The sequence below is a fragment of the Halichoerus grypus genome, chromosome 8 (assembly GCF_964656455.1).
Source record: "Halichoerus grypus chromosome 8, mHalGry1.hap1.1, whole genome shotgun sequence".
Taxonomy (NCBI): domain Eukaryota; kingdom Metazoa; phylum Chordata; class Mammalia; order Carnivora; family Phocidae; genus Halichoerus; species Halichoerus grypus.
In genome coordinates, this window is record NC_135719.1 from 12226629 (window position 1) to 12298717 (window position 72089).

Below are 72089 nucleotides of genomic sequence, written 5' to 3' on the forward strand. Positions count from 1 at the left end.
GAATGAATCAGGTAAAAACATAAGCTACGCCCAGAACACAAGGGCACCTTCTCACAATGCCAGGTCAGTAAGAACTTTCCTTATTTCTCCCTCTGTTTCATCCAGCCAACTCTGGAGGGGTCAGCACTGCATGTATTTGCAGAGGGAGGGGTGAACCAGGAAAAGGGAAGGAGCAGAACACCATTGTCCTGTCCACGGGTTTCTGCCTCACTACAGGCCCTGGCTAGGGGTGACGGGGGACGGGTGTCAATACGGATGAAGACTGAAATGTAAGGTATTCTATGAAACAACATTTTAACTTCTGGAATGAGACTGTTTTATGACAAACTGACCCCATGACTCTGTGTTACTTAAGAGTGACCACAAAAGTCATGGGATGGCTGACTTTTCTTGATGGGATAGTGAAAAATGACCCCTCATGAAAGGACTAGTGTGAGAATTTAGTACAGTTCCTTTGTGATTGAGTCCAACATCAGATCTTGGACTTACACATTTTGATGACTTCTCAGTCTAAATCTTTCTGTGAGCTTAGAAATACCATTGCAAAGTTCATTGAAGAAGAAAGGAAAATTGCAGGAAAGAACAAATAGGTGAAGCTTAACCTGCCAGAGGGTATGTAAACATCGTAAATATTTACAGAAACTGAATACCGCTGCAAGGACCCAAGGATGGTTTGGCGAAACAATACTGATAGTGCAGGGACAGAAAACAGCTTATATGACAATTAAGGATATACAGATAATAGCACAAACTAGAAGCAAATTGCTCACTGTAAAGTGCCAAGATGAATGGTTAACTATTTTGAAAAACATAAATTTGGATCTTTCAGAAAAAAACTCCAAATGATTAAATACTTAAATATAAATAATGAAGCTATAAAATATTAGACAAACAAGTGATGAATTTTTTTCCAGATCATTCAATATGAAGCAATTATAGCAGATATAAAGGAAAAGGATGCTAAAATTGACTTCATTGAAATATTTTTGTTAAACACACTACAGTCAAAATTGAGAATATGGTGATACTTAGGTTTCTGCCAGTATGATGAAAGAGGCACCTAGACAGTCTCCGTCACTGAAAACAGAAATATTGGACCAAATATATTTTTTAAAATTCCCAAATGCATACATGATGACACAAAATATTAAAGAACGTAAAGCAAAAATAAAATGAAAGTGGTACCTTTGAAAAGTAAGTGGAACTCATTATCTGGCTTTTATTTTTAAAGATTTTATTTATTTGGGGAGAGAGTACAAGCAGGGGGAGGAACAAAGGGAGAGGGAGAATCAGGCTCCCTGTTGAGCAAGGACACCCGCCTCCCAATGTGGGGCTCGATCCCAGAACCCTAGGATCATGACCTGAGCCGAAGGCAGATGCTTAACCGACTGGGCCACCCAGGCACCTCTATTATCTGGCTTTTGATTTAGGTGTTGGCTTAGGCATTGCTTGTATAGTTTCAAATGTCATGGGTAGGACTCAGTGCTCAGCATCCATGCAAGTTGGAGTTCTGAATAGGAGACACTCTCCATACAGTTGGGATTCTAAAGAAATATATCATTTTAAGGGCAAAAACCCACCTCCCACATCTGCAGGGGAGTGCAAAAAATAACCATGGGAGATAAAACTTGGAATAAAATTGAGGAGATGGGAATATTCCCTGAAAAGTTGTAACAAGCTAGACCTTTTGCCTGTTTACTGCCTCCCAAACCTGCCACCTGAGAAGTCTACAAAAATCTCAATTTTCTCAAACTTTAGCTTAAATGATTCTGGCAATTTTCATAAATGCCTGGCAGAAGCAAACACTGATTCCATCTGGAAGAATTTATCCTCATTCTCAATTAAATTCTGGAAAAAAAATCAGCCACTCACAAAAAAAATTACAAAACGCACAAAGAAATGAACTCCTTGAGTGAAAACCAGCAGACACAGAGAAACATCAGATTCATGAAGATTTCAGATATTGAAATTATCAGATGTGAAAAAAAAATCTGTTAAATTTCAAAATATAAAAGAACAACCTGAAACTGAATACAGAACAAAAAGGTTTATAAAAGAACCAGATATTATAGAAGTTAAAAGTAATTGAAATTTGAAACTCAAGGGTTAGATATTTCTGCTTTCAGTCAAAATTGAGTGACAGGTACCAGATTTTTATACTTTTCCAACTAGAAGACCAGGCAAAACACATGAAACAAGTTTTAGGCATTGAGCAATAGGCAGAAAGGACTCCCAGCCTCAACAAGGATTGGAATAATTTGGTTCCCATCAAGCAGACTGGAAAGCCCTCATGATACATGAGACATCAGATAAATCCTCAAAAGGGCATCACCTTAATAATGGATCTAAATTAATGCTAGACTAAAGGCTACCCTGCACCTTCCCTAACAAAGCCTAAAAGCAAGTTTTGAAAGGATGCAACTGATTCCAAGAAACCTAACTGTAAACCAGAATACAACCTGTGAAATTTATTTATTTTTAATTAATGAATTATTTATTTTAGAGCGAGTGAGAGAGAAGGAGGGGGAGGGGCAGAGGAAGAGGGAGAGAGAGAATCTCAAGCAGACTCTGCACTGAGCACATGGAACCCAACACAGGGCTTGATCCCACAACACTGAGATCATGACCTGAGCTGATATCAAGAGTCTGGTCGTTTTTGATGTAGCGATCCGTGATTCATTGTTTTTGTATAATACCCAGTGCTCCATGTAGTACATGCCCTCCTTAATACCTATCATGTTGACTAACATAACAGAATAAAAATTAAAAAAAAAAAAAAGAGTCTTGTCGTTTAACCAACTGAGCCACCCAGGTGCCCCCTACAATCCACAATATTTAAAGGAAAAAAATTCGGCAACCAACAATTTAAATTTTATAATGTCTGGCATCCTATCAAATTTAACAGGCATGTAAGAAGCTGGAAAATATGAACCATAGCCAAGATAAAAGTCATTGAGTAGAAACACATCCCCAAATGACAGAGATGATAGAAATAGCAAAGAAGGACAATGAAAACAGCGATGACACTCCATGTGTTCAAGAAAGTAGAGGAAAACATGAGCATGTTGAGGGGAGAAATGGAAGAGAGAAAAAAGACTCATATGAAACTTTAAGAAATGAAAAATCTCTGAAAGGAAAAATTGTAGACTGGGTGGGGTTAATAGAAGATTAGATGCTGTGGAAGAAAAGAACAGTGAACCTGAATACGTGGTGTTAGAGACTATTCAAAGTGAAATACACAGAGAACAAATAAAAGACACCTTCCTCCTAAAAAGGGAACAGAGAATGATATGTGGGAAAATGCCAACTGGTCTAAAGTATAACTAGAGTCCCAGAAAAAGATGGGAAAACTATAAAAAAAAGTAAAAAGGTATTTCCCATTTTTGATTACTTAAAAGAATATTTTTTAAAAAGTAACAATGCACTGTTAGGTTTACAGTATATAATTTTTAAAGATTTTATTTATTTGAGAGTCAGAGAGAGAGCACGAGTGGAGGGGGGGGGAGGAGCAGAAGGAGAGGGAGAAGCAGACTCCCTGCTGAGCAGGAGCCCAGTGAAGGGCTTGATGAGGGGCTCGATGAGGGACTCCATCCTGGGACTCCGGGATCATGACCTGAGCTGAAGGCAGATGCTTAACTGACTGAGCCACCCAGGTGCTCTGGTTTACAGTATATATTTAAAGAGGTGACAGCCATTGCATAAGGGTAAGAGAGCAGAAAATATACTGTTGTAGGGTTCTTGCATGATAAGTGATGTGTTACAACATTATTTAAAGATGATCAGTGCTAAGCTAGAGATGGACCCTACAGCAACCAAAAAAAAAAAAAAAAAAAAAAGTAAAATCAAAGAGCCAAAGGTGAGAAACCAAAAGTGGAGATAAATGGCATAAAAATAGCAAAAGAAGCAGGGAGAGAATAAAGATAGAAACAAAATGCAGACAGAATAACTAAGAAAAAAATAGCAAGATGACAGATTTAAGGTGAACTATATTAATAATTACATGAGCTGTAAATGATGTAAACACTCCAATCAAAAGACAGATAGTCATGGATTAACAAAAACAATGCCTGATTATATGCCGTTTGTGAGAAACACAGTTCAAATATAATGATACAGATAGTTTAAAAGCAAAAGGATGGAAAAATATATCCTGTGCAAACACTAATCAAACTACTGGGATTGGTATATTAATATCAGACAAAGTAAAATTCAGAACAAGAAATATCACCAGTGATAAAGAGGACCATTTTCATATTGATTAAGCAGTCATCTCATCAGGATAATATAACATCCCAAATGTGCATGCTCGTAAGAACAGAGCTTCGAAATACATTATGCAAAAACTATTAGAACTGAAAGGAGAAATAGATAAATCCATGATTATTGTTGGAGATTTCAATACTAATATTTCAGGAACTGAATGAACAAGTAGACAGGACATCAATAAGGAAATGAAGACTTGAACAACCCCATCAACCAATGTGCTTCAAGTGGCACTTATAAATCATCAAAACCAGAAAGACACACATTAATTTCAAGTGTACGAGGAACATGCCCCAAGATGTACCATAATACTGAACAAAACACCTCTCAATAAAGTTAAGGCATTGAAATCATACAAAGTGCATTTTCTGCCTACAGAACATGCAACTACAAATAAGAAAGGAAAAGATGTCTGAAAAAAATTCTCCAAATATTTAGAAAGTAAACAAAATTGTTCTAAATAAACCATGGGTCAAGGACAAAGTCACAAGGGAAATTTGCATTTGTTCTGAACAGAATTAAAAAAAAATACAACATATCAAAATTTGAGGTATGGAGCTAAAACATTTGGAGAGAAATGTGTGGCATTGCATACTTATTGCTATGGGCTGAATTGTGTCTCCTCCCCACCGCCCATTCCAGTTCATAGGTTGAAGTCCTAATCTTGTATACCTCAGAATTTGACCATATTTGGAGATAGTATCTGTAAAGAGGTAATTAAGCTAAAATGAGGCCATTAGAGTGGGCCTTAATCCAATAGATCAGTGTCCTTGTAAGAAGAGGAGATTAGGACACAGCCACACAGGGGGAGACCATGTGAGGACATGGGGAGAAGACAGTCATCTGCAAGCCAAGGAGAGAGGTCTCAGAACCAACCCTGCTTAGAGCTTGATCTTTTTTTTTTTTTTAAAGATTTATTTATTTATTTATTTGAGAGAGAATGAGAGACAGAGAGCATGAGAGGGAGGAGGGTCAGAGGGAGAAGCAGGCTCCCCGCTGAGCAGGGAGCCCGATGCGGGACTCGATCCCGGGACTCCAGGATCATGACCTGAGCCGAAGGCAGTCGCTTAACCAACTGAGCCACCCAGGCGCCCTAGAGCTTGATCTTGATCTTCCAGCCTCCGGAATTGTGAGAATATAAATTTCAGTTGCTTATGCCACCCACTCTATGGTCCTTTGTTATGACAGCTCTAGCAAAACCAATATACTTTTATTAGAAAACAATGAAAGGTTCCCAAATCAAAGATCTAACTATCCACCTTAAGAATATAGAAATAGAAGAACAAAGGAAACCCAAAGCAAGCAGAATAAAAAAAGAAATATTATAGGCAGAGATCTATAAAATAGAAAAACAATAGAGAAAAATCAATAAACCCCAAACCTGGTTTTTTGAAAAGGTAAATAAAACTGATAAGTCTAAAAACCAATAAAACCAAAGCTGGTTCTTTGAAAAGAAAAATAAAACTGATATAACACCAGCCAGGGTGATCAAGGAGCAAAATTAAAAACACAAGTCAATATCTGGAATGATAAAACATTGACAGAGATCCTGCAAAGAGTACAGGGATAATAAGATAATACCATGAACAACTTTATGCCAACATATTCAACAACTTCTATGAAATGGACAAATTCTTAGAGAGATGCAATCTACCGGAGCTCACTGAAGAAGAAATAAGTAACCTGAACAGTTTTATATCTATTAAATAATTGTGAATTTATGGTGAAAAACCTTCCTACACAGAAAATTCTTGGCCCAGAGGGGCTTCTCTGTCTCCTTTAGTGAACAATTCTACACAAACTGTTAAGCAAATAGAAGAGGAGGGTGCAGCCCTTCACTCACTTTATGAGGCCAGCATGACCTCAAGACCAAACAATATCAATCCATCACAAGAAAAGTAAACTACAGATTGATTCCCCTCATGGACATAGATGCAAATGTCCTTAACCAATTTTAGAAAATCAAATTTAGCAATATATAAACAGAATAAGACATCATTACCACGTGGACCTCGTGCCAAGAATACGTGGTTGGTTTAACATTCAAAAAAACATTGTAATTCATCCTATTAACAGAGCACAAAGAAAGGTCATCTCCATAGATACTGAAAAAATTGATATAGTTTAATATAGATTCATGATAAAAATTCTTAGGAAACTAGTAATGGAAGAGAACTTTCTCGACATGATAAAGGATATCTACCATAAAATCCCTACAGCTAACATCATACTTAATGGTGAAAGAGTGAATGTTTTCTAAGACTGGTAACTAGATAAGGCTATTCATTCTTACCATCACTTTTATTCAATATTATTCTGGAGGTCCTAGCCAGTGTAGACCAGGCAAAGCAAGGAAATAAAAGTTACACAGACTGAAAACAAAGGAATAAGACTGTCCTTATTCACAGAGAACATAATTGTTTATGTAGAAAAACCTAGGGAATTTGTAGAGATATTACTAGAATTAATAAGTGAGTTTAGCAGGGTCCCTGGAAACAAAAAAATCCATTGTATTTCTACATACTAGCAATGCACAATCAGAAATGGAAATTAAAAAAATATTTAAAATATTACCAATATATAAAGCACTTAGAGATAATTTGACCTATCCGTATGTTCTTGGCAACCTCAAAGTCCCTGCAAGCTTTTTCAAAAATAGAAGTCAAGAAACAAATTCTAAAATTTATATGGAAAATGCAAATCACGTTGAACAATTTTGAAAAAGAACAAAGGGGGGAAAATGTCACAATCTGATTTAAAGACTGATTCTAAATTTATAGTAGTCAACAGTGTGCCATTGGCATAAGGATAAACATAGAGAAAAATAAGACACAATAGAGATTTTAGAAATAGACCTACTCATTTGGTTAATTTTTTACAAAGTTGCCAAGGTAATTTAATAGGGAAAGGACCAATTTTTTGGCAATGCTTACTTGAACCATTGGATATCCATATTAAAAAAGTGAACCCTGGCTCTTATGTCACAGTGTGCACCAAATCAACTCAAAGTGGAAAACAAATCTAGATATAAGAGCAAAGGTCCCAAAACATCTAGAAGAAAACAGCAGATTTTTTTGTGATCTTGGAGTAGTCAAAGAACTCATAGTTTGGACATAAAACCATAAAAGAAAAAAATGGTAAGTCACATTTCATCAAAATTAAAAACTTTGGGGGCACCTGGGTGGCTCAGTCGTTAAGCGTCTGCCTTCGGCTCAGGTCATGATCCCAGGGTCCTGGGATCGAGCCCCGCATCGGGCTCCCTGCTCAGCAGGAAGCCTGCTTCTCCCTCTCCCATTCCCCCTGCTTGTGTTCCCTCTCTCGCTGTGTCTCTCTCTGTCAAATAAATAAATAAAATCTTTAAAAAAAAAAAAAAAAAAAAAAAAAAAAATTAAAAACTTTGGTTCCTAAATAGACATTGTTAAGAAAACATAAAGGCAATCAATAAACCGGAGAAAATACATGCCAAACAATGAACTACTTGTATGCAGAATAAATTAAGAACATTTACAGCTCAAGAAAAGAAAAACATGATTAAAAAATGGACAAAAGTTTGAATTCACATTTCACCAAAGAAGATGTACAGTTGGAAAATAGCCCCATGAAAAGATGCTGAACATTATTAGTATTAGGGAAATGCAAAATCAAACCATAATGAAATGGGGTGCCTGGCTGGCTCAGTAGGTAGATCATGTGGCTCTTGATCTCAGGTTGTAAGTTGGAGCCCCACATAGGGTGTAGAGATTACTTAAAAATAAAATCTTAAAAAAAACCCCATAATGACATGAAATACCACTATGCATTATTAGAATGGCTAAAATTAAAATGACTGACCACAGCAAGTGTTGGTAAGGCTATGTAGCCACAGGAATTCTCATACATGACCGTGGGAATGCCAAATGGCACAGGCACTCTGGAAAAACAGTTTATTTACCCAATGGAGATGGAACCGTGTGTTCACACAAAGATTTGTACTTGAATGTTCAGAGCAGCTGTTTTCATAATAGCTAAAAACTACCAAACCCCCACATGTTCATCAATGCGTGAATAGGTAAACATGTTGTAGTATAACAATGAAAAGGGATTCTTCTCAAATAAAAAGGTTAAGAGGAACCACTGATATACACAATGACATAGATGAATTTCAAAAGCATTATGGTAAGGAAAAGAACATGGACACAAAGAATATATATAGTATGTGAAGTTTTCCCTTTCTGTGAAACTCTATCAAAGCCAGAATGATAGTGACGGAAAGCAGATCAGTGGGCTTCAGAGCATCAAGGGGCAGAGTAGGGGACTAACTGCAAAGGGCCACAGACTTTTTGGTGGTGATGGATATTCCATAATTCTCATGATTGCGGTCACACAACTGTGTACATTTTTCAAAACTCACTGAAAGATGCACATGCAGTAGGTGAATCTTACTGTGTATAAATTGTACCTCACTAATGCTGATTACATATACACATGCAGGATAGGCTGAGATCTTGCAGTATAGGTCTTACTCATTCAAGTTTCAGAAGGAGAAGAGAAAAATCAGAGAGCATCAATATTTGACATGGTTAACAATTTTCAAGAACTTTGAAAGACATCAATGCACAGACAGTGAGAATCCAGATGAATTCTGAGCAAAAGAAAACAAACCAGCATCTAGAAACATCTTAGAAAAATTAGATATTACCTAAGACAGAGGAATCTTTAAGAAGCATGAGAGAATGTATTGAATATCTTGAATGACAGTCGGACTTCTACTTAATAACAACAGAAAAAAATATAAGTTTGTGGGCTATGGAAAAGCAATTGACAAACTAGAATTATATACCCAGCGAAATACCTTTTATAAAAATGGCGGACAAATGAAAGATGTTTCATACAAACATAAACACAAACTTCTTCCCCCTAATAGACGTATCCTAAATTAGTAAACTATCAAGAACATAACATAAGCAGATAGAAAATGATCCCAGGTGGAAGATTTGAGATATAAGAGCAAATTAAGGGTATAAAAATATGTGGCTTAATATAAGCAATCTTTGACTATGTAAGAAATTAATAAAACCCCGTGGGACTAGACAAGGAGAAAACTAGAACATTCTACAGTAATGGGAGAGGAAGTGTTTTGTGAGAAATTCCTGCATGTGTGAGCCAAGAGGAATAAACAAGAATGTTCATGACAGCAGTATGTGTAATAACAAAAGTTGAAAATAACTCTAACTTCATCAATAATAGGATGGATGTGTGGATAGTCATATGATGGCATATTTTACAGCACGAATTATAGCTAAGTGCAGCACCCTGGTTGAACTCCAAGAAAGTAATATTGAGGTACAAAAAAAAAAAAAAAAAGCAAGTGATAGAAGAATATATACTGTTATCATTCACGTCGTTAAAGTTTAAAAACATGCAAAATGAAATTGCCAGTATGCATATAGACAATGTGGTAAAATGATTCAGAACAGCAAAATTCAGCATAATGGCTACATTGGTGAGGAAGGAATGGACAGTATCTCAAAAGCGCCAAAAGGGATTTCAGAGACCATTTTGTTGTTCATTTTCTGAAAGTAGGAGGTGAGTCCATGGGTGTTCTTTAGTTTAGGGTTCTTTGTCTCTTATGTGTATTTTGGGTATATACATATCCTATTTTGTTAATCAATTTCAAATTTATTTAGTTATTTTTAAAAATTTTATTTATTTATTTGTCAGAGAGGGAGAGAGAGGGGGAGAGGGAGAGAGAGGCAGGCAGAGGGAGAAGCAGGCTCCCTGCTGAGCAAGGAGCCCGACACGGGACTCGATCCCAGGACACTGGGATCATGACCTGAGTCAAAGGCAGACGCTTAACTGACTGAGCCACCCAGGTGTCCCTCAATTTTTAATTTAAAAGTACCAGGGAATCTGGAACATTCAGATGTCATTTCCAATGTCCCCAATTACCAGATGGGGTGCGCTGTGGTTTAGGGTTGATGAAAAGATGACGTGAGTAGAGGCCAGATCAGTGCAGGAGAAGCCCCTGGGATGGGGAGGAAGGGCTGAAGGAAGGTGAGGAGATGGCAGGGAGGGGCCTCTCAGATTAAATTCTATTTTGGTATAAAACCCCTGTAAGAATCAGTGACTAGTTTCCATCTTATAATGGAGCTAAAGTCTAAAATACAAGTGGTACAGTGGACAATTGTAAAAGCCAAGAACACTGAACTCAGAACATTCTTGTATCAGAAATGAGTACATGGAGGTCCTAAAACACCCTTATCTATCTTCAGGGTTAAGTCTGCAAAAACACGGGTAAGGATCAAATTGTCCCACAAAAGCCGGCATAGTGCTTCACAATCCAGCTGTTTATCCTTTCCCTCCGGTTCACTCCCTTTTCCATAGTTTCCCTCATGCATATTTGCCAGGTAGTTTTATCATAAGTTCTATTTCAAAATTTCCATAAATTTTAATACCTAAAAATGAACATACTAAGATACCACTGACCACTAGGACCAGAATCATCCAGTAAGGGTGGGAATCCCCTCGACATTATGCTGTGATGCGCCCCTTCACAAGCTTCTTGAAATCCCCTGCCTGATCAAGCTGTTCTTTTTCCTTCCTTGTCTACTTTTATAGGTACTGAGAGATGCAGTGAGCTATGTAGACCATTTCTTTTGGATGAAACTTTCTTTTCAGCCTAGCAATCTTCATTAAATCTTAGCCCAGCTGAAGACTTCAGGTAATTTTCCCTAAATACTTTCTTTTTTTTTTGTCTAGAAAATCATCATCCATGTAAGTTTTATTTTTATTTAATTCTTTTCAACGTATGTTATATGGCATATATCGAATTCTATGATTATAATCCACGAATTCACTCCCTTAAAATAAAAAACTCTTTTGTATCTTAACTTTGTTGATGGAAATCTTTGTCAAGTGTGTTTTGTACATTCATGCCTGCCTTCTTAAATAGAATATAACATAACGTGCTATATTCTTGATAACGGGAGGTCACGGTGATGGACATCAATCAGGTTTTGTGCTGAGTGATTCTAGAGCTTTTGTCCTTGTACACATATCCCCATTGCTGTGCATCTTCAGCCTGCCATTATATGTTGATTTTTCTTTTTCCCTGTTATATTAGGCTGTTAGCTATTATATAACAGCTTTCCTGACTCTCTATAGTTTCCTGCATTTTGTGTGTGTTGATCAGGAAGCAAGGCAACTTGTTAGAATTAACGTATAAACTAAGAGTAAATAGGTTATGAAGGAGGGCCTGCTTTTTCTCATTCAAATTTAGTGGAAGCTATATTAGATTTTATCTTGGATCCTTTCCAGAGAACATTTTCTAAGCTTCTTCTGAATAAAATATGTTAACATCTTAGGAAGGTGAAATTTTGCATAGAGGTTAAGGGACCTTCGGAGCTAAACTCTGTGGCTTTAAATCCTGTGAATTTGGATGAGTCACTTACTCTTTGCTTCACTTTCCTCACCCCTAAAGTGGGCATAGTAATAATATCACTGCATAGGATCTTTATGAAGATCAGTCAAGCGAATCTTGTTCAAGTCAAGTTCATCAAGCACGGAGAACATTTCGGGAGCTAAAATTCTATGACTTAATCACTTGCAATTCAGAAACAAGGTTGATTACCTTTGTAGGATAGCCTATGAAAACTTTCTTAATCAACGCTGTTGCTGAATTACAGCACCTGCCGTCGGATACAGTTTAACAGTCGCTCGGTGGTGCCGTCGTTTGAGGTTGCAGTTTGCAGCCTTGGGGACATTTCCGTATCACAGAGGTCACAGAACCACCGACTCCTTCCAGTAGCCTGTGGAAGGGGAGGTTAAGAATCATGCTGGGCTTCACACTGGACATGAACACTGAGGCTACCTCTTTGTGGGCCACCTGGAGGAGGGGTTGATTACGCTGTGTTTTGAAATGTTGTAGAAGCAACAGAGAGGAAAGCAATTCCCAGGCTGCCATGAAATTTTGGGGTTAATGGGGAGAGAGAGAAACCCCCTTCCCCCCTCCCCTGCCCCAGGCAATGTGCTGATTCTATGAGGTGGTGTATGGGATGGGCCAGCACACGGCAGGATCTCAACAAATGGTGGTTTATTTTCTCCTTGGAGGCATCAGTTCTAAATTTATTATTGTGTGGAAATAAAATGAAGACATCAGGTTTATGAAATGGCGAGGTTTTCTGTTGAAATTCGGGTGGAATGCTGCTGAGCTGTCTTTGGCGAAAAAAGCAAGGCTGTGCTGAAGTCGTCCTCAGCCGTGATTTAGCTTGGGCTAAGCCATTTTTGTAAGTGGCCACACTGGCTGGCTGACAAGTCCATTGGCATGAGGAGACTGGGGGAAATGGTAAGAAGCAAACACTGTATCTGATGGTGCAGCAGCTTTAGCCTTTTGGGGGAAGGTTGAAAGCAGAGGCTTTGGTTCTGTCCTGGGCAACCCTCTCTCTCCCTGAGGCTTCCTTTGCCTGCGGATTATCAGCAGTAGGGGGTTCTTGGTGACTTTTAGGGCCCCGGCTCCTCTGAGAGCACTGGTCTCCCTCCCCACCCTCATCACCATTTTTCTGGGGCTGCTCTGTGTTCGCTGGGCCTCCTGCTTCCTTCAGATCCCAGCACTGAGGACTGCCTTTAGCACGGCCCCGATATCTATCAGCGGAGAGGTCCCTGTGAAGGCTTCTCTCTCCTCCTGGGGCATTTGAACCCCAGAATCCCAGGGACTCAGGACATAGAACTGCCCGCAGGCAGGTCCCTCTGGTCCTTCTCCCAAGGCCGCCCAGGGCTGACAGGGCTGCCTGCCCAACTGGGAGAGATTTCCTAATTCAGACAAGCTGGCTGGTTCACATCTGCAGGTGCGAGGCTGGGGGTGGTGAGCTCCCGGCGCTTTGGCACAGACACTGCTTCTAAGGAGGGGGGTGGGTGGGGGCCGGGAGGGGGAAACTCAATCACAGTGCAGGAGGAGGGAGGAGGCTTTTAGTCAAAGTGCCAGTCACCGGGGGCAGCGGATGGCACCGCCTGCCTGGTCTGCTTACATCGCCCTGCCTCCCCCTAAGCGCTCCTGAGAAGCCGGCGGATACGAGAGAAGGTGGTCCCAGGGAGCGGGGCAGGCAGGGGTGGCCGGGACACAGGGGAGGGAGGAAGAGGGAAGGGGCACAGTAGGACTCCAGAGACAGCGTTGTGTAGTTTTGCTTCAAGTCATTCCCTTGAACAGAGATGGAATGGCTTGCTTCGCGGGAAACTGGGGACACCCGAGGAATGAGCCCTGTCTTTGAAGGACATAAGGTTCTCTTTCTTCTGGGACAGATCATGCCCATTTTTGTGGCTCCCCCCCCATGTCTCAGCTACCCCAGTCATTGCTCACATTTGGCTTGCCCTTGCTAGAAAATGTGTGGGACCTTCTCTTTCCTTCAGTCAGCAGCTGGTTACTGAGGGCATCTGAGAGCCAAGCTCCGGCCACAGAGAGCGCACCGAACCCTGTTGCAAACCCCTCTCCCCTGGGTGGCGAAGGAGAGGGGGGCTTTGGGGTTCTGGGCGAGTCTGTTGAATTCTCTGTTCATGGATGTGGAACTCAAGCAAAATACCCCTTACTGTCCATGGGGTCATCTTTCCCCAAAAAGGAGGCTTTTTTTTTTTTTTTTTGAAATGGAGTGTTTTCTCCAGGCCTAGTGCTGATTAAATGCTTTGTATGCATGATCTCATTGATCCTCACCGTAATCCTACCAGATGAGCATTGCTTTTCATCTTCTGTTTTGCAGATAAGGAAACTGAGGGCTAGAGAGGTTAAGTCACAGGCATAAGGTAAGTGGCGTAGCTGAGGTGTGAACCTAAGCTTTCTGACTCCCAAGCCTCTTGACATGAAAGTGTCATCGAGTTAGTATTTGGTGTCTGTCACCAGTTGTGACAAGTCCCCATGGCCTCTTCTTCATTCAGGCATCTTCCTAAAGTAGCTCCACCATCTGCCGGTGCTGGGGACGGAAATGTGTAAGGGGAAGGCTCTGTGCCCGAGGAACATAAGCTTCTGGCAGGGAGCTGAACCCAGCACTACGACCGCGGAAAACCCCAGTGCTATAGGAACACGGAGGAAAGAATGTTGACTGCCCAGGCCTATGAGTCAGGGTGGCTCAAGGAACCTTCCAGAGAGTCACAGCATGGCCAAAGGCCCTGCAGGGGGCCGGGAGACAGTCTGTATGGGGGGATCTGGGGTGGGCTGCATGGAGCCCTATCAAGAAGGGTCCCCCCCTTTGCCAGGATGGGGGTTCAACTTTAACAAGTGTTCTGTGGGGTTTTAGGTGCGGAGGGGATTAGATCACATAGGTGTGTGTGGCTTACCTCACTGGATGGGCCCTTCTATTTCCAGACACCTGTGTGAGTACTCCTTTCTCCAACCTTAATCTCTTTCCAGGTGATTTTTCTTCCTAGTCTCTAAGTTGGCAGTTTCCTCCAAGGAGAGAAGGACATGCCCTGGTAGCTCCACACCTGCGCGGGGGTGCATGGGCTGCTGAGGAAGGAGAGCCTGGGCAACCGTCAGGCTGACTCGAGCCCGCAGGGCTGATAAAGCGCAGAGGCTTCTGAAGAGTTCTGGGTGAGGTCTCCTTGGCCACACCTGAAAATGTTTCATTTTCCATGCAGGGAGGGTTGTTTGTTTTTTTTCCCCCCCCACCATTTAAAAAATGCCACATGTTGAGAAAATTTAATTCAGGCCAGGGAAGAGCTTGGAGATGAAATCTCTAGGCTTTGCCTAAGGATTTGTCTGCATGGTTTCTACAAGACAAACCATTATAATTATGTATGGAAACCATCTGTGGAGCCTTGGAAATTCTCTTCTCCATGTGCCCCATTAAACTGGGGAGGCACCAAGGCCACCTTGATCAGAAATGAAAATTATCAAACATCATGTGCAATTTTAACAATTATTTTGAATGATTCGTGTTGTTCCTTCGGTGACACCCGCAATCCTTGTGGCTACATGGACTTTGAGCCAGTTGGACCCAGTTTTCTCCACCATGACCCGATTGGCATGCAGGCTGGATCATTCCTTGTTGCAGGGGCTGTCTTGTGGATTGTAGGATGTTTAACAGCCTCCCTGGCCTCTACCCACTAGCCACTGGTAGCAGCACCCCAGCCGTGATGATGAAAAGTATCTCCACACATTGCCGGTGTTCCCCAGGGAACAAAGTCACCCGGTTTGAGAACCACTAGTTTCACCTAGATTCTAAACCTAGCCACTTTACTTCTCAGTTGCATGGTCTTTGGCAAGTTGCCAAAACCCCAAGAAGCCCCAGTTCACCCTCTTGAAAACTGGTGATCAGTGTGTCTGCCTTTCAGGGTTGCTGTGAGTTAATGCTTGTCAAATGCTGACCACTTCACTCAGTTCTCAGGAACGCCAAGTCTATCTTCCCCACCCCTAACCCATGGTGTAGTAACGCTTTCTGTCATGCATATAGGGCCTCCGAAGCCTATGTACAGTGAAATGGCCAGACAGAGCTACGTAAAATACAAAAGGGTGGACTCCCTCTTGACAAGCAAATAATTTGCTGGGTGAATCTACTGTTTGTGTTTCTAAGGCTGAGTGTCCCATTGGAGGCGGGCCACTGTAAGCTGCCCACTGACCCCCGTCTGCTCTAAGTTGATTTGCACACTCCTAGTTGCTGCCATCCTCATTCTTCCTTGTCTACTTTCCACAGATTCAGTGCCAGAAGGTATTTTTTTTTCTTCTTCTTCTTCTTTGGAACCTTGCTCTCTATGTCCTTCCTTCCCTGCCCCCTCTGGCTTGCACAGTGCACAAATGGTTAAGGGCATTCGGCTAGGCTGCCTCCCCAGTCCCGGTAGACTACCTTGGAGGGACTGAATGAAATTGATAGGACTAACATTACATCGCTCAAATCCCCAAAGAAAGAGTAGCTGGGCGGCGAGAAGGAATGACCGTGGAGAAAACAGCTGTGAAGGGCAGCTCTTGGTTTATCTTTCATGGAAAGAGAGACATAATGAATTCTAAATGAAGAGCAACGAGAAACAGAGTAGTTTATCAGTCTGGCAGGACTTCTGCAGCCCAAGTGGACGCGTTAGGAGTTCTGACTGCTGTCTCCCTTGCACGGAGTCCTGGGACCCTCTGTGGGTCCGGCCATGTTCGGGGAAGCGTGTTTGCTGATCTCGCAGGAGAAGGCCATAGAAAGGCCTGGGAGTCTGCCTGGTGGTGGTGCTGGCATGGCCGGCTCAGGCCGTCTGCGGAGGGTGGGCCCTACGTACACAGGGTCTGCTTGCAGGCTAGGCCCATACATGGGGATCCACTACTCAGGGTCTGGCCTCGGAGGACCACACAGGCCTCCTCTGGCTCCTTTACTATAGCTCTTCCCCCCTTCCCTGTGTGTGCCTCTGTTTCTCTCCAAAACCTGGCGTCTGCAAGGCTCTGTAAGGGAGGTCATGAATTTGAGAAGGGGTTGGACTTGGTTGGCCAACTGACCCTAACTTGAAACTTGGCTCATTTACCTTTTCAGTAGGAGACCCTCAGCAAGTTACTTCATCTCCTGGAGACTCAGTTTCTTAATCTTTAAAATGGGGGCAAAATAGCAGATAACACCTGGGAGAGTTTTCGTAAGTTTCAGGCATAAGGCACACCGAGTCTAGCCCGCTATGGCTCAGTGCACTGGCCCAGGGAAGGAAGCTGCTATTATTATTGGCCAGTGAGAAGTAAGGCTCCGTGCGTGGAACGGACTCGAGGGTTGTCACCGGGCCAGAGTGGGGACACGCGTCCATGTGTGCTGATTTGAGAACTGTGCTCTTTCTGTCAGACTGCAACTGTTAAACTTTAGGACACAAAAGCGCCAAACAAATGGGCCCATTGTGATGAGAACACAATGACATCGTAGAATGAGGTTTCTGCATCCCCACCCCTTATATGTGCGGATCACCACCAGTAGCCTACTTTATTCCAGATTCTCGGCACCTGGTCAGGTAACAGCTCGTATGGAGGCTGGGAGTGTTTCTTCCATCAGCCCTCGGGAAGCATCCTCGGGTTGGGGACATCATTGGTAAGAGAGATAAGATCCCTCACCAAGGCAAATTGGCTCACATATAAATGGTGCGTTTGATAGGTGGTAAAAGCTAAAAACCACATCATTAAAATTGCATGAAATTAATGATCCACCTTGGGTCATGAAAGAGTTGAGGAAAGTAAGTTTCAAAGTTGCTTGAAAACCATTGTTTCGTCTCCAACAACTCTTCCATTGCTTTAAGGTTCTTGGATCTGAAAAGGCATGGGGGTGGGGGAAGGAGGTGATTGCCGGAGGTGGTGGGACCTGATAGCAGTGAATGTGAACGGGGACAGTGGGACCTGTAGGGTGTGGGGTCAAAGCCTGCAGCTGGGCAGAAGGATCAGGGTGTAGCCTGGCAGAAAGAATATGAGCTTAGGAGCTGCAAACTTGCATGGATTGTAGAACTTTGACTCTGCTACTTGAGGGCTGGGTGGCTTTGCTCTGTAGCTTGACCTCTTTGAGCCTCAGTGCTCTTATGTGCAGAATGGGAAAGCAGCACCCATCTTCAGGACTGCTGGAGGAATGGGGTGAGACTGTAGGTGGCTGGGAGAGTGCCTGGTGGGAAGCAGGCTGTGCTACAGTGAGTGAGGATCACGGCAGCTCAGGATGGAATCAGATGCCTTGATGTTGCCTGGCCCTTCCCTTCCCCGTGAGGCAATGGGCACAGCACCTTACAGTTGTTACTTATGTGCTCCTGTGAAAGGGGTAGATAAAGGGTTCTCTGGGAGCTGGTCTTTCAGGTGTAGGAAGATAGTTGTTTCGGATGTCTTGGGGACCCAAGCCTCCAGTTTATCTGGCCTCTGCTTGCATCTGTAAATGTTCCCTCTCTCCCTCCTCTAGATGTGCTGGTCTTCAGTCTTTCTGGGACGTATTAAGCTTCTTGCTCCAGTGTCTTTGCACTTATGAACCTCTCTGTCTGGAGCAGTCTGTCTTGGATCCACGTATATATTTGACTCTTTTAATTAGGCTCCAGCCTGCCACCTCCTCAGGGTGTCTTCCTTGACGATAGGGCTTAAAGTAGCCTCCACTCTCACCCAACCCCACACCCCCCTTCACTTTGTTGCATCACTCTGTTTAATTTTCTCTCTCTCTCACCGCTTTAGGAAATGTCTTGTTTATTCATTTGACTCTTCCCTCAACTAGATTTTGAGCCGTGTGAGCTGGGATCTTGTCTGTCTTTTCCATCCATTTGTCTCTAATGTCATTGTTGAAGAAATGAGCGACGAGAAGCATGAATGCTGTAGCCAGTGGCTTGTCATGCCTTGGCTGTTGAGTGGCCCCTCCTTGGGCGCTGGTTTCAGTCTTCCATGGGAGGGAAGCAAGGAGGGTAGCGTCACAGTTCGGCGGTAGGCATGCACTAGACACTGGGTGGGGAGGTATGGCAATAACTGATGGGGGATAGAGAGAGAAGTGTGTGTATTCCTCTCCTGCCTGGATCCAAGAGGCTTTTAATATCCTGCTATACTAGAGTCCAAGTCTGTTCTCTGACTTGAGGGATGAGATGGGCCAAGGGAGAAGAGAGTCAAGGGCCACAGTAGGATGCTTTCCCTGAGTAGAACTGCCAGATGTAATGAATGAAAATGTAGGGCATGTGGTCAGATTTGAATTTCAGGGAAGTAACAAGTAATTTTTTATTATAAGTGTGTCCCAAATATTGCGTCCTCCTACTAAAAACCATTCATCGTGTGTCTGAAATTAAAATTTGACTGGGCGTCCCGTATTTTTTCTGGCAACTTTATTGAGGAGTCTCACAGACATTTCAGGGTCTTCTTGCTCAAATGCATTGAAAGGGGCTGCTCCTCTGGGTTACCTCAAGGGCATTTTCCAGTAGTAGCCATGGGGCATTCTTTTGGGCAAGTAGCTCCAGGGCCAAGCCCTGACATGGAGCCCTCCAAAATGGCTAGCTGTGAGGGGGAATGCCTTCTAGGAGCTGTGAATTCTGCAGCTTTCTTTCTGGGAATTGCCCACTCAGGGTGTTATGTCAACCCTCCTTCCCCCGGAGCACGTGACCATCACATTCTTGCTCTTGTGACGCTGTGTGGCATCTGCCGCCATTTCTCCTCATGAAGCCCTGGTTCTCGTGTTCATCAGATGTTCTTTTTGCCCCTCTCCCCAGAATGGACCTTATAGATTTGACTCAAGGTTTGTGTTTCATATTTAGATGCTTCCTAAGGGGAGAGGAGGAACGGAATCAGCCCGGACTTGGTCACCTTCATCTCCACTCTGAGCCTGGGCCTCTGCATTCCCATCCAGCTCTCCACTCCCTTCACCCAAACCGCCTTTGCACTCACAGCTTTTCCTGTGGTTAGCCCTCAAGGGCTGTGGGGCTTTATGGAGAAAGCCATCCTGGCCAATGCTGTGGACTGGAGTTAATCTGGCAGAGAAGAATATAACTGTTGTCTGATTGTGGTGTGGTTCTTTGCCCAGTTCCAGGTGGGGTAGAAATGTTAGCAGGTTCCCCTCTGGCAGCCAGAGTCATTTTCTAAGGCTGGTGTTTGCTGCCTTGGCAGACCCAGTTCCCACTAGGAGAGAGCTTGAGACCTTAAGTCTGGGTGGCTGGTCGTTCTGCGTCTCAGGAAGTCACATTACCTCCCAGCCTTGGGGTCTCAGGCTTTGGGATTGGTCAGCCTGGAGTCCACATCTTAGTCGTGCAAACTGCTAATGGTGAAAGCAGTCCCTCCACATAAGCAATCTAGCTTATACTATATATTCTAAGAGCTAAGATCTCATCTAGTGAAAAATACCCTTAATGTTTTATTCCTCTGAACAACTCCCATGACTGGGACCAGCTATGTAATTTCTGGGGGCCAGTGCGAATGAAAATATGGGCCCCATGTTAAAAAAAGTATTAACGATTTCAGGGTGCCTGGGTGGCTCAGTTTGTTGAGCCTCGACTCTTTTTTGTTTTTAAAAGATTTTATTTATTTATTTATTTGAGAGAAAGAGGGAGAGCACGCGCACTAGTTGGCGGAGGGGCAGAGGGAAAGGGAGAAGCCGACCCCCCCGAGCAGAGAACCCCACATAAGACTCGATCCCAGGACCCCAAGATGGTGACCTGAGCCAAGGCAGACACTCAACTGACTTAGCCACCCAGGTGCCTTGAGTCTCTGACTCTTGATCTCAGCTCAGGTCTTGATCTCAGGGTCGTGGGTTCGAGCCCTATGTTGGGCTCAACACTGGGCATGGAGCCTACTTAAAAAAAAAAAAGTATTGGGGCACCTGGGTGGCTCAGTCGGTTCAGCGTCTGCCTTCAGCTCAGGTCAGGATCCCAGCGTCCTGGGATCGAGCCCCACGTCCGGCTCCCTGCTCAGTGGGGAGCCTGCTTCTCCCTCTCCCACTCCCCCTGCTTGTGTTCCCTCTCTCTCGCTGTGTCTCTCTCTGTCAAATAAATAAATAAAATCTTTTAAAAAAAAAGTATTAATAATCTTAAGACAGTGACAACAGAGCATGAAGCCAACCGTGGGGCCTTCTGAGTGCGGCACCCTGAGTGACTGAACGTGTCACATGCCCGTGGAGTTTGCTGTAGTCAGGACCACTTTAGAGCACTTTAAGCTCATATGCTTCTTTGTGTTCCTGAATACTGTGAGTCGCTTTATTTTCAAATGTAATAACCTCTTCCAGTTTGATTACTTGGGAGGCGTGGGTCCCTTTCCCATAGATGGGTGCTTGGCTAATATTCATTCAATAGGGAACAACAGGTAAGATTGATGTGTTACGGATGGAGGTTTGAGAGTCCCAGGCTTCTCTCTGCTGATCAGTCCTTCATGTTTCTTTCTGTATGCAGATGTTCAGTATTAACAAAGAGAGCCCTGGTTCAACATTTCAGGTCTTTTCTTTGTTTGCATAGTGGGAGCGATTTACCTTGGTTAAATGGCACCATCATTCTCTTGTCATTTTCCTTGCATGATAAGTAGGGGCAGCTCAGGCTTTGTATTACTGATGCAAAGAAATAACTCCTGCCATGTTTGGATGTTCCGGAATTGTTCACATGTTGCCCTCCTGTCATCTGGTCCTAGATCCCTACTCACAGTGGAACAGGACATTGGATCTTCTAACTGACCAGGAACTGAGCATCAGAACAGTGTTGAGGAGCAGAGTGATGTTTCCTGGCAGCTCTGCGTATGTATGTATGGACACACGTGGGCAGAATGCTCCCTGCTACCGGTTCTCATTCAGACTGCACATTTTCAGGGCAACACCAGACATTTGCCTGACCTTGCTGTGAGAGAGTGGCCTTCTCTATACCTGTGAAGTTCTTCCCGATAGGAGGGCTCCAGGACCAATCTTGGAGGAAGGGAAGTGAGCTGTCGAGAACTTTAATGGGCAAGGCGGTCTAGACCCTTAGGATGATGGGAATGGATGACATCCAGAGTTCATCCTGCCTTTGATTCTTAACATGTCTCAGAACCCTGTGGAGAGAGTTTTCCAGAAACAGGTGCCAAGGCCCTAGCCCCAGAAGTGCTAGACTCAAGGTATCTAGAATAACATTTGGCTTGAGAATTTGACAATATTTTCAGGAGATTCTGATTCTTATACTTAATTAAATCCTTCTGGACTAGTGTACCATCTACATGTTGGACAGAAGAGAGCTAGGAGTTGGAATCGTACCCTCCCAAATTCAGGGGTCGATTTTAGTTAGGGACAAAAATAGCATTAGAAATTTGAGGATTTTTAAAATAATAAAATCCTATCAATGCAAATGGTAATGGTCCCAAGCTTTGGGATCATTTAACCATTTTCCAGCAGAGTTGGTAAAGAGAATTAACTGACATCATACATTTAGTCAGTGTGAGAAATAGGACTAGAACCTGAGTTACCTGAATCCCGAAGCGGTTTTTCTTTCCAGTATGTTCCCTTGTCTTCTGCTTTGCTTAGACCGAGGTCTATCTGGTCAATGAAATGAATTGATTAACTCCAGTGATATCAATACTATCTGTCTTAATGAGCAGCTTGATGCTTATACCTCCAAAGATAATATTTACTTTGTTTAGGAGTTTAGATTTATCTTCATTTTTCCTGATTGTGGAGAGTCAGAATTCAGCACTCACAGGGCTCAGATGGTCTATTTTCTGGGGGACAGAAGGCACGATTCTCCAAAATGCAGTTGGTGAGATTCTCCTTACTTCGTGTGTTGGTTGTCTTTCTTGGTTAGGCCCTAGTGGACACTGCAGCCCATCTTCCTGGTAATGTCATCATGATTATAATTATTACCACTCTGTGTAGCCCAAATATGTGTGATTTCCTAAGTAAAAGTAGCATTTTCTGATTCTTTAAAAATACTCCGTTTTAGCCAAGTTTGCACACTTATACCTTTTTGTGCGTCTTTAATTAAACACCAAAAATGTCCTTTGCCCTGAAGGACAAATTGGGCTAAAGGCCCTATTATGAACACACCCACCTTTGGAGGGAAACAGTCCAAGCTGTGATTGAATGCAATTTGGTGCTAAAGAATAATTAGCCTCAGTGGCCTATTAGCCAATGAGCCCTCTCACCCAATTACTTCTTCACTGCATCCTGAGCGCCTGATCCATCATGCCTCCTGGCTTTGCGAGAGCTGGAATCGCACCCTCCTAAGCACAGAGATCGATTTTTAGATAGGATCAAAATAAATATCCATAATTTGAGGATTTTCTAAAAAATAAAATCCTATCAAGGCAGATGGAGATGGACACAAGTTTGAGTTCATGTAATCATTTTCCAGCAGTGACAAACGGGCTCTAGGTGCAAGTCAGCAGAAGACTTCTTCCTGAAACATGCATTGTGTTATGGATCGAGGTGTCTACAAACCCAGTGAGCCTGTTTTGGTAGCACCTGCCAGGACAGAACAGCCCGCCTCCCCTGCCCTCTGCTCTGATTCCTCAGCCCACGGTCTCCACCATCCAAGGGGCCATTCCATGTCAGGCCTTGTACTAGATGTTTGGCGTGTTTTCTTTCTTTTTTTTTTTTAATTTTTTTATTGTTATGTTAATCACCATACATTACATCATTAGTTTTAGATGTAGTGTTCCATGATTCATTGTGCATAATACCCAGTGCTCCATGCAGAACGTGCCCTCTTTAATACCCATCACCAGGCTAACCCATCCTCCCACCCCCCTCCCCTCTAGAACCCTCAGTTTGTTTTTCAGGGTCCATAGTCTCTCATGGTTCGTCTACCCCTCCGATTTCCCCCCTTCCTTCTTCCCCTCCTGCTATCTTCTTCTTCTTCTTTTTTTTTTTTCTTAACATATATTGCATTATTTGTTTCAGAGGTACAGGTCTGTAATTCAACAGTCTTGCACAATTCACAGCACTCACCATAGCACATACCCTCCCCAGTGTCTATCACTCAGCCACCCCATCCCTCCCATCCCCCCCACTCCAGCAACCCTCAGTTTGTTTCCTGAGATTAAGAATTCCTCATATCAGTGAGGTCATATGATATCTGTCTTTCTCTGATTGACTTATTTCGCTCAGCATAACACCCTCCAGTTCCATCCACGTCGTTGCAAATGGCAAGATCTCATTCCTTTTGATGGCTGCATAATATTCCATCGTATGTATATACCACATCTTCTTTATCCATTCATCTGTCAATGGACATCTTGGCTCTTTCCACAGTTTGGCTATTGTGGACATTGCTGCTATAAACATCGGGGTGCATGTACCCCTTCGGATCCCTACCTTTGTATCTTTGGGGTAAATACCCAGTAGTGCAATTGCTGGATCGTATGGTAGCTCTATTTTCAACTTTTTGAGGAACCTCCGTACTGTTTTCCAGAGTGGTTGCACCAGCTTGCATTCCCACCAACAGTGTAGGAGGGTTCCCCTTTCTCCGCATTCCCGCCAACATCTGTCGTTTCCTGACTTGTTAATTTTATCCATTCTGACTGGTATGAGGCGGTATCTCATTGAGATTTTGATTTGGATTTCCCTGATGCCAAGCGACGTTGAGCACTTTTTCATGTGTCTGTTGTTGGCGTGTTTTATTTCATTTAATTCACGCAATCACTCTATGAGAAAAGTACGGTTATTACCATTTTACACATGGGGAACCCGAGGTACAGAGGTTAAGCCCAGGATTACAAAGCTAGTAAATGGCTAGCTTACCAATCCATAACATTTGTCAAAAGAAGTGCTGGATAACAGAATATAGCTGCATCAGTGTAAACTCCAGAAGGGGCAAGGAAAACAGTTCACTGATTGCCCTGCTTTTGCTCAGTCAGTAGCATCTTTAGAAAGGAACAGCATGGAACAGCATATGCATCCATGTCTGCGTCGGGAGCAGCTACGTCTTAAAGGGACAGCCATCCCCCTCCCCTCTCCAAAATAATGAAGTTTACATCCTTTAGATACACAGGGCTTGGGGAGGAGTTAAATTGCTGTTTGTATCATAAAGGAACTAAAATATTTTTCAACCAGGCTGGACTGAAAACTTTCAATTATAGATTACTTGAAAGCAGAGACAAAAGGAGGGGAAATGTTTTGTCATCTGACTAAAATACCCCTGTTTGCACTTTAGTATATTTTCCCGTAATTCTTTCCTCTATTATATGTACTAGTTATCTATTGCTCCATAACAGATTGTCCTAAATTTAGTGGCTTAAAATAACAGCCACTAACACCTGCCATAATTTGAGGATTTTTTGAAAAAATAAAATCCTATCGAGGCAGATGGAGATGGACACAGGTTTTGAGTTCATGTAACCATTTCCCATGAGAGACAAATGAGCTCTAGGTGCAAGTCAGCAGAAGAATTTTTCATAGAGTTTCTGCTGGGGGAGCCTCCCAGAGTGATTTAGTGGGGGCAGGGGGTGGGGTTTGGGCGGCCTCTCTCCCGATGCCACCGCCAAGCTGTTGGCCGGGGCTGCGATCTTTTCAAGGCTCAAATGGGGGAAGGATCTGCTTCTGAGCTCATGCATGTGGCTGTTGGCTGGCCTCTGTCTCACCATGTGGGCCTCTCTGTAGGCTGCCTCAGTGTCCCCACAGAGCAGGAGCCTTCTATTTCTGCAGGGCAGCCTTTTGGCATGGCTTCCTCCAGAGTGAGTGATGAGAGGCAGAAAGTGTGGGGACTGAACTCCACATGGACACCGCAGTTAGACTTAGCGTTACATTCCACCACCTTTACCACGTTGTGCTCATGAGAAGCAAGTCACTGAGCGCTACTCACACTCCAGGAAAGAGGCATTACGTTCCATTCCTTAAAAGGAAGGAGTAGCAAAGGTGTGGCTATACCTTGAAAACCAGCGCGTTGTATCTTTAAAATATGTACTGTTGTAGGACATATACAGTTACTTTTTATCTTTTTTTCTTTTAACATAATAAAAAACTTTTTCATAGCTGCATACTACACCATAAAGTGGATTTTCATAATTTTCCCCAGTATATACTTCTACATATATACATACCTTCTTAGGTTGTTTTCTAAAGTCTATTACTAGAAGTGATGCTGGATGCACATTTTTGGTCATTGTTCTTTGCATTATTTCATTGGGATAGATCTCTACACATGTGACAACAGGGTCAAGCCTATGGATATCTTTTAGGATTTTTTTTTATACCTATTGCTATTTCTCTTTTGCAAACGGTTGGACCAATTTAAAGTCCCACCTGACATATAACAGATCTGCTGTAGCAGTTAAAAATCATGTTACAAGTCTTGCAGGGACATATACACCACATGCAATGACTCCTTTACCCCAGAAGAAGGGTGCTGGCTGTTCCTTCACTATCCTGGGCCTCACAGGCAGATACTGACCTGATTAACAAAAAGGGTCATGTTTTTCACTCAGATTATAATAAGCAGGTAGGCCTGGCTGAATAAAATTATAGCAATAATACAATATAGTGTTACCTCCATGTACAGATCAAAAATTTATTCTTCATTTCAGTGGGAAATTTTATTTTTATTACTATTATTTTTATTATTTATTTATTTATTTTAAAAAAGATTTTATTTATTTATTTGACAGAGAGAGACACAGCGAGAGAGGGAACACGAGCAGGGGGGAGAGGGAGAGGGAGAAGCAGGCTTCCCGCGGAGCAGGGAGCCCGATGCGGGGCTCGATCCCAGGACCCTGGGATCATGACCTGAGCCGAAGGCAGACGCTTAACGACTGAGCCACCCACGCGCCCCAATTATTATTATTTTTAAAGATTTTATTTTTAAGTAGTCTCTACACCCAACGTGGGGCTCAACCCCAAGGTCAAGAGTCGCATGCTCCACCAACTGAACCAGCCAGGCACCCCCTCAGTGGAAAATATAAAAAAATTATTGCTGAGGTGGTCAAACTGAAGTTATTTTTTCAAATATTTCCTTGCCAAATTGTAGTCCTATTATGTAAAGGGTTGTTTGAATTGTTTAGTTCTTAAAGATAATTGTATGATAATGACAGCATCTTTACAACTTAGTTCTTTTTGCTAATGTCGTGGCTTTATTGACTTGTAATTCACTGTCACACAATTCATTTTCTTTGCACATTCACAGAGTTGCGGACACATAATCACAGATCATTTTCATGACCCTAAACAGAAACCCAGTACCCATTTGCAGTGTGACTTAATTCCTTTATTTTAAAAAGAAATCCTCACAAATACTTTCTTTTTATGGGTGCTGAAATAGTTTTTGGGTGTTTTTTGTGATCTGATTACAAATATGGGGAGAGAGTGACTTGCCCAACACTCCGAAAAAGCTGTTGTCGGATACAGGAACAAAAGTCAAACCTCTGAAGCTGATGCCATCAGTCCTGGCTTAAAGCGACAAGCCCTTTCCTTCCATTTTGCTCATACTGGGGAGTTAAAGACTTTTATTTTCTTTAAATCTCTCTAAGGATGTATGTTTCAATACATGGCGTGTATCCTCGCAAACGTCTTGATGAAATCTTTAATAGGAAGTCAGGCCACATGCTGAAAAAGAGTTGTAGGCAATCAGCAATACGCCTGGCATCGCTTTACCGGCCATAAGTCAAATGCATTTTTAACAATCGTTTTCTCTGAAAGAGGCAATGCTGGTGACTTCACTTTTAGGTCAATGAAATCACTGCCTCCTGGTGTCAGTAGCAAAATAATGAAAAAAGAACCCATTTTGCCCACAAACAGAATGGAATGTCAGCTTGTGACCCAGGGCCTCTAGGGTGTAATTCACTTCCTCCAAAAGCAGAGGACACCAATTTCCTCCCTAGGAGGTCAGTGGTGAGAGGTGTAGGGTTACCATGGAGTCTAGATTCCAAGAGAAGTTTGAAATGTAATTGCCCTGCTGGTTTTGTTTAGCTACAAGGTTACTGTTAGGCGTAGGGCAGTAATGAGGAAATAATAGCTGGCATGGGCCTGAGTTGACCCATGCAGAGAAGGATGAACTTTTTTTTCTTTAATACAAGAGGGTGGTCATTACAGATTGCCCTTTCTTCCAAATCCATTTGGCACTGGTGGTCAACTGAATGAGACAAGGATTCTAAGGTCAGTCCATTTTCCTGAATCATGAGACATAAATCAAAGCCGAGCATGAAAACTTCAGACTGTGACTCTGCAAATGGGGATGAGAGCTTCCCCTTTGGCCCTTGGGCAGATGCCTGCTTATTTGTATTCAGTGATTGAATTGGGGTCCTGGTGACAGAAGCTGTGCGGACTTGGCAGCAGTAAATAATTCTAATGAGAAGGCTGCTGTAGAGCCCAAAGATATAGATATTTCCATAATGTAAGTCAATAAGCCGAGGGGGAGAGACCCTTTATAGAGAGCTGAGGACACCCACACAACATCCGATATTGCTGCCCGTGGTTCCTTCTAGAGGAGAGAAAGCAGAAACCCCATCTTATACCGATTCTTCACCTGCACTTGAACCCACATTGAAACACTTGAAAATTTTGATAAAAATATCTTCCCCTAGTCTCAAAATAGAAATGCAGATTTTGAAAGCCAGACAGTTTTTAAAAATGAATTCTTCTGGAAAAACAGCTCTTGTCAAAGCAAAATGTCTGTGTTTAAGGCATCTAGAAGTGCTGCAGAATCTTACCTCCCCTCTAAAAGGTCGCGAGATTCTCTCTCTTACGCTTTTAGACTTTTGTTCATGGTGACTGGTCCAATCTAAGGTGAAAATCTTGAATTTCTGGGAAGACTTGGTGAAATTTCAAAGTATTCTTATTATTGTCTCTATGCAAGAAAATCTGTGTGCTCATATTCCTTTGTTTAATCTCTCATTCAGATTTTTAAAAATAAATTAAAAAAATCAGCATCTAGCATTTTCTGAATGATGGAGACATTTCAGGCTTATGAAATCTGCATCTTCTATCGTAGAAATTATGTTGATCAGGAAATAGCCCTTTTGGTGAATGCAGTTTGATAGTAATAATACCAGCTCTGCTCAGTTCAAAATGCTATTTTGAAGAGCAAAGGATAACATTTGCAAAGTGTTAGACCATGGTCAGTGTTTTCTTCTGTTATTCATCTTTATACTGTTAAGATACACGCTGTGAAATGTGTTCTCCTGCTGTCCTAAAGTTTTTTATGAAACTAGTATTTTGGAAGAAGAGCCATTTGTGATGTCTTCAAGTATCTTCTGAGCAATCTTTGAGGGTTCAGCAAAGATATTTAGACTAGTAGGTTCAGTCTTGCTTTTTATCTTTTATTTGCTATCATAATAGCTGGGAACAGCACACCTTCCCCCAGTGTGTGTGTTGCCCTGTTGAGTGCCTGAGAGATTCAGGAGCATTGTTACTATTCCCTTGACACCTCCTCTCTGGGGCTGTGATATTAACGAAAATGTGCACTTTTGTTGTGGCCAGCAGCTAAGTGGCTAAGTCCTGGTGAAACAGAAGGACATCTGAGAGATGTTTGGCACATCCCGATGGTCTTTTAAACTAGCCCAAGATGGCAGAACTCCGTCTAGCAGGATGAACGAGTTGGAGGTCTCCACTGCAACTCTTCAAACCTCTCTCCAAGTGAAGGTTGAGCTTGCCTCTGATCTTGGAATGCTGCACGTCATTGGTCAGTGCCTTTCTGTGACCACTGAACTCAGGTCACCCCCTCAGCTTGGCTCGTGCCTCTCAGTCCAGATGTGATGTGTTGGCTACTCTCTGTGTGAACTCTTGGGGGTGGGCCTGCTTTTTTTTTTTTCTGGCTTCATGGGCTGCATACTGCAATTCATGCCTAATTTACTGACCTCGGTCAGGAAAGCACTCGTCTTTGCTTGGATTTACCTAATAATAGTCAAACCCACTGGTTTACTTTAAGCTGATAGGCCTAATGTAGAGAAACTGGGTGTAATAACACAGAAGCAAGGAGAAAGGGTTATTGATCCATCAGGAATGGGGAAGTTCAGCAGGCAAGCTTGGGTTGCTTTAAAGGGCAGTTAGGGGGGCACCTGGGTGGCTCTGCTGGCTAAGCATCTGACTCTTGATTTTAGCTCAGGTTATGATCTCAGGGTTGAGGGATCGAGCCCCGTGTCGGGCTCTGCACTCAGCGTGGAGTCTGCTTCAGATTCTCTCTCCCTCTTCCTGCCGCTCACGCTCTCTCTATCTCTCAAATAAATAAATACAGCCTTAAAAAGAAATAAAAAAATACAGGGCAGTTAGGATTTAGGGATGTAGTATGTATGTATGTATTTATTATTTTTTAGTTTGGGAGTTGGAGAGGAAGGCGTTGGTAATCTGTACAATAAGTTAATTTTCAGCATTGTGGGGATTTAAAAAAAAACAGCTTCTCTATGCTGCCCATCTAATTCTCAAGCCGGGTGTTTCAAATCTATGGAAAGACTCTTACAGGTTAAATCATGTCACCCCCAAATACGTTGGCATCCTCACCCTTAGTACTTCTGAATGTGATCTCATTTGGAGATAAGGTCTTTACAGAGGCAATCACGTGAAGATAAGGTCTTTAGGGGGGGACCCTCATGCCATATGACTGGCGTTCTTACGCAGATGGGAAATCTGGACCCAGCGGCAGAGGCACAGAAGGGAGGTACTAGGCAGCGACAGGGAAGGTGGCCGTCTACACGGCAGGGGAGGAGCCAACCACGCGGACGCCTTGAAGTCAGACTTGCAACTTCCAGAACCGTAGGAAATCAATGTCTGTTTTTTTTTTTTTAAAGATTTTATTTATTTATTTGACAGAGAGAGAGACAGCGAGAGCAGGAACACAAGCAGGGGGAGTGGGAGAGGGAGAAGCAGGCTTCCCGCTGAGCAGGGAGCCCGATGTGGGGCTCGATCCCAGGACCCTGGGATCATGACCTGAGCCGAAGGCAGACGCTTAACGACTGAGCCACCCAGGCGCCCGGAAATCAATGTCTGTTGTTTAAGCTACCCAGTCTGTGGTACTTTGTTACGGCAGCCCTAATACGAAGACCTTTGAAGGGGTTTGATGACGGCACCTAAAGAAGACTACAGAATATTGAAAACTTTGGTCTAAATTAATTAAGGTCTTTAAAAAAGAAGGAGATGGAATAGATAAAGGAAGTTTGAAAACACGGATTGTTTTTTTAAATAAGAGATATCATCTGTTGGGTAGATCAATGAGTCAAGACCAGCCCAAGCAAAACTGCCACTTTGTATAAAAAGAATGACGAAGGTCATAGTAATCCCTTCTGGGACGTGCATTTTGGGAGTTGTTCCAACTGCACCAGTGGGTTTGCTGAGCCTGGGGCTATGTAAGCAAGTTCTCTCTTACTTTCTCTCTGGTTCCTGGGTTTTATTCTTTTCCACAGTCCATTGGAAAACAACAGTTGCAGAGGCGTTTTGGAAGAATGCACACTGGGGTGTAGGGCTACATTCTCATGGTCTAAAGATGCAGCAAAGTGATCAAGAATCCTAAAGAAAATCCATACAGTCTAGCTTTCATTCTTTAACAAACATTTCTGGAGTGCCTGTTCCGTTCCGGGTGCTGGCCCGGATCTGGGGGCCAATGCATGGTTGACTAAGAAACACACAGTCCCTGCTCACGTGGCACTTGGACCCATTATTTCAGAAGCAAGCTTGGACCTGAGCAGCATGGGAGGTGGGGGGGAGTTCAGGCTCGAGAGGCAAGAAGAGACAGTGTCTTAGTAATCTGAGTGGTGTCAGGCTGGGGACCAAGGAATGGAGAAGGTTTGGAAGGCTGGCAAGACAAAGGCCCCTAGCCCGTCTTTGAGTCGGCTCAGGCTCTTCTGAATCCACGTGCTGCCATGTCAGATCTCATGCCCTGAGATCATGACCTGAGCTAAAATCAAGAGTCAGATGCTTAGCCAACAGAGCCACCCAGGTGCCCCCCTAACTGCCCTTTAAAGCAACCCAAGCTTCGCCCTGTAGGAAACTGGCCTCATCTTTAATCAATTTTGAATTCTGGAAGAAAGGGATGGGCTTTGAATAGCCATGTCTTTGTTCCCATTGCTGAGTCTTCCCTGTGTGTCAGGAGGAAACGTGTGAGCCCCAAGACTGGAGGAAAAGCAAGTGTTTCTTTGATATATTTCATTTGAAAAGTAAAGTTTACTCGTTTGTTTCTAGATTGTTCTCTCCTCCCACTGTAAAGAAAATGAATTTTCAAAAGTGTGTGTGTATGTTTTTTCCTTCTTCTGAGCAGCTTTTTATCTTGAAACAAAGACAAGCCCTTAAAAATGTGTTGTAATATGTACACTCTCAGGCGTGAAAATGGAGTCTTGAAGAATCTTGTAGATACTTGTGAGCTTCATGAAATCCTGGCTCGGCATTACCTCATGCTCTACGAAAGCCCAAAGGGACCAGTTCTCAATGGAGGGCCCACTATGCAGGTGAACTATAAGCATGGAACTACCCTCAGATTTCTATTTCTCCCTGTCTGGGGGTTGCTGGGAAAATCTTCAGAAGCCACCAGGAGGCCCAAGAGCCCTCTGGGACTTCTGAAAGGCATGAAGCTGGGAGGGGCTGAATCCAGACCCCACGACAGGCCTTGATTTCCCCTGGGCTGTGTGGTACTTGGTCTGAGTCCTCCTCTCACTGCCTCTCCCTTCTCCACCTCCTCTGTTACCTACACATTTGTGCTTTCTAGCAATACGCCTGGGTTGTAAGCATCTGCCTGACTTAGCCCTTCAAGACTCCTGTTAAATTAAACAAGGAGGGTCATTAGACCTAGGTGCCTCTAATAATCCATGGCGGCCTACATAAGCACACCAAAATCTGAGCCTGTAAATGCCTCAATGTTATGAAATCTAAACACTGAGGACAATCAATCACAAACAACCAATTAGGCTTCAAAGTCTAGCCAATCAAATACTTTCCTTTCTTTGTTTCCATAGTTTATTTATTAAAGATTTTATTTATTTATTATTTATTTGAGAGAGAGAGAGAAGGAGAGAGAGCATGAGCAGGGGGAGGGGCAGAGGGAGAGAATCCCAAGCAGACTCCCCGCTGAACGCGGAGCCTGACATGGAGCTTGATCCCACAACCTGGGATCATGACCTGAGCCGAAATCAAGAGCTGGAAGCTCAACCCACTGAGCCACCGAGGCGCCCCTGTTTCCGTATTTTATAAGTCTTTTCTCTAGCTCGTGTTTGGGGAGTGCTCCCAACCACTTCTGGTTTGATGCTGCCGGATTGGAATCAATTTTTGCTAAATAAACTCTTAAATTTTTTTTTAATATGCCCCAGTTTATCTTTTAACACCCCTAATCTTAACTTTCTATCTGGAAATTAGAGAATGACAGAATTATCACACCTGCTGGAAACTCCGACGGCAGAAGAGCTAGTTTTTCTGTGGTGCGGCAGCTTTTCACTACCCATTCGGTGTACTAAGATGATCTATAAAGGTGAAGGAAGCTAGGGAACTCTTAAACCTGAGAAAGGAGACTGACTTGATTTTTCATTCATTTGATAGCTGCAGAGGGCCTGTACGTTTGCCCAGTTCTGGGCTTGGCATGCAGATAAATAAGACTCTATTCCTGTCCCGAGACCTTAACCATTTAGTAGATAAGAGAAAATCCAAGCAATTCTAATACAGTGCAGCAGTGTCCTAGGGCTTCTCCCCAGATGCTGGAGGGACCTGTGTGGAGTGGGGGTGGGTGGGCTGAGGAGCAATAAACAGGGAGGGATCCACAGAGGAGCTGGTATTGGAGCACAGTGGGGTAAGCCAGTAGTCATGGGCCAGTTGAGAAGGGAGTTTCAAGCAGGAAAGAGCAGAAAAAAATGTTTGAAGACCTCGAGAGCATGGCATGTCCAGTGAAGTGGAAGGGGTGGGGGGGAGTGTGGCTGGCAGGGAGGGTATGGCGGAGGTAGGGGCAGGAGCGAGGGCAGGAAGGGTAGACTGGGCTCCGATCAAGAAGAGCCTTATGTGAAGCTGGAGTTTATCATACAGTTGCTGAACCACCTGGGGGGAACCATAGGGTCAGGTTTGCATTTTAGGAAGAGCCTGCAGACAGCAGGTTGGCAGTGGATTGGAGCCTGGCGAGCCTGGGAGCAGGGAGGTAGGAACAAAGCTATAAAAGTCGCAGTGATTCACGTGTGAGCAATGGGACCTCTGGTAGGCCTGTTCCTCTGATGTCAGGAGCATTCACCCTGTCACACTGAGAACATTGACAGGATGTACTCCACTTACTTAAAGATCGACTGGACCAAATTGTTCAATAAACATGCTAGTGGCTTTCCCGTGTATCTTAACTGTGACCCTCCATCCTCCTGGCTTTGCAGCCCAGAGAAAACAGATGAGTCTTGGGGATCGTGTGTGGCACTGGGGACACAGGCGTGAACAAAATGGACTACAGCCGCTTCCCTGGAGGAGCGTACATCCTTGTGGGGGTGGGGGAAGAATGGAAGTAATCCACATGAGATGCTGGGTAGCAAGGAAGGTGCTGGCCAAAGATACATCCTGGAGGATAGTAGGGAGTGTCGGGGTGAAGGGGGCTTGCAACCTCAGAAGGTACCAGGACAGCTTCGATGAAATGGTATTTTAACAGACATGATCCTTGAGACCTTCAGTTCAAGGGTTAAGTCGTCTGAAGGGAGGCCCCTGTGATCTAATAGTGTTTGCAGAGGTTTTTGGGACCCTAAGGGTGCCAAGGGGTTGTGTGCGAAGTCTCCGGAGTGGGCAGCCAGGTTGACCAGACAAGACCCTACCTCTGCTGACCATGCTGGAAAGAGGTTCTAATAAACACTTTCTGTTCCTCAGCTTGGAGCTGCTCTTGAATATTTCAAACAACTCACCACTCCCTCCTCCCCGTGGGCCTCCCCCCAATTTATTTACTTTAAAAGAAAGTTCAGCTCCGCTGTAGCATGTGTTTTCCAGTGAGGCCCCTTCTCTTACTCAATTTCCCAGCTGGTTTGACTTATCAGGACGCAAGCAGGTCACCTGACTGGCCCAAGGCCACACAGTGAGCAAAGGGTCCAGCCAAACATAAACCCAACCTTATTATTATTTTTTTTAAGTCACACAGTTTCTGGAAGCTCTGACGTTGCGGCAGATGGGATGCTAATCACATTCACTGATAACTTAACACAAGAGCTTCAGTGTAGAACTCTGCATCTGGCTCAAGGAGTGTGTATGAATTGGTTTCCCGAGTGGAGAAGACAAAGCAGGGAAATGCACCCCCCCCATTAAGAGGCCATTTTGCACATGACTTGAAGGCTGCCTCAATCGGATGCCATATTTCCAAGGCTGCAGCATTTTGGGTTGGCATCTTCTTCAAAGACCACACCTCAGGGGCTCAGCCTTGCCTGATTACATTATCCTTTCTTTTCCAGGCTGCTTCTCCATGTCCCCACCCCCCCCTTCCTGCAAGCAATTTCAAGTTCATAACCAAACTACTACAATGTGACAGAATTTCTGGGTGCAAATTGCATGCAGTTGTGGGTGAGATCTTAGGAATAATTGTAGTGAGGTTGAGGTTGACAACAAGTTTAGAAACTTTGAAAAGCACCTTTGGGTACTCTCATTTGTGACTCTCCTTCATGCTTTCATTAACCTTTGGGTTACATTTTTCAAGCAAATACATTCATCTTTAATTCTCTAAATCTTTGATTTTTGTGTCTTGTTCAAGGGAAGATTCATGCAAACACTTGGTGTTGCTTTTATAGAAAGTCCATTGGATCCCTGCCTGATCGGCTTCTCCATTCTCCTCCCCACCCATCTGCACCCCTTTGTGACTCAGGGCCCCACGGGACGTGACGCCAAGGTCTTTAGCTCTCTGGGCCTTAGTGTTCCTATCTGTCATTTGGGCACAATTACACATACTCCAGGGGACCCATGATGATGAGGTTTAATGAGATGATGTATTAAGATGTGTGTTTTTTTCCCACACCACCAAACAATTCTCTGACACAAGCTGGGTGTCCTACAACTCAACTCAATTCAGGGCACTATCTATCTGGAAGGCAGGGTCTGATCCCACAAGTTGAGGGCTCAGTCCCTACAAGACTGTCCCCTCAGTTCAGATGCCAATCCCAAGTCCAAGTTTTCTCCTGGGCTTCTTACCAACCAGCTATAGATAGGAGCTTCCCATAACCTTCTCCTTGTGTTTGATTAATTTGCTAGAGAGGCTCACAAAACTCAGAGAAACATCTCACTTACTAGATTAACAGTTTATTGTAAAAGGATCTGACTCAAGAACAACCAAATGGAAGAGGGCAGGATATGGGGAAAGGGTGTGGAGCTTCCCTACTCTTCCTGAGCATGCCACTCTCCCAGGACCTCCACTTGTTCCTCAACCTGAAAGCTCTCAGAAACCTGTCCTTTTGTTTTTTTATGATGACTTCATTACAAAGGCTCAATTGGTTAAACCATTGCCCGTTGGTGATTGAACCCAATCTCTGGGTGGGACTGAAACTTTCAGCCCTCTAATCATAGGGTTGGTTCCCCTGGCAACCAGCTCTCATCTTTGGATTACAAAGGAGCTTTCCAAAAGTCACCTCATTAACATAAATTTTCAGGATTTTAGGAGCTCTGTACTAAGAATAGGGATGGAGACCAAATATATATTTCTTATTATAAGTCACAGTATCACATGCATACATAGCAACTTCAGACAAATCCCCTTCACCCCACAGAGTTCATGTCTTGGTTTTAGCATTTTTCCTGTCTTTTTAGGTGCCCCCAACACTTTCATTCCAGACCATTCCTTCTCAAGCTCTCCTCTACCCTTCCTCTCTAAACCCCATCACCCACCACCATATTTTCTTTCCTTTTTATAATAAAAAATTTCAAACACATAAAAGTAGAATGGTATGAGAATATTACCTATCAACTAGAATTATTAGCATTTTTGCTATATTTCCTTCATCTTTTTTTTTTGCTTAAGTATTTTAGAGCATTCCCAAGAAATCGTGAATTTTGTCTGTAAATTTTGTCCATTTTGTGCATACGCATTACCAAAAAAAAGAAGATATTTTATTAAATATTCACAGTAATATTATCACACCTTGCAAAATAAAAACCAAATAATTTGTTAGAGTCCTCTAATACCTACTCCACATTCGATGTCTTTTTATGTTTGGTTTGTTAGAAGCAGAATCTAAAGAAGGTCTGCATGCTGTATTTGGTCCGCTGGGTCATTCTGCCTTCTCTAATTCATTCTGCTGAGACAAGTCCTGGTCTCTGGGTTCATAGTTTTTTCTTCTTGACCCTGCTTGGGAAGAGATCCAAAGGCAACATCAAGGATTAAAGACAATCCTCATTTTAGCAGGGTATTTTGATCATTCCCCATTGCATCTTCTTCTTTTTTTTTTAAAGTTTATTTATTTATTTTTAAGAAACCTCCATACCCAACATGGGGCTTGAACTCAAAACCCTGAGATCAAGAGTCACATGCTCTTCCGACTGAGCCAGCCAGGCCCTCCCTGCCCCCCATTGCATCTTCTTAAGTCTAAAGCCCTTCATTTATAGTTTAACACCTAAACTTTATTCTTCTGGGAAGGAAATGTCTTGTTAGAGGCGCTCTCTGAAGATTGGTATGAGGAAAACTAAAATGGCGCACAGAGAATGCTTAACATCACCTGACACACAGACAATACTCAAAAACTCAAAAAGTTTATGGATTCTTAATTGGAAACTATATTTACAATGATTGCATCTCAGAAAGCAAGTCTTAGGATCAGCCGACCTAGGTTGGACATCTGGGTTTTCTACTTGTGAGCAGGCACGTTATAACAGGAACACCTCTAAATCTTCCTTTCACCAAGTGTGAATTGAGAATAGCATTTCCTGGCACTTTGAGGAAAAGAGATACTGTGGATAAGACACACAATATCACTGGAGCCCAAATAGGACTTCAGTAAACAGTACTATATATACCATATATGTAAAATATAAATATATCATTTGTTACCACCCATCTTCTTTCTCTGCCTTTCTCTGCCTCTCTTTATCTTCCCTAGCTTTCAATTCCTACCACACAGGAATAGGAATCCATGTACGTTTCATGTGTACATGGCATAGCAGAAAGAATATTTGTTTAGGATTATAAGTCGGGACTCATCTTTTAGTAGCACACTTAGCTTTAGGCAATTCTTTCTATTGACTTGAATCATACCTGTTGGGAGAACCTCATAAGGTCACTGTAACACTCACATAGGCTCCCCGTGGCTGAGAGGGCTTTGAGAATAGTAAAAGTACCTACGGAGAGACTGAGTTCAAAGTACACTGAATGGATTTTTTTAAAACAAGGGAATGCAAATTCCAATGGTATGATTACATTCAGGAAGTCATTCATAAGTATTGTCCTTTTAAAAAATCACGTTAATCTTCCTGGGTTTACTTGCTTTTCTTTGCCATTGACTCACTCCATCAGGATTTCCTATGTTTGGAAGACTAAGAAGCACAAAATGCTAAAGGTGGGCTGAGTCTGGGAGGTCACGTGGTAAGTGGGAGATCACCTTGAAGCGATGGTACCCTCCACTACATTACCATGCCGCCTACTGCAGAGTCAGGAACATAAAGGCTCACGTGCCAAATTAAGCTGTTTGCATCATATGGTTTAGCAAACTGGTTTCGAAGGCACAGTGAGAAGCGAGGGGAAAGAGACAGGAATGGAGAAGTAATACACCCATGGTGGGTGCAAACAAGGTTAAAGGATCACAGTTTCTCTCTCTCTCTTTCTCTGACACACAAGCCTTCCCTTTTGTTTTTGTTTTTTGTTTTGTTTTTTTAGAGAGAGATTGAGAGAGAGAAAGAGAGAAAGTGGGGTGTGTTTTAGGCAGAGCACAGGGAGAGCCAAGATGGGTGTACCCAGTAAGTGGCCAACTTAAGGCCTGGTGAGTTCTTTTTTTTTTTTTTTTTAAGATTTTATTTATTTATTTGACAGAGAGAGAGACACAGCGAGAGAGGGAACACAAGCAGGGGGAGCGGGAGAGGGAGAAGCAGGCTTCCCGTGGAGCAGGGAGCCCGATGCGGGGCTCGATCCCAGGACCCTGGGATCACGACCTGAGCCGAAGGCAGACGCTTCACGGCTGAGCCACCCAGGCGCCCCGAGGCCTGGTGAATTCTGAGTGCTTCAAATATACTTAGTTCAATTTTCAGTATTCCATCCCTCCCACCTACCACCAGTATGTGCGAGTATGCTCCGCTTACCGTATCTGTGTTCAGTGGGTCTCACCGGCTACTTGCATCTCTACTTTATCTCCTTTGTCCTCATTGGTCTGTTTCTCTTGTTTTCTAGAGTCGCATTGAACATCCTTAACCAATGCAGCAAACATATATGGCATCGTGCACTGCAGTCTTGCGTGATACAGGCCTGGAATGAGAACCTAAGCACAGGGTGGGAGAGGCAGGACTGGACTTCTCACTCTTTTAGTGCAGCACACCCTGCATTGTTCTGGAATCTTCTTGATCTCAAATCGAGATGAGGGTGCTTGAGGGAAGAAATGGAGAGCAACCTCTGCCATTAGAAACAGACAAGTAACTCAGCACCACTCTGGGCCTTTCAGAATAAATTTGGAGGCCAACGGGATATCTATGCATGGCAGCCTTTGGCAGGCCACTCAATGCAGTGGGAAAAAGTCAGAGAGACCTGGGTTGAAACCCAGAGCTTCCTTCTGGCGGAGGAACATGACCCCGGAAGAATTGCTTCACCTCCCAAAGCCTTCTTTCCCTCACTTGTGAAATAAGGAGAATAGAGTTGTCCGGAGAACGTACCAAAAAAAGCATGTAAAGTGTTAATTGTCCAGACTGGTCTTCAGCTAGGACTCAAATAAATGAGACTCTTGTTTTTCCACACACTTCTCACGTCTTCATTCTGGGCTTCAGATGGTCCCCAAGCTGATGACCTTCAGGGTACCTACCAGACTCCTGCTGCAGTTTTGGCTTAGGGCAGTAACAGGCGATCGTGTTGGGTTTGGGGCCCCCCCGGCAGTGAGGGGGTTTGCCTCTTCTGCGCGGGCACCCTTGGCTGCTTCCAGAAGGGTCTGCATGGGGGATGCTTCCTTCTAGACCAACAGTGCTTCAAAGAAGGGCAGGATAAATTGCTCTCAGGGCTGACATCCATGGCTGCCAAGGGCAGAGCTGCAGAGGCAGGCCTCCCTGTTCCTTTAGAAGCCCGCTGGGCCCCTGGAGTAAAGTTTCCTGTAAGTGTGGGTGTTCAAGTGGTTTGTTTTGGTGTTGTTTTTGATATGTGCAACTCCTTCCAGAGGCTAAGAAATGAAAAGCCCTGCCAGAAAATCATCACAGAGGAATAAATAATACCATAACCGCATCCTGAGGCCCATAGTCCTTCTGCACACTCTCGCCCCCCAACGCCTCTCCTCCACTCTCCAGCTCCAAACCTGTAGGGGTTTCGGCAAAGAGGCACGAGGCAGAAAAATGTTCCAAAGCTGTCTTGGCTCAGCGGGGCCCGCCCATGCTGGGATGGGGAGAATTCCAAGCTAAACAGGCTGCCTTATCATTCCCGACTTTCTTGGCACAAACAGCCTGTTTCCAGCCCCGAAACCTATTTTATGTAGATAATGGACAACCAGTCACAGAGTAAACACATGAGGAGCGCGCAGGTGCTCCGGTCCTTTGCGCTTGCCAACCAGATGTTCTTCTCAGGGACTTGCTTCTTACCCCCCTGGGCACCCTGAGCTGAACAGAAATGTTGCTCTTTCTTGACCTTTTCAATGAAATAAAGCAAGGCTCTCCTGGGAGAGTTCCCAAAATGAGCTGTAGATTTCACTTGCAAACTATTAATCTATTTGTGTCAATTTCTTCTTCTTCTTCTTTTTTTTTTTTTGGTCCCCCAATCTGGATTAGGCCAAGAAACACCAGTCAAAACAAACATGTAAATCTTGACCTTTAAAAAAGTAACTACTATAGCAGAGCTATAAAAGTTACACTGGGGAACCTAGTGGGCAGAGCTCATGCAGGCGTCCTGGTGCTCTGGCTTGGCGTGGGGTGCCGTAAATGCTGCCCAGCCCGTGCCCCAAACCAAGACCAAAAGCAGGAAGGTACCAGTGCTATTTCTACTGCACCTGCTCAAGATGTCCCACATGCTGGGGATGCTGGACCATACGTGGACGACGGCATGTTCTCTCTCGTTTTGGCCAAGTGTGCTGTGGATCAGTGGGTTCATTTGGAGAAGGCTGAGTGCTTCTAGAATGCCTGACAGATTGAGGGAGGCAGTGAAGTGAACGCACTTGAGTTTAGAAGCAGAGACTTCCACAGAAGCCACTCTGAAGTTCAGTCTCGTGTGTCATTAGCCTAAAAGGGTTTCACCTGATTCTTGTTGAACAAGTCTGGGCCTGAGCACTGAACTGGTTTGACCAGAGCAAGGGGAAGATTACATGAGTGCCCCCCCCCACCCCCCGCCTTGCTATTGAACCTTAGAATCCCTGGGGCAGAAAGGAGCCCCTCGTTCTTCCCTCCCACCTTCCCCAGTCCTGGAGTAGCGTCAGGCCATCACTTGTTAGTCACTGAGTCTGAGTGTTAGGAGTGAGTTGGACAGTTCGGTAGTCAGGGCCAGGGTCCCCAACAAGAAAATACGGAGTTAGGACAGCTCAACTAAAACAGCGCTGACATTCTGTTTTGCAGCTTAGACAGGACCGCACTGACATTCAGCTTTGCAGCCTTTGCAGAAATGCCTTCGGCAAAACATTCTAAAGTAAGACAATTAACCACAAAGCATTTGTCAATATCACGGGCAAGGGGCAGTTAGGATATAAGCCCCCAGATGTCGGCAAAAAAAAGACCATCAGACACGGACATTAACCTGATAGGTAGACAGATACGTGACCAAAGCCCTGATTGGCACGACTCAGCACACCCTGATTGCTTAAGAAAGTTCCGCGAAAGAGCTCATTAAAACCCCTAAACTTAGAAACTCTGGGGGCAACCCACTCAGGACCCCATCCCTCTCTGGAAGCTTTATACTCTTGCTCAATAAACTTTGCTTTGCTGCCCACCATTCTTCCTCTGGTCTACCTCTTCATTCTTTGAAGCAGCGTGACCAAGAACTGTGGGCACTAAGGGAACACAAAAATCCCTATAACAATAGAGTCATCTAATCTTTCTAGGATAGGCCAATGCAAGGCAACGTGGGCTTCCTGAGCATCCTACTGCTCAGGATCTTCCAACCTTTCCCCTGCTGGTGATAAAAGGAGGTGGCCCTAAAATATCCTAGCACTTAAAGTTCGATTATGGGAAATGCACACAGCACAGTTGGCTGCATAAGAAATTCAATATCACACATACTGTGTGCTCTTCAGAGCACGGTAGTTATAAGATCTTACTCGTGGTCTTACTTGATCCTAATTAATAATACCTTATGCTACCATAAGTAGCTGTGGTTTATGCAACACTTCAGATTACTTCCTTCAGGACAAATTTATGAGGCAGGTGGAATTAGGCCCCCTCTGCAGGTGAATGAACTTGGTCTTAGCGAGTTTATGTGACCTTCCCAAGGTAATACGCCGGTCAGCAGCAACACCGAATACCAACGTTAACCTCTTACATCGAAATCCAGTGCTTTCCCCAGCAGGCTGGGAGCCCAGCGGGCTAGGTGCCGCCGTTCACGTGCTTTTCACGTGCTGGAGAGGAGAGCCCTGAGCAGGGATGAAATCACTTTGCCCGCCAAAGGTCATTTGTGATGGAGTCCAAGAAGCCACTTTTCCTGACTCCTCGTCCAGTGCTCCTTCCAGGTCCCCAGGAAGCCATGATGGGGAATAAGGGAGGATGGGAGAGTTTGTGATCATAGGAAAAGAATGTGAATCCTATCCTCGTGTATATATCATCATGAGGCATAAAATAAAATAGTGGCAAAAAAGTCTCTACTACTCGTCTGTTTCATTTATGAAATCTATTGCCTAACTATCCTTCTATATTATTGCAGTATTTGTATGTGGAATGTGTTTGCCCTGTGAAAGCAGTAATTTTGTATTCAAGACATGATGGGTAATTACATACAGGAGTTGCACTTGAATTTCCTATCTACTGACAGAAATGATGGAGTCAAGTCACAGCCTTTCCATGAAACACATTTGTTTTCCTTTCCAATTAGAGTCTTATGAACAAGATTCAAGGGTCGCTCTAGACTGACAGAGAAAACGGTGACTCTGGAATTAGTTCTGTCACATGCAGGAGGGACTTGCATCCCTTGCTGTCAATGTGCTTTCAGATGGAAAAACATTCTATAGGAGATGTAGCGACTCCGGGTGACAAGACCTGCTTGATGGGGATGCCGCGTATTAGGTCTGCTTGGACTTCATCCAAGCAGGTTTGCCCAATGCAATACCATGAGGCAACTCATTTCCAAGGCCTGGACCCAGCTTCCCAGGCCAGGTCTAGAGTGCCTGCTCTGGAGTTTCTCTGACATTTCACTTATTGTATTGTGTGGCCTCCCGATTCTTCTCTCAAAGCCTCGGATGTCCATTTTCATCATGATTTATACTCTGAGGCTCTAGCACGGTGCCTGGCATCCTGCAGGGACTAATATAAAGCTATTGAACAAATATTTGCACAAGGGAATGACAAAGGAACCTTAAGTATGGCATTATAGTGATGCTCTGTGTGTCTCCAGACATCAGACATTTCCACGTCCACTCAAAATGCAGCTCAACCTGAAGGACTGTAGGGTTTAATTCTCTTGGTAAAATGAGATAGCTCTTTGCTTGTTGGCAGACTTGCTCTTGGACCAGACCTAAGTGTCTGAGCTTTGCTTGGTAAAGTTTGGGTGCAGGTGTCTAAAAGCTCCCTCGTACACTCTTGTCCCCTGGCCCCTCGTATGTCATGCTCTCTGCCAGGAATGCCCTTTCTTAGTCTGGAAAACTCCTACACACATATGTGGTGACCCTGAGCAATGCCACCTCTTCTTTCTTCTCCAAACTTTAAAAATCCCTCCCTCCCTCCCCACCTTTGACTGGTATCCATTATAGCATTTTGTTTATGTAATCATTATTGTATTGGTCACTATTAACTGGAATTACTAGAAATCTTTGGCTGGATCTCTTTAAGGGCAGTACCTGGATTCTATTAACCTTGGTATCCTCCAAAGGGATAGAAAATGCCTGGTACAGATTAAATCAAACAAATACTTTGTTTGGTATGCAATCAACGGACCGAATGAATGAAAGACAGAAGTAGAATGACCATTATGTACTTTTGATTTCGGAAAAAAGATGACAGGATTTACCCACAATTTTATTTTTATTTATTTATTTATTTATTTTTTTAAATTAATTTATTTTCTTTTTTATTATTATGTTGTTAATCACCATACATTACATCATTAGTTTTTTTTTTATTATGTTATGTCATTAGTTTTTGAGGTAGTGTTCCATGATTCATTGTTTGCGTATAACACCCAGTGCTCCATTCAGTACGTGCCCTCTTTAATACCCATCACCAGGCTAACCCATCCCCCCACCCCCCTCCCCTCTAGAACTCTCAGTTTGTTTCTCAGAGTCCATAGTCCATGGTTCATCTCCCCCTCCGATTTCCCCCCCTTCATTCTTCCCTTCCTGCTATCTTCTTCTTTTTTTTTTTTAACATACAATGTATTATTTTTACCCACAATTTTAGATCAATGGCCATTCCTAGCATGATCTACAGGGTAACAAGTTTCTGGAATATCAGCAACCCAGTTCAGTTGCTGCCAAATACCGGGAGTTCAGTAAGGTTTTGTTGACTGAATGAGATAAATGCATGAACAAATGGTCTGAGATGCACCTGCAAATCTGTAGGTTGACCTTTGGCTTCATCTGGTCATTCATTTAGCTTATGTTTAGCTGTCTTTTTTATATGTCTTCCCCTGTGCATTTCTTTTCCCTGTCTTTGTCTAATTCCTAAGCACTGGGGACACTAATTCTTAAGATATTGTGAACGGTGATCCAGGGAAGTTTAGAAACTGTGAAATATGGCATACCAAGCAAAGGTTCACTGGTTATTTTTAAATCTGACTTTCCTTCCTTGGGTTTCTAGCATCCGAGATCATTAAAAATAGATAGCATTTTAGACCATTTTAAACACCTATCTTACATTATTTCCACCATTAATTTTGCTGGTTCCTCCTGTGGTTCTCTGAGGTTGAAGAGAGAAACCTCAAGGTCACTTTCAATATCAGACAGTTTCCCTGCTCAGGCCCCACCTTCCTACTAATAGGTGACTTTATTCTCGCCTTCTGCGCCTTCTCGTGAAAAGATCGTTTGCAGTATCGTATTGTATACTTAAAACTTGGGGTGCTTCAAATTTGAAGCTCTGAGATATGCATACCTGCTCAAGTATCATTTGGATTTAAAACATGAAGAGAATATTCAAGTAGATGATCTGTCTCTCTGGGGATGAGATCAAACTCAAGCCTTCTGTTGCTATTAGTGTTTCTACATTGACTTGAGGGCAGAACAAGTCTTGCCTCCGAGCCTAATATTCTCTCCCTTTAATGATCTATCTGGGACGGGACTGAAAATGGGTCCTCCCCTAGCACCAATGCAGCTCAGACAACATTCCCCACTTCCCACTTCCTCACCCACTTTGATTTGGTTCCTCACGGTATTCATACCCACGTCGGCTTTCCTTTCCCAATTGTAAGTTTCCGTGAGACAAGGAAAACTTACAATTCCTTATTCATCTTCTTCTCCCTCCCCCAAAGCCTACCATGATGTGTAATGAATGTCTACTCAGTGGACACAGACTTTCTCAAAAGGATAACAGACTTCCCCCAAAAGTACCAAAGACAGAAGACTAGGGGAATGTTGACATTTTTATTCTGCTTGAATCGTGTCAACACCCATGCCTGGAGGCTTTCCCTTTTCCCTTCCTTCAACCTGCCTTTTTCCTGGTCTGAGCCCTCGATGTATGCTTGTTAAAATAATGAAAATGTTGACTGGCTGCGTCATTGATCGAATCTCAGGGAGGAAGGAAACAAGCCTCAGAGGGCCTAGCTCTGCTTTCAAAGGCACCAGCCCCAGGCTGCCGGTGCCGGGCCCCCAGTGCAAGGCTGGCTGAGTTCTTGACAAGTTGCGAAGGCACATGCTTTCCGTTTTGCTCTGAAACAGTGTCTGAAATCAATACCCATCGCACAGAACATGGCGGAGGACAGGAGGCTTGCAGGGCTGCTTCTGACATTTCAAGAGCATCATGCCTGTCCCCAGGGGTGGTCTGGCCTTGTGCAAGCCCAATGTGGTGTTGGGTTGGGGGGAGCCTGAGCTGTTCTCTTTGGGAATCCTGGAGCAGTTTTTGATCTGCACAAGCCAGCGGGAGGACATTACACTCTTGGCTTGTGTTTTGTGCTACCAGGACCTATTTTAATTCATTGTGGGATTGATTTGTAGGGCTGATGTCACAAAAAGAGTGATGCATTTTGCTGCCAGGCAAGAGAAATAAAGCAAAACGGGCTGCTCTTGGTAGATCGCTAGGGCGGAGCCACGCAATAAGTGGGTGTCTGTCCTCACCAGTGGGCAAGGACACCAGGGGTTGAGGACGCCAATGATGTCCTGGTGTGCATTCCTTGAGATAGCCTGGCGCAGCATCCATGCTCCTGAGCATCACAGCCCCCTCCAATGTTGTCACATCAAAGTTTTTTTATTGGAGTTAAAATAGGTGTGTCCTCGTTTTAAACAAGATATACATAAGGCCCCTGAATCCTTATGAGGTAGGGAGCTGTTGTTGGCACTTCTCACTGGCCAGTTAGCAATGGGTTTCCCTTGTGGGGCTGGGGAACCCCCTTTCCTCCCTGATCCTTTTCCCTTGCAACTCCCAGCACCCCCAATTATTTATCTGGTGTGTCCTGAGGCTGACAGTTCTAGACTATGGTAACGGAGCATCCTAACTGGTCTTTCTGACCCCAAGTTCTTCTGCCTTCTCTGCTTTCAGGCTTTTCTGCTTTCAGTGCTTTCAGAGTGTTTGTTCTAACACAGATAGGACCATTCTTTCCCAGTTTTGCTCTCTAATGCCCTTCATTATCATCTGTAGAGTATTTCCAAAAACATTTGAATTGGATCATTTCATTTTTGCCTTGGCCCCCATGCCAAGCCCTGTCTCTGACCTCTCTTTTCCATTAATTTCTTTTCTAGGATGTAGGACGGCGTGTCCGATCCCAGACATCACTGTACTGTTAGCTCACTTGTAGGACAAGCTCCTCTCCATCCATCAAGATGCTGCTCAAATGCCATTTCATTTCTATAACTCTTCATGCTTCCTTGACATGAAGAATTAGTCATTCTACCCCTTTCTGATCCAATAATGCTTCACGTGTACCTTTATAGTAACACTTATCATTTATAGTGCTATTTAGATATTATTCATAATATTCATTATATAACCCATATTACAGAATATGAAGAAAACATATTTATTTATCTAAAATATATTGATATATTAATAAATATAAAATTAATACAATATAATTATAAATATAAAGTATATTTATAAATGTAATATATTTATATATTTATTTATCAGATCATAGTATAGTTTTGCTGTTAATATTTATTTTGATAAAATCATCCATAATAAACTGTGAAGGCAAGAACTCCACCTTAATTCATGTTTGAATTTCTTGTGCCCATCTGTGCCTGCTGGTTGTCTAATAGGTGCTTTGACAAAAGTCTGGATTGACTCTTCAAATTTGAGGCACATGTGTTCCTTGGGTTTGACCATCCAAGAATATGACATAGTGACATCGATATTTATTGGTTATTGCTACTGCTTTGGGGGTTGAGTAGAGATAGCCATCTTAGAATCAGATCCTACTGGATCCTGGAATTAAAAGTCTCTTAATAGGCTTCTAGATCCTTGTACTTCCTTTGGTTTAGAGCAGTGCTTCTTAATTTTTTTTTGTTGCCAAAAATTTGGGGTCCTGATGCATGCATAATTCTGAATATATTAATCAAGTGTCCATAGATTTCCTAAAGCGTATGCAAGAGATAGACTTACTTAGAAATCTCTGATGGAGAAAAATCTTTTAGAAGGAAGACTCCATCTTGATTTTTCTGCTTGCTGACTTGTCTATGGGGAAGATAGGCTTATTTAGGAGAAGTCAAGTTTCATGAGTTGTATTTTTATTACCTGGGACCAGCCTGAGACTAATTTGTGTGGTGCTGAAAACAGCACAATCCCTAGGTGGTCATATGTTTCATAGGACTGGTCTAATTCATAGCTTCTATGCTAACTTAGAGGCAAGAGAAACCCACACACCTTATCCAAATGTCCTGAGGCATAATTCCTGACGGATAGGAGCACAGACTTTGGAGTCGCAGTGCCTGGATTCCAGTGCTGGCTCTTTTAAGGGGTGTGAACTTGTGCAAGTTATTTACTCTCTTCTTCAACTTTCTCATCTATAACATGGGAATAATAAAAATTGCCATGGGAGATAAGATCACAATATGACATATCATAGAACATCAGAATATTTATGTAGAAGGCTTGGTTTGGTGCCTGATGCGGACTGAAAAAAATGAACTCTTCAGCATGATTATTTTTATTTGGTGCTCTCTGCATTGAGTTGGCTCTTCTAGACTTGGTTTTGATTTATTTTTCATACATTTGGTAAGTGTTAATATTTGGTGGACGGAGATGTGTGATTTTGAAAGTCTAAAATTGCCATTCTTTAAGATAATGCACATCCTACAAGCCAAATGATTTTAGGACATGAAGGATCAGAAGAAAAAAAAAAAGGTCAGTCAGCAACTTAGAGACCAAAGCTTGCCGAATCTGAAGGAGTTAGGATTAGAAATTTATTTCTTATGAGCCTATTGTTCCATATCTTCTGTGTTTTCCTAAAGCATAAACATAACTACATACAGGGGTAAGTAATCAGTATCCTAATTCTTTCACTTTTTCTTTACCCCTGGAATTGTTCAGTTGGCAACAGGAGGTGAAAACAAATTCTAGTCTTAGTACTCATATGATGTTAGAGAAACCGACTGAAAAATCATATTTGAATTGATCATTGAAACAATTTTGATTATGTTCCATATGAACTACCGCCTTCCTGTAAATGTCTCAAATTTCATACATTTCATAAGTTTGCGAGGCAGGTCTTATTACTTGGTTTTAGAGATAAGGAAATTAAGGCCTGGAGAAGTTATAAAATGGTCATTTTGAAAAAGGATACTTTTTCTAGTGAATTAATATTAATTTAGTCTTTTTTTTCTGGTTTTCCTGATTTCAGGTGAAAAGGACGAAGAAAGTTTGAGTCACTGACATGGTGGATGAGTTCTCTTATTCGAACGTCATGGATTTTTACAGCCTGCTTCATCAGGAGAAACATTCCTTTGCATCTTGCTTTTTGTTTAAAACAGAAATCCTCTGGGTTAGCCTGGTGATGGGTATTGAGGAGGGCATGTTCTGCATGGAGCACTGGGTGTTATGCACAAACAATGAATCATGGAACACTATATCTAAAACTAATGATGTAATGTATGGGGATTAACATAACAATAAAAAAAAAAAAAGAAATGGAAAAAAACAAAAAACAAAAAACAAAAAACAGAAATCCTCGTGTTGAATGCTCCCGATTTGGTTGCAGAGCAAGCAACAATATGCCCTTCAAAAATATCAAGGAAGGAGAAACCTGACTGCCTGGCAAATTGCCTCCACTTCTCATCCAAAATAGACCTTTGACTGAGCCCATGCAAAAGTCTGTTCCACGCTCCTGACTGTTCCCCATTTAGTGGGGTTTAAAGATGATCTCTTTGGAATAAGATGAACGATGCCATTTGCTTAAATACTAATTGGACGCTATTCTACATTTTGTCATTAGTAAACCATTTGCAAACGTAGCTTTCTATAATGGAGTCAGAAGCATTTTTATATGTGTGTGGTTCTCAAACAGGGGTCAGTTTAGCATCCCAAGGGACAGTTGACAATGTCTGGGGACATTTTTGGTTTTCCCAACTTGGGCTTGCTGTTGGAACCTAGTGGGTAGAAGTCAGGGTGCTGCTAAACATTTCACAGTGTACAGGACAGCAACCCCCCCACCCGCCCGACAGGATATTTTTCTGGCCCCAGAATGTCAGTCGTGCCAAGAAACCCCGGGTGAAATTAATCTGCCTCAAAATCTCTCCTACATTTCTGATCTGAACCCATTTAAGAATATTTCTCCCTTTTCGGGCAAGCAGAGTTAATGCGGTGCTGAATTCTGTGGCTTTGTCTCAACTCCCATGTCTGAGGATGATCAATGCCTCAGATTCTTTTCTTGCTGTCAGTTATCGACTTTCCCTCAGCCTCTGGTATCCAAGCTCTTGTTGCCGGGGAATGCTCACGGGAGAGCTTGAACCCTCTCCCACCTCTCTGAAATGTGCCTTTAATTAGATAGAAGGATATCATCTAATCAAATAAATTTAACACCAGGCCAATGAAGAGATTAAGTAGACAGAAATAGACGATCTTGCTGATAAGGATTAGAAATATGACTTGAATATGTTTGAGGAAATAATTTATTTATGGGGTGGATAGAGTCCTCTCAAATCATTTAAAAATATGACTGTTACATTCCTAAGACTAAGAATCAACCATTTACCTGCCAAACATTCTGGGTGTTTCCCCTGGCATTCCATCCTCAGTCTTCAGTACACTAAGTGAAATACAGATGCTTTTGTGGTTATTTTGGGTCAAATTTGAATCTGACTTCCCAGACCTCGTCTGGAGGCATGCATTAATTAACAAATTAATTTTTTAAACCATGTTTTTTATGCCCTATATATTTCAGCACTCTGTTAGCCCTTGAGAATTGCAAATGTGGACAGAATTGGGTTCTTGTACTTGAGAAACTGTTGAAGTCTAGTGGAAGAGAAAGATTTTGAAACAAATATTTACAATTAATAGGATCAGCGCTATTCAAAGAGAAATGTAAAGCACTCTGGGAACACACACAGAACAGATTCTGTTTAGGGAATCCAGAAAAATTTTATGCCCAAGTTGACAAATGAGTTGGGTGTTGAAGAATAAGGAGGAAATTTTCAGGCAGAGGAGTGACAGACAGAAGCAAGAAGATATGAAAGAGTGTGGATTTGAGATACCGTGGCAGGAATGTGATGTGAATAGGGATGGATGGCAGGAGTTGGAGGTGGATTTTATCCTCAAAAATATGGTGATCTCTTCGGGGGAAGGAGTTCTGCTTTGTTCTTCTTTGTATCCGCAGCCCCTGTGGTAGCACCAGGCATATAGCATCTCACCAACATCAGCATGAATACTGACGGCAGCAAGTGATTGTAGATTGTATGCTCCGAGTCTCTCAACAGAGAAATAATATGATTAGCATTGTAGGTACCAGGGGAGGATAGATAGGAACAGAAGTAGGAAGTCTGGTCATAAGGAAATTCTGATCTGGGCAAGTAGTGATAAGGACCATGGCGGAAAGAAAGAAGGGAAGAGGAGGGATTCTAGAGATACTTGGTGGGAAAATCTAACAGAACTTGGGAAATAAAAGAAATTGAAGTGCGATGTAAGGGGTAGTTGGAGGTGCCATCATTTATAGTGTACACAGAGTATACCTAGGAACATCTAACGTTTATAATGTCATATTTGAGATAACACCTTTAGTGCCATGGATAAGCAGTGCTGTGGTTGAGAGATACTGGTGCATCTATCTCCTGTTAACGAGTCCGTACACAGAACCAGGTTCTGTTACATTTGTTCCTTAGGACCGATTAATTGGATCAATCCAATACTAAAAAAAGACAAGTGAGAGTTTTGCTATCCCTGCTCCCAGAAGGAAGGCTGTCTTTATTGACTGTGTCAATAGAAAACAGGATGGATGCAGGCATGGGGTGGTGAATCTAAGGCTCTACCTATTGTCCCCATGCATCCTGCCCTGCTTCCCACTGAGGAAGGGTCTGAGTTTTATGGGGTGGGTAAATGGCACCCAGTGATCAAGGTAGGGACATTACACAACTGGGTTGCTTGTTCCTAACTAACATTCGGTTTGTAGTTACTAGAATTTTCTGTGTGCAGTCTAGTCTGGTCTAGTTAATGTTTAACTACAATTTCATCCTCAGAAAGGACTTGGGCCATTTTTGGAATATAATAATAGCAAAAACAGCAGATTAAATGGGGGATAATGGGAAAATAAAATGAAGGTAAGAGTAAGTCAACACTCAAAGACTCATCATTGAATACCATAAATGTTGGCACAGAAAGGTCCTGAGGGCCTGTTTCCATGCTTAAGGTGATACTAGATGTGGCTCTGACCTGGAGACTACCTACTTATGATGCCCTTGGGACAGTTCATTCCTTGTCTTCTGATACATCGTCTGGAGGTTGGGATTTGCAGAATTCTGCCAGGTCATCATTTCCAAATGGCTTCATGTTGGAGGATGTGTTGAAGTAGAGTAACAACTAAGAAAGCATAGGCACAAGGTGTTCTGGGTCAGTCAACCCAGTTCTGGGTTGTATTGTTGTATCAGGACTCTGGATCAGAACCAAACTGTCCTGCTATTCCAAAGCATGGCCCTGTAGATATGAACCAGGTTCCTATTTATGGAGAGGAAGTCTATCCCAGTGGTTAGGAACAGAAGCTATAAGTAAAGTAAGACAGGTTGAATCATGGCTGTGTTACTTCACTAGCTGAGTTGCATTAGGTAAGACATTGAATTTCATCAGCTCAAAGATAGGCTTTCTGTGTTATACCTCAATGCAAATTTCCAGAAGAATGTAATTTAGAGTGAAAACATTTAAAATGGCTAGTTTTAACACAAATCAATGCTAGAAAGTGTATATACATTTCCAGACACCCACGGTCCAAGAGTTCGATTCATCAACACTGCTCAGAAATGAATAAATGTCATTTAATAAGCTTGTCATAAGTAATGAAGACACAATAAGAGTCTTCATCAATCACTCTTACTTTAAAAATGTTAATTCTTGGCCTGATGTAAGACTAATGGGTCTCGGGAAACTTAGGTAAAAGTACTAACTGGAGAAAGGAGTGAATTAGGGATGGGAGTAAAGGGGAAGGCAGAATGGTAGAGGACCCATATCCACCTCTTCCAACTTCTTGGCATCCAGGAAGGTAGACACAGATGGAAGGTGATGAAATGCATTTGATTCAGGCTGAAGATTATTTCCTTTTGAACATTTTTTGAGAAGGAAAAATAATGAATGTAGCTTCAACCTCTTTTTTACTGTGAGTGTTAGTGACCCTGGGCTAATACTTTAAAAATATATTACACCAATATATTTTATTCTCCACAAATGATTTTGTCCCAAGGGTAACTCATTTACCCAAAACATTAATTTTTTTTAGGGTGCACTTAGATGGAGGAGATCAGTGCTCACTTTCGAGTTTTCAGAACAGATTTTCTTGAGTCTTTGTTGAAAGCTAGGGTTTGTTGAAAGAGAAAATGGTTAACTAAATCCCATTCATATCCCCCATGAATGGACAAGACAGTACAAAGAGGAGCAAATATAAGATTTAAGGGTATGTCCTATTAGATGGAAATGATAGAAAGTTCTTCTATGTGAAAAGGAGGAGCCGAGCCAAAGGCAGCAAGAATCAGGGGTGAAATACTTATGGTATCACTCAGAGGGACTCAGTGACTCTGTCACCTGGAAGAAGGTGGGGCAGATAAGGAAGTAAGACTGAGGAAGGAAGTCTAGGTAAAGGATTGGGGGAACAGAGTGCATTGATGTTCTACCTCTGTGCCCTTTTTCCTGGTCAATTTCTGGGGGACCATCTAGCAGAATGCCCCAGAGCAAGATGATGATGAGGGTGTCGATGAGTACAAACAGGTTTGGGTAAGGAAGGTGGAAAGAATCTGATCCCACGACCTGTGTGTGGTCCCTCAGAGATCCTTATCTGAGATCCTCTGGGGCAAGGGGTCTGTAAGGTGGTGGAGAACTAGGATTCTGTGTCTTCAATAAATATAAACAGTATGCATTCCAAACAAGTGTTGGTGCCATAACCTAGATCATCTGAACTGACTTCTTTCCAGGCTCTTATGAGGATTAGTTTAGACAACGTGTGTATATGTGTAAGGATTACTTTAGATCCTGTGCAGGTCTAGAATAGAGCAAGTAGTCAATAAATGGTATCTAACATTATTGTTACTAATGGAGAATGGGCACTGGTTTGCAGGTGGTGGTTGATTTGGAAAGTACCAGTGTAGTTACTCTGGGGGTTTCATCCAAAAAAATCTGAAAGATATATTAGGTTAAGAACAATTCTGGCTTGGTTGGCCATAGGTGAATAAGAGGTGGGAGTGTGAGGGAGGGTCTGTATGGGATAAAGGTAGTGATGTCTTCATGAATGCACCAATGAGGGTAAACATGGCATCGTATCCAGAGACAGTCCGGGCTAGTGTAAACTCATGGGCCTAATACACCCTGGACTGGCCCCAACTTGTCATATCATGGCATGTCGGGGTTTGGTGGGGCTGCACTTTGGGAAAAGGACTGGGGAAGGAGGACGGACAGATGAAGCTGATTCTCTTGCAAGGAGGGATTTGTGGGTCAAAGAAGCCTGTTAGATGGAGTGAGGATAAAACTGTCTTTGAGGTGAGAGACAATATTTACTCAGTCTTGTGGCTCCCAAAAGCTCACACATGCCTGTATGTATTAGGTACCCACTGGGCCCTCAACTAATGATTATCACAAGAATGGATACAGATAATGATGAATGGGCCCCAAGTAGCAGAGCAGGGCAGAGGGTAGTTTGGCAATCTTAGCTGTGGTTGTTGTTTAAACCTTATGGAATGGGGCATAACCAGAGGATTTTGCCTTTAAAATAAGAGTCAGGAGACCAAATAGAGGCTCCAGCCCTTTGTCACTATGTGATGTACTATGTACGTTTTGCATGAGTAAGGAACTTAAAGGACGCTGGGGGATTTCCACCAAAATTCAGCAGTGATCCACCAGTCAGAATGGCTAAAATTAACAAGTCAGGAAAGGACAGATGTTGGTGAGGATGTGGAGAAAGGGGAACCCTCCTACACTGTTGTTGGGAATGCAAGCTGGGGCAGCCACTCTGGAAGACATTATGGAGGTTCCTCAAAAAGTTGAAAATAGAGCTACCATACGACCCAGCAATTGCACTATTGGGTATTTACCCCAAAGATACAAATGTAGTGATCCGAAGGGGCAGCAATGTCCACAAAGCCAATGTTTACAGCAGCAATGTCCACAATAGCCAAACTATGGAAAGAGCCTAGAGGTCCATCAACAGATGAATGGATAAAGAAGATGTGGTATATATATACAATGGAATATTATGCAGCCATCAAAAAAGGGAAATCTTGCCATTTGCAACGACGTGGATGGAACTAGAGGGTATTATGCTAAGCGAAATAAGTCAATTAGAGAAAGACAAGTATCATATGATCTCACAGATATGTGGAATTTGAGAAATAAGGCAGAGGATCATAGGGGAAGGGAGGGAAAAATGAAACAAGACGAAACCAGAGAGGGAAACAAACCATAAGAGACTCTTAATCTCAGGAAACAAACTGAGGGTTGCTGGAGTGGGGCGTGGGGTGGGAGGGATGGGGTAGCTGGGTGATGGACATTGGGGAGGGTATGTGCTATGGTGAGTGCTGTGAATTGTGTAAGACTGATGAATCACAGACCTGTAACCCTGAAACAAAAAATACATTATATGTTAATAAAAAAAATAAAAAAAATTCAGCAGTGATCTTTAACGTACTTCTTGCTAGAGGGCCCAGTTCTGCAGAATGAAATCCTGACATCAGACCCTCTGAGTTAACAGATGTGATTTTAAAACAAACTTAGAGATTTCAGAGTCTTCCTGAGAATCAAAGAAGAAAGTCTTTAAAGGAAAAGGTTCATTCCTAGCATATGAGTCCTCTTACTATCTGTTCCATGCACCCTGGCACTGGGAGGGCATAAGTCCTCAATAAGTGTTAGCTGAATTTCAATTATTTAATAGATAATTCTGTAGTACCTGGTGCGTGGCACGTCACTGTGCCAGGTGCAAACATACTCCCTTCAACCGGGGTTGGGGGCAGGGCTTAGGGTCCTGTGGGGGAGACGGGCAGAAAAACAGATGAAGGCTGTGTGACATGATACATGTCATGACAGGGCAAGAAACAGGATTTTGATGAGAGCAGAGGTCTTCTTCTTTATCACAGACCATCAGATGGTGGCTTGAGCCTGAATGCCTTTAATTCTTTCAGTGTTGGCCAACTCAGCATGAAAAAAACATTTTTTTAAATCTGTAGTTGGCATGTGCAGATTAGTTTCGTTTTCCTGCGAAAATCTGAATTACTGAATTTTCTTGAAAATTCAGAAGCTCTGGCATCCCTGGGCGCACACTTCCATATGGCAGTGATTTGGGGGCTGAATGATGGAGGCTCCATTCAGATGGGGCAGGTGCTCCCCAGCTCATTCCCTGTCAGCCCCTCAGCATCGTGGGTGCTGTTGGCCGCCACTAACAATTAAGCTTCCAGCACTCTTTCCGTGTCATAAAGTTACAAGGGAGTTGAAATATTTCCTTTATCCAACTCCATCTAAACTGGAACAATGAAAGATACACTGAGAGGGCACTATGTTGCAAGCAAAAAAAGGAGGGAGCCAATTTCTCTGTAGATATGAGACACACTCCTAGTTGGGCAAACCAATCATGTCTGTGCAAAGTGACATCACCATCGAAGACATCCTTGGGAAATAATCACATCAAGAGCCATGGGCTGAACTAAAAATAAAATTACTAGAATTTAAATAGGTTTTACGTTTGAATGAAAATAAGGATGCTGTAGAATTCAGTAAGAGTGGACCAATTTCCTGGGCCCTGAAGCTTTTAAGAGAGAGCAGTTTATAACAGAGGTATGGCAGAAATCTCGTGTCATGAAGAAACGTAAACGTGTAGAACTAGAAATACTGCCACTAGTGTGTGGAATGTTTGGGAACCAGGACCAACTCCATAGGCATGGCTCCATGCTTAGGGTTGAATGTTCTATGGCTGCTATCTTAAAATTCTGCAGAATTTCATCTTTGAACTTGTGATTTGTAAATGACGTCTGATGGGCTAATGAAGCCCTGCATCAAGTTCGGAGCCTCAGCTCATGGGCAGTCCTATCTCCAGGGACCCACTGCCTCCACCCCTGGGAAGGATTCCTGGTCACCTACTTCCCCACTTCCTGGTGCCTCAGGCCTTGCCTGGCATCCCTTCTATCCCCACCTCATGACTACTGCCACCTGCTACTTCTAGTAGGAACCCAAGTAGGGATGTGGGGAGGGTCAGGTTTGACATGCATGTCTTAGAGCATCTTGGAGCAGGGCATGGTGGTGGCTGTCTCCACCCTGGGACGGCAGTGCCAGGGTGCTTTTGGTGAGTGACTTGGCAAGAGTGAGGCTTTCATGTATCCTCAGTCTGGGTACCTAGTAGGTTGTGGCCTAGAGATTGCAATAGCCCTGGTGGTTGCCCATCTCCCATGAGTTGGAATGTAAGCTCTGGTAAGAGAAGGTGCATGGCTCAGCTTCCTCCTTCATGGTGGGGGCACAGTGGGCTGGCCCAGCAGCTTACAGGAGGAGGATCTTGGCAATCCGTGGATCATGCACATGGAGTCATAAGGCGGGAGAGTCTATTTTGATTGCCCCCTCTTCACCCTGTTGAAGTCATGGTGAGGGGGAGAGTCCCACCCTGGGATTATGGGGCTGGATGAACACATGACACTGGACAGATGAGATGGACAGCAGTTTATTAATCCCATATACTCACAGCTCTGGGGAGGAAGAAATCACATGCCACCCAGGGCCATCCGGAGGTTGCACATAGGAACAGAATGAACAAGCAGGAGTTCAGAGAGGCAGGCTTTGTAGTAACAAAAGGTAGAGATGACCCTGGTTCCCGCAGGAGGATGGGATTGGCTTATTTGAACACTTCAGTGGGATGGCGGGAAACAGAGACCCACGACTTAGGAATAAGCAGTCACTGTGCCTGGCCCCATGATAAAGAAAGATGTTTGGCCAGGAGACCTTATCTGCAGGAGCAGAGGGTGGGGGGAACCTGTGGTCAGACCACCTGAAGCCCTCCTGGCAGTGAACCTTGATTTGAAGTCTCACACACCACAGGGTCTGTACTCACTGCATGAATATCCCTGTGTTGAGGAAATGCAACACTAAATAACAAATGGAAAACATCTTGCCGAATAGAAGGAGTTGGCAGTGGGGGGCAGAGAAAGAGACAGAGAGAGAGAGGAGACTGAGGAAGAAGGAGAGACCTTTATAATTTAGTACCTTTCATACCACTTTTTTTCTGCTTTATGAACAAAGGGGCTGGCATTCTTATTTTGCACTGGACTCCACAAATTATGCAGCCAGTCTTGCTGAGAATTTAAAGGATAGGGTGTGTGAACCGGTTTCCCTGGGATGTGGGTGTCACTTACTACTGTTATGTGTTTGACCTGGCAAGTCTTGAGCTTGGGGCCGTAACACATAGGATGCATCTTGAAATGAGCTGTGAGACATGCAGTCATGGTCCCCGATGATGCATTTGCTGTCTGTGAAACCCCAGAAGCCAGGTAATCTGCTCTGTCTCCTATAGTACAGTGATGCTATTCTCAACAATTACTCCGATTCTCCATATGGTCGTTAACATGTAAATGTGAGTCATAAAGCACAGAAATGAATCCTTTATTATTGCTTTTGCACCTATTAATTCATGCTGTGGACCATCTGATCATAAACCCTCTCTCTCTCTCTTTTTTTTTTTTTGCGGGAACTGGTAACCTGGTCCGGTGAGTCTTAACCTAGTTGCCCCTGCATATGTTTAAAGTCATTGTGTTGACTTCACTGATTATTGACTTTTATTATTTAAGAGCTAAAAAAGCAACAACTAATTGAACAGGCTGTGAAATATTTTTCCTCTTGCTAAGAAAATATGTTGGTTGCTGGCTGGGGACTTGTATTCAGGGGAATCCTGGAGTGGCTGAGCAGGCTTTGTTTGGTTGTGTATACCGTGGGCTATATTTGCATTGTGAGGCTTCATGGTTTTACTAGTACAGAAAGCTCTGTTGCTTTCCACTTGCGAGTTGGAAGTGTTCCTCATATTAATTAAACAGGGGAAGAAGTTAGAGAAGTCTGAATAAAATTTTAATGATTCATTGTTATGGGGGGAGGATATTAATCTGATTTATTGAATCTCCCTCCCACCCCTTTTAATAACAATAATTTTATTGCTTTTGATTACAAAGAACATTTCTAACCAGCTGCTAAAAATAAAAAAAAAAAGTTGGTACTGCCAAAGAGAAGTCCTACTGGGACTAGTTAAGGAATAAAAGAGGTTTATTTATAATTAAAATTGTTCCTTGGAGGCAAATTAACATGTGTGTTCTTAACTAAATTTCTATATGCATGTACGTGTGTGAGTGCATGCAGATTGAAAAACTACCATATTTGCTTACAGTATTGATTTGCACGGGGAACACTCTTTCTCAATAAGCAAAGGCAAAACCCCAGCTTAGGAGCACATATTCTAAAGTATGGGTGTTAGATCATGGAGTGTGCCCAGTAAATAACACTCCTCCTCCCCACCTGGGTTTTGAACCAACTGAGAAAGAAGCTAAAGGAAAAAGGTAGGTGGAAAACAAAATATTACCCTTATTAGTGGCAAAAGTGGTGACTATGAAATGTGGCTTGAGAATGAGAGCAAAATGGACCTCTCAGTTACAAACCTCTGGTGCTGGCTGACCTCTATGGTCCAGGCATGGGTGGTTCTGGGTGGGGTCACCCTTTCCATATTGGGAAGTCAATGCTGAAGTTATCAAGGAAAGTGAAAGTCCTGAAAAGTGGGAATGCAGTCATTTTGAGATACATAGAGAAGGGGAAGGGGTAGGTGAGGAGCTAGTAGATAGAGCACAGGATTTAAAGCCAGATTGGCCAAGGTTAGGATTCTAGCTCTATCATTTACTGCTGAGTGAACTGGCCTTACTTTCTCTGGGCATCTGGCTCCTTCTTTTAAAAAACAATGTCTAGGGGCATCCAGGTGGCTCAGTTGTTTAAGTGTCTGCCTTCAGCTCAGGTCATGATCCAGGGTCCTGGGATTAAGCCCCACGTTGGGCTCCATGTTCAGCATGGAGCCTTCACCCTCTCCCTCTGCCATTCCCTCTGCTTGTGCTCACTCCCTCCTCCTCCCTCTCTGTGTCAAATAAATAAATAAAAAGTCTTAAAAAAAAAAGTAATGTCTACTTTGTATGGTAATTGTGAAGATTTGTCTGGTATATACACATGTCTGCTAAGTGTGAGGATTAAAGAAGGCACTCAAGAAGTGGTAGTGATTATTACAGGATTGGAGGGTGTGAGAAAATAAATATATTATTCAGAATTGAAATGACAAGGGTCTACTAGGGAAAAGTGAGTTACAGGATAAGCGGGAAGAAGGAATGAATGCATATCCTTGTGTCTCTGTGTTTGAACAATTTCACAGGTGTTATCACCAAGAAGAGGATCTATTTGTCAGCTATTAAGAATGTCTCTGTGCAGAGCTAAGGGAGGGTGAGGAGGGGGGTAGAATTTCAGATCTTTCCTTAGGGAGGCATCATTATTAAAATGAATTTGGTCAGTGTCAGACGGGCCAGGACCAATAAGACTAGTATGGCCGAATAATGTACATATGCTTCTTTTTCTAGGTTTGTTAGCTCACTGTCCTGTCCACAAGTTACGTACTTTGATTAACCAGAATGGGTAAAAAATGACACGTGCATAGGGATTTGATGTAATGTGCTTTACATCTTCCGTGCAGAGGTAGAAGATGGCTAGACCAAAACCTTTTGCTGAACAGACTCAAGGATATTGTTTTAGTGACCTTGTATGTTAGGATTCAATTTCCATTTGCTACTTATAACAGAGATCTCTGTTTAGCATCCATATATATTAGAAGTCTTGTTGGGATAGCCCAGAGTTTTGTGGTATATTCCATTGTTACATCTGGGTGTACTTGAGCAAGAAACTTCCAGTGTAATTGTGGGGTCTGTGGTGTCCTCAGTAAATCCATTCATGACAATTGCATAGAATAGATTAAGAATAGCGTGAGAAATATTTAAGGGATTTTTAAATGGAAGGGAAGCACATGTATATTTATAAATAAAACCTCAGAAGGGCTAACAGTTTTTAAAAATTCTTATACTTTTGAAAAAACAATCCAGAACATTTAGAGACACTGATTTCACTAATTTCCTTCTCTCTCCCAAAAAATGGATTTAACTTCCTCCCATCCATCAGAAATGCCAATATTCTGCCCAGAAAAGGGGACAAATAGTTTATATTATTCCCTGAAGGATCCAGTTATTTCTGATCATTCAGAAATAAAAGTAGAAATAGTGTTTTAAAGAAATTGCTCAGATTAACCTCAGATTAAGGGTTTGGTGTTTTGCCATGATGGCTAAGTGAGAGATGAGTCATATTGAAAACATAGAAACTCAGGGTCTGGAAATCCCAGTGAAGTGTAGTGATCCCTCCTCCCTCCTAATTATGTTGGGAGACTCCTAGACAATCTTGTCTCATCAGGCCAAGACCTTGGGCATTCCTGTATCAGTTCCTCGCTTATCTTCTAGTATAGAAGTGAAACTGTCACTGAAACAGCATGGTAGAACAAGGTTTGAGTCTTTCTATGGAGTAAAATCTCCTTTATGGCTAGGAAAGGGAATAAAAGTATGAGATACTCTCTTTATATCTGGTACTATGTGAGGAGAATATACATGTATGCTTACCTTGTTTTTAAATTTTTTATTATAGAAAATTTCATCTATATATACAAGTAGGGAGGATAACCTTCTCCTCCAAACCCACTAGGTGCCTATCACCAAGGCTCTCTAGTGATTAACTCTTGGGCAATCTTGTTTCATCTACACTGTACCTGCCCACTCCCCCTTCACCTCATCTGGATTATTTTAAAGCAAATCTCAGAATTCATATATTTTTTTTAAATTTTATTTTATTATGTTATGTTAATCACCATACATTACATCATTAGTTTTTGTCATAGTGTTCCATGATTCATTGTTTGCGTATAACACCCAGTGCTCCATTCAATACGTGCCCTCTTTAATACCCATCACCAGGCTAACCCAAAACAAAACCTCAATGAGATACCACCTCACACCAGTCAGAAAGGTTAAAATTAACAAGTCAGGAAAGGACAGATGTTGGCGAGGGTGCGGAGAAAGGAGAACCCTCCTACACTGTTGGTGGGAATGCAACCTGGTGCAGTCACTCTGGAAAACGGTATGGAGGTTCCTCAAAAAGTTGAAAATAGAGCTACCATATGACCCAGCAATTGCATTACTGGGTATTTACCCCAAAGATACAAATGTAGTGATCCGAAGGGGTACGTGCACCCCAAAGTTTATAGCAGCAATGTCCACAATAGACTTCATATATTTTTATCTCAGTACGTAACTCCAAAAGACGTAGGCTTTAAAATATGCAACCACATGCCATTATCATGCTAACAAAATTCACAGCAACTTCTTAGTGTTATCAGTTATCTGTCAGCATTCATACTTTCCTGCATATGTGTGTGCGTGTGTGTGTGTGTGTGTGTGTATATGCATACATACATATATATATATGGAATTCACCACTCTGAGATCAAGTCACATGCTCTACCGACTGAGTCAGATTGGTGCACCTCCCTTGTATATTTGATGTATTATAATGGGCTTTTTATAATAAAGATATACATGATTTTCACAGTACCATTGTTAATGTGTTTCTTACCTTTTAATCTATAGAAAACTCCATTACTTTTTTTAAATCTTTTTTAGCTTTATTGAGTTATGATTAATTGCAAATTGTATTATACAATAAACTGCACATATATTTTGACAGATATTTATAACTATGAAATCATCACCACAATCAGGATAATGAACATATCCATCATGAGCTAAAGTTTCTTGGCAATCCCCCTCCCTGCATACCCTCTACCCCTACCCCAGGAAAGCCACTGATCTGCTTTCTATCTCAACAGATGAGCTAGCATCCTCTACAATTTTATATAAATGAAATCAAACAGTATATACTTTTTCTTTTATTGAGATAAAACTCATGTAATATAAAATGAACCATTTTATAGTGGACAATTCAATGGCATTTAGTAAATTTACAGTGTTACGTAACCAAAACTTTTATCTAGCTCCGAAGCATTTTGATTGCTCCCCCCACCCCCAAACTCTGCACATCCCCTTTCCCTCCATTTTCCAGCCCCTGGCAGCCATTAATCTGCTTTCTCTCTCTATGGATTTACCTGTTTGTAGTATTTCATATGAAATGAATCATACACTATGTGGTCTTTTGTGTCTGCTTCTTTCACTTAGCATAATGTTTGCAAGGTATATCCATGTTGCAGCACATAGAAGTATGACATTCCCTTTTGTGTCCGAATAATATTCCACTGTATGGATATGTTTTATACATTCATCTGTTGATGCACATTTGGATGGTTTCCACCTTTTGGCTCTTCTGATAGTTCTGCTATGAATATTCATGGATAAGGTGTTGTTTGAATACCCCCTTTCAGTATTTGGGGGCATATATTTAGAAAAGAATTGCTGGGTCATATTGTAATTCTGTGCTTAACTATTTTCCATAGTGACTTCATCATTTTACATTCCCATCATCAATGTAGGAGTCTTATTATTTCTCCACATCCTCTAATAACACCTGCTATTTTCCACTAAAAAAATTATAGCCATTCTAGTGGTGTGAATTGGTGTTTCATTGTGGTCTTGATTTGCATTTTCTTGATGAGTAATGATGTAAAACCACAATGACATCACATTGTGGCTTTAACAATACATTTCCATGTACTGGTGACATTTGTATAACCTCAGAGACATGTCTGTTCAAGTCCTTTGCCCATTTTCTAACTGGGTTGTGTGTCTTTTTGTTGTTGAGTTGTAGTGTTCTATCTATATTCTGGATTATAGACCCTTATCAGATACATGGCCTGCAAATATTTTCTGTTATTCTGTAGGTCATCTTTTCACTTCTTTGAAAGTGTTCTTTGAGGGACGCCGGGGTGGCTCAGTTGGTTAAGCATCTGCCTTCGGCTCAGGTCGTGACCCCAGGGTCCGGGGATCGAGTCCCACATCAGGCTCCTTGCTCAGCGGGGAGCCTGCTTCTCCCTCTGCCTGCTGCTCCCCCTGCTTGTGCTCTCTCTCTCTGACAAATAAATAAATAAAATCTTAAAAAAAGTGTTCTTTGATGCACAAAAGTTTTTAATTTGGATCAAACATAATTTAACTATTTTTTCTTTTATTGCTTGGTGCTTTTCGTATCTAAGAATCCATTGCCTAGTCCAAGGTCATGACAGTTTACTCCTGTTTTCTTTGAAGAATGTTATAGTTTTATCTCTTGCATTTGTCTTTGATCCATTTTGAGTTCAGTTTTGTATGTGGAGTGAGATAGGGGTTTGACTTCATTCTTTTGCATATGACTATCCAGTTGTCCCACCACCATTTGTTGAAAAGACTGTCCTTTCCCCTTTGAATGCTCTTGGCGTCCTTGACAAAAATCAATTGATCATAGATGCATGGGTTTATTTCTGGACTCTCAATGCTATTCTATCTCTTTGTCTATCTTTATGGCAAAACTTTTTTTTTAACAGGATTTATTGAAACAAATGAAATTGTTGGAACTTTAGGTTGTTTCCAGGTTTGTTTTGTTTTGTTTACCTTTTAAAAAAAAGATTTATTTTATTTTATTTCATTTTTTATTTAAATTCAATTAGCCAACATATAGTACATCATTAGTTTTTGATGTAGTGTTCAATGATTCATTAGTTATGCCAATACTGTTTTAATTATTGTGTCTTTGTAGTAAAATTTGAAGTCAGGAAGTGTGAATCCTCAAACTCTGTTTTTCTTTTTCAAGCTTGTTGTGACTATTTGGGGTCACTTGCAACACCAAATGAATTTTACTGTCATTTTTTTTTCATTTCTGCAAAAAAATTTGCTGGAATTTTGATAGAGATTGCATTGAATCTGTGTACTCTTTTTATCTTGTTTCTTTCACTCAGCATGATTATATTGAGATTCATCCAAGTTGTATGAAGAACTGTAAAAACAGTTCTTTCTTATCACTGAGTGGTATGCTAGTATATGGATATATCACAATTTGTTTATCCATTGATCTGTTCATAGCCATTTGGTTTGTTTCTAGTTTTTGTTATTAAAAGTCAAGTGCTGTGAACATTTATTTATAGGTCTTTGTATAGACTTTGTATACGTTTAAACTGTTTTTCAAAGTGGTTGTAACATTTTATATTCCCACCAGCAGTGTATAGAATGAAAGTTCCTGTTGCTTCATATCCTTGCAAACACTTTGTATGTTCAGTAATTTTAAGTTGACATGTTCTAAATGACATCACATTGTGGCTTTAATTTGCATTTCTCTAATAATTAGTGATGTTAAGCATCTTTTCACATGCTTATCACCTGTATATCTTCTTGGAGGAAAGGACTATTCAAATCTTCCATACATCTTTAATTTTTTTCCTTATAGTTATATTTTTTGAGAGTTCTTTGTATATTCTGGACATGCCTTTTATCAACTATGTGATTTGCAAATATATTCTCCCACTTTGTGGCTTATGTTTACTTCTTAGCACTGTCTTTTGAAGAGTAGAGGTTCTGAACTTTTTTTTTTTTACCATTTTTTAGAAGATTTTATTTATTTATTTGACAGAGAGAGAGACAGTGAGAGAGAGGGAGCACAAGCAGGGGGAGCAGCAGTCAGAGGGAGAGGGAGAAGCAGGTTTCCCACTGAGCAAGGAGCCCGATGAGGGGCTCGATCCCAGGACCCTGAGATCATGACCTGAGCCAAAAGCAGACGCTTAACCAACTGAGCCACCCAGGTGCCCCAAGGTTCTGAATTTTTATGGGGCCAATTTTTTTTTCAATCATTCTTTTGATATATCTAAGAGATCTTTGCCTAGCCTAAGATTACAAATGCTTTGTCTTATCTTTTAGATGGTTTATATTTTTAGGTTTTACATTGAGGTCTGTGATTCATTTTGAGTTCATTTTTCTTTAGGAATGACGTGCAGATTGAAAGTCTTTTTCTCTCTTTTTGCATATAAATATCCAATTGTTAATGTGTCATTTCTTGAAAAGACTGCTGTTTCTCCAATGAATTGTCTTTGTACCTTTGTTGAAAATCAATTATCCATGTAAGTGTGAAGTTAACCTGCATTTTCTACTATGTTTCACTGGTCTATTTGTTTATCTTTATGCCAATATTGGACTCATGACGCCTTTTTAGTAAGGATTTAAATCACATTGTGATAATATTTCAACTATGTTTTTCTTTTTCAAAGCTGTTTTGGTTTGTCTGGGTTGTTTGTCTAATAAATTTCCTGTGAATTGGTCCTATACTATATACATTTTAGAGTCAGCTTGTCATTTTCTTATAAAAATCTTCTTGATATATTTCCCCATTTACTCACATCTTTTCTAAAGTCTTTCAGCAGTGTTTTGGGGTTTTCAGTATAGAAGTCTTTTATATGTTTTGTTAAACTTGTCTCTAAGTGTTTCATATATTCTCATGCTGTAAAAATTGTAATTTCAAAAATATTTTCAATTTCTGATTATCCTGTCGCCAGTATGGAGACATGCAACTGATTTTTTAAAAAGATTTTACTTATTTATTTGGCAGAGAGACACAACGAGAGAGGGAACACAAGCAGGGGGAGTGGGAGAGGGAGAAGCAGGCTTTCCCACTGAGCAGGGAGCCCGATGTGGGGCTCGATCCCAGGACCCTGGGATCATGACCTGAGCCAAAGGCAGATGCTTAACGACTGAGCCACCCAGGTGCCCCCATGCAACTGATTTTTACATGTTGACCCTCTATCCTGCAAATTCACTAAGCTCACTTATTAGTTTGAGATGCTTTTTTGTTGATTACATAAGATTTTATTCATACAGAATCATGTCATCTAGGAAAGAAGGCAGTTTTATATTTTCCGTTGCAGCTTGGCTGTCATTTATGTATTCATGTATGTATGAATTTATTTATGCAGCCTTACTGCATAGGCTATAATCTCTACTATATCATTAAATAGAAGTGGTAAGAGTGGGCATACCTGCCTTATTTCAGACGTTAGGCTAAAGCGTTCAGTCTTGGGGGACCTGTCCCATCTATTGTAGAATGACTAGTAGCATCTCTTGCCTCTATTCTTTAGATGCCAATAGTCCCCAACTGAGTTTTAAAAACCAAAAATGTATCCAGAAATGGCCAAATGACCCTTGCTTGGCAAAATAGGTCCTGGTTGAGAACCACTGCTATGGGGCCCTTCTGGCTATTTATGTATTTATTTATTTTGAAGGGAGCTTATCTAGTTCGTGTTTTTCAAAATTTTTTTTCATTTTCATCTGAGTTGTTGAAATATTGTTCTATAATTATTCATAATAATTATTATTGTTCTATAATTATTCATTATTGTTATTTATTGTTCTTATCATCCTTTTGCTATCTTTATGCTTTGTATTTATGTCAACCCTCTCATTCATGAGATTGGTAATTTGTGTCTTGTCTCTTATTCCTAAACACTCTGGCTAGAGCTCTGGTTCTCAACTGTGGAACTCTTGCCACAGATCCAACAACCTGGGTCCTAGAAGTGCTCATTGCTATTGAGTTGCTTATTATTTCTAGGTTGGAGCTAGGAAGTATGTTTTCAAGGATAAAATAAATGATACATTAAGTCTAATATTTCAATTCAAATTTAGAAATAGAAGTTTTTAACTTAATTTCATCAACTTACATCTGCATCTCTTTTCTCCATGTCAAAAATCTGGATTCTCAATGGGAACAAAATAGTTGTAGATTTATTCTACAATATATGTAAAGGAATCTCAGAATACTGATAGCACTATTATCAACAACAATATGCTTGGAGAAAGCAGTTTAAGATAAAAAAATCCTTTTGTGTTTAGAGTATTACAGTAGGATTGAACACTTAAATTGCTATGTTTCAATGTCAATTGGAATAGTTCTTTGCATGGTTATGTACTCAACTAAATACGCAATTTGGCACATTTATTTTATTCTGTTTTCAATTCCCAGGAAATACTTTTTGAATTTAATTTGGTTTTATAATAATATAAAGTTTTATTATGATGTCAACATCAAATCAGCAAATATTCTGAGAAGTGTGGCTTTTATCTTTATCCCTTATATCCTCCTTCTCCCCTTGGTAATATTTAACAATTTTTATGTTACTGTTCCAGCAGTGAATGAATATATGCACATATATATATATTTATGTATATACACACATATATATGAAAAAATATATATTCCCCATTCTTAGATACATGGTAGACACACACTACCTACACTTTTTTCCACTTTGCATATTTTACTTTCTTCTATATTTATTACATCCTGGAATTAATCCATGTAATATGTGGAGATACATCTCCTTCCCTTTGACGGTTTCATATTACTTCATTGGTTTGATTTATCATAATTTTTTAGCCAGTTCCTTATTGATGCATATTTGGGATTGTGAGTCTTCTGTTATTAAGTCTGTGCTTCAGTGAATATGCTTGAGCATGCATCATTATATATATATTTGCCAGTGTATATTTGGGATAGATTCCAGAAGCAGTACCTCGGGATCTGAAAGTCAGTTTATATACAGTTTCACTTGATGTTAATCAAATTCCTCTCCATAGATATCACAGTATTTTTAAATTCTTTTAACAATATATGATTAAGACCATTTCCCCCCATCTTTGATCCGAAATAAAAATTTGTGGTCAAGCTTTTGGATAGTCACCAATTTTATCTCAGTGAAATTTTAATATGCCTTATTTTGAGTAAGGCATCAGCCAGAGTCCAATTTAAAAATCAGAACCAGTAGCAAATATATATAATAAGCCACAATTTGATGTACCTGACCTTATGCAGTTGTGAGAGCTGGTTAGGCAATTTATATATCACTGTTGCTTTTGTGTGTGGTGCTGGAGCCTGGAGTCAGGAGGGCAGGCAGTTGAGAAAATAAAGAATGTGAAGTAGGAAAGCAAGGATAAGCAGGGGCCTGGGAGGCTGAGCCAGAATCTAGGAGGTTGGACTGCAAACTGAATTATTTCTTTTAAGCCTCTGACTTCAATGGTGAAGTGGTGAGTTAGCTGCGGGGGGCAACGGCTTCCCTTTGACACCGAGCTAAAAGGCACTTGGCCCAGGAGGGTGAGAAGCTGAAGGTGAGGATCCAGCGGGAGTGGGAATGGTTGCAGGCTGGCTGCAAACCTACCACAAAGTCAGCCAATAGACAATAGATGTGAGCAGCTGCCCCGCCTGGTGCCCTGCACTGGCCCTCTGGGTATAGAAGGAACCTGGCTCCGGCTCATCTTCCCTCCTCCAAGTTCCAGGTACCATGTCTCTTCCAGTCTGCACTAACCAGGAGCTATGTAGCAAAGGGAATTCTGGGACACCTCATTCGGCCTTATCTAAGTTAGCATAAGACAAATCCACCCCAAGCAAGGGTGAGTATCTTTCTTTTGCAGTTCAGGGACCTCTTGCTTTTTTATTCATGGATTCACTCTCTTATCTATTTCTAACTCATTTCCTAAAAATAAAGCTATGGCTTTTTCTTTCCCATTTTAGAAGCTTTTAATATATTTGGGATAATAATGCTTTATTTGTCTGTAATATAAGCTGCAATGCCTACTATTTCAAATGCCTCTCACAAGGGACACCAAGAAACCAACTTCTTTGTGCCTCAAATGGGAAGAACAACCCAAACTGAATTCAATCACCGTTCATCCCCTTGATTACTAGAGAAGCACCAAGCTTTCTTCCAGGAAGAAGACAAATGACCAACTTGTTTCTGAAGAGTTGATCATGGATGAACAGCAATTTGTGTATTTCTAAGATCAGGTTGGGATGGTGACAGATTGTGAATGCTGAGTGGTCCTTCCAGATAGTTCAAGAATGTAGACTGTGTGCCAATAGAATGCTAAGAAACTCGCGTGGGCAAAATAGGAGTGTCATTTACTGTTATCTCAACCAGAAAATAGTAGTAATTTGCTAAAAAATTCTTTCTCACTATATCTCTCTCATTCAACAAAGTCTTGTAGAAATCCTCCTGGGTGAATTGTTTTGGCTTCAGTTCATTTTTCACAATGCCTGCTTGATTCTCTAAGATACAGAAGTACCAAGATTAATTCAACTATTGTCTTATTGATTGCCCTTGACTTCATTCTGATTCCTTTGCCACTATGTATGTGTTTAGGTGTATAAACACATTGGTGCCTTGCTTTTTCAAAAGAGAAGACCAGGAGTGGGATCGCTAGGTCAAAAGAGAAACATGTTTTGTTTTGTTTTGTTTTGTTTTTAGTTTAATAGATTTTTCTTGGTTACCTTTCTAAAAAGTCTACATGAGGTATATTTCAGCCTGCAAAGTATGAGAGCATGGACCCTTCTATTTATTCACCAGCAGTAAATGTTAACTTTGTAAAAATAAACTTTGCCAATCTGATGATTATAACTGTTATTTTGCTGTTACTTTAATTAGCATATTCTTGATCTTTAAAGAGTTTATGCATCTTTTTATATAATCACCATTTGGATTCACCCTTCTGTGACTTGCTGTTCATTTCTTTTGCCAAGTTTTCTACTCAGTTATTTTTTTTTGCATGTCAGTTTGTAAAAGCTTTTTACATTATATAGACATTACTTTTTTATCTGTCATTTGCATTGAAATATTTTTTCTATCTCTTTCATTTGTATATTGATATATATTTATGACAAATATTTTCAACTTTTCATATATTCAAAAAAGTGTATAACTTCTTGTTTCTAGGTTTCTTGCCTTGATTAACATGTTTTATTGGTCTAAAAATTGTCCAGGCAGCCCTCCTGGGTTTCCTTCTAAGGTTGTTAGTTGTTGTAATCATAGCTGTGGTTCCTGTTTTTGTATTTAATCTTTAATCCATTAGAAATGTATAGTTTGTATATGGTGTGAGATTTGGAGGCCAACGTGTTTTCCTTCTAATAAATAACTAGCTACTCCAATACTATTTATTAAATAAACCTTTCCACTTCTATTCAATTTTTATAACAACAATATATGATAGAGGCTACTGCTTCTTCCATTTTATTAGGGAGGAAGCTGATAGATTAAGTAGGCTTTCCAAAGCCACCCAACTAATAAGTGATGCAGCCATGATTGGAGCTAGAGTCGGCCTCCAGATTTGGTACTTGTAATAACTCTACTATAAGTCCTTTCCAGGCCACCACACTGCCTCTCACTTAAAGAACAAAGAACGCAAGTTAAGAAAAATCTGTCTGTCTGTGTACAAATCAGTCTGGGAAATTCTGGTTGAAACCAAAACAAATAGGTTTCTTCACCGGACGAATGTTCAGAGTCTTTAAGGCTGACCTATCATCACATTGGGTCCCATGCATCACTCTTTTGTAGATATTAATAGTTCTTATGGAAAAAGGAACACAGATTCAGTATTTGGAAATACAGCTTTTGTGGCTTATGTAGATCTTTATGCAGGGCAAAGGGAGAGATGCACCCATTAGCCAGAAGTTGGGTTAGTGCACACTCTAGTTCTTAGAAAATTGCTTTTACAGTTTTCTTTTACTCATGAATACAAGCCTTTCCCCCCAACCTCTCAGTATCAATACTTACACCCCTTTTAGGAGTTCCTTTAGGAGAGGGGGCCTGGGACCCACATGTGAAAAAGCCATCAAAGTCTAATTGAGAGGAAAAACTTGTGCCACACACTCAGAAAGAGAGAAACGTACACACATATTTGAAAAGACGCAACACAGACACTTGAAAACAAAGGTGGCCATGGTATTTGTTCAGAAGAAAACAGAGCAGACTGACGTTGAAGATCAGGAATAATTATCGTGCAAATAATTTATCAGGCAGACTTCTGAGAATGGAAGGAACCAGTTAATAATTATTCCAGGGTAACAGGGAGAGCTAGAATCACCCTATATTAAAGGGGTCATGGTGTTTGTTTGAGTTTAACTTTCAAAATACACAACATGAAGTTCTGTGGATGGTGGAAGTTCTGATCTCTTGGTTACTGTGAATCTAAGCAAGGATCGCATGGTCCCTTTTGGAGACTCATTTTCCACAATTTTAGCTTCATTGTGTAAATTAGTTCATTGAAAACGGAAAATAAAGCTAGGTTCTATTATTGGCTTCATTTTACAGAGGCTTAGAAAGGTCAAATAACATGCCTTAGCAACACAGTTTCTAAGTGGTAGCACTAGTTTTACAACCAGATAATCAGACTCTAGGGTTATTGATATTAACCACCATGCAATACTCAAGAGTTGCAGTAACACTCACTCTCTTTTCATAATTATTATATAATTAAAATTATATATATATATTTTCTACTTGTATTGCAAATAAAATATGTAGGCATGTTTGAATGCATGCACACATATTAACATATAAGTTCATGTACACAAAATCATTGAACTAATACTTTGTGGTTAGGTAAAGGAATTTTTAAGACTAATTTTGTTATATAAAGTTTTTGCCTCAAGTACTGACATTACAACTTAATACCTTGAAAGATCATATTTCCTGCA

General features: G+C 41.9%; 1 long non-coding RNA gene across 1 annotated transcript; it reads left to right on the forward strand.

Moving 5' to 3' along the window:
- The first annotated feature begins 12540 nt into the window (after positions 1-12540).
- On the forward strand, positions 12541-39372 carry LOC118544866 (uncharacterized). Its single transcript, XR_013450104.1, has 3 exons — positions 12541-12586; positions 14636-14815; positions 38824-39372. It is a non-coding gene; the product is annotated as an uncharacterized LOC118544866 (long non-coding RNA).
- The last annotated feature ends 32717 nt before the right edge of the window (positions 39373-72089 follow it).